General features: G+C 32.2%; 5 protein-coding genes across 9 annotated transcripts; 2 read left to right on the top strand and 3 right to left on the bottom strand.

The window, feature by feature from the left end:
• Window positions 1-13,241: 13,241 nt before the first annotated feature.
• Window positions 13,242-21,907, bottom strand: LOC25482951 (protein argonaute 10). Of its 2 annotated transcripts, none has more exons than XM_013611564.3 (22): window positions 21,617-21,907; window positions 19,947-20,534; window positions 19,139-19,347; window positions 18,777-18,926; window positions 18,552-18,685; window positions 18,357-18,466; window positions 17,832-17,938; window positions 17,597-17,738; window positions 17,397-17,513; window positions 17,084-17,191; window positions 16,909-16,980; window positions 16,666-16,788; window positions 16,419-16,578; window positions 16,168-16,289; window positions 15,945-16,082; window positions 15,713-15,855; window positions 15,554-15,616; window positions 14,822-14,885; window positions 14,600-14,735; window positions 14,437-14,510; window positions 14,205-14,331; window positions 13,242-13,878 (listed from the first exon to the last, which is right to left on the bottom strand). In XM_013611564.3, the coding sequence occupies exons 2-22, from the start codon at window positions 20,400-20,402 to the stop codon at window positions 13,694-13,696; spliced, it is 2,940 nt and encodes a 979-aa protein (XP_013467018.2). In that variant the 5' UTR covers window positions 20,403-20,534; window positions 21,617-21,907; the 3' UTR covers window positions 13,242-13,693. The 2 variants fall into 2 exon arrangements, with proteins under 2 accessions (XP_013467018.2, XP_039690412.1); XM_039834478.1 differs by lacking the exon at window positions 21,617-21,907 and adding an exon at window positions 20,794-21,170 and having other exon boundaries at window positions 13,694-13,878.
• Window positions 21,908-40,632: 18,725 nt separating this feature from the next.
• Window positions 40,633-42,756, bottom strand: LOC25482948 (50S ribosomal protein L28, chloroplastic). Its single transcript, XM_013611561.3, has 3 exons — window positions 42,596-42,756; window positions 42,390-42,497; window positions 40,633-41,077 (listed from the first exon to the last, which is right to left on the bottom strand). The coding sequence occupies exons 1-3, from the start codon at window positions 42,693-42,695 to the stop codon at window positions 40,845-40,847; spliced, it is 441 nt and encodes a 146-aa protein (XP_013467015.1). The 5' UTR covers window positions 42,696-42,756; the 3' UTR covers window positions 40,633-40,844.
• Window positions 42,757-45,118: 2,362 nt separating this feature from the next.
• LOC25482947 (uncharacterized) lies at window positions 45,119-46,729 on the bottom strand. The gene is made up of 4 exons (XM_039830191.1): window positions 46,374-46,729; window positions 46,082-46,289; window positions 45,343-45,996; window positions 45,119-45,262 (listed from the first exon to the last, which is right to left on the bottom strand). The coding sequence occupies exons 1-4, from the start codon at window positions 46,727-46,729 to the stop codon at window positions 45,119-45,121; spliced, it is 1,362 nt and encodes a 453-aa protein (XP_039686125.1).
• Window positions 46,730-54,420: 7,691 nt separating this feature from the next.
• On the top strand, window positions 54,421-59,910 carry LOC25482946 (pentatricopeptide repeat-containing protein At4g21300). Of its 2 annotated transcripts, XM_013611559.3 has the most exons (3): window positions 54,421-56,993; window positions 59,260-59,399; window positions 59,534-59,910. In XM_013611559.3, the coding sequence occupies exon 1, from the start codon at window positions 54,552-54,554 to the stop codon at window positions 56,610-56,612; it is 2,061 nt and encodes a 686-aa protein (XP_013467013.1). In that variant the 5' UTR covers window positions 54,421-54,551; the 3' UTR covers window positions 56,613-56,993; window positions 59,260-59,399; window positions 59,534-59,910. The 2 variants fall into 2 exon arrangements, with proteins under 2 accessions (XP_013467013.1, XP_024635938.1); XM_024780170.2 differs by lacking the exons at window positions 59,260-59,399; window positions 59,534-59,910 and adding an exon at window positions 57,931-57,979.
• A 1,519-nt stretch (window positions 59,911-61,429) lies between these two features.
• LOC25482944 (MATH and LRR domain-containing protein PFE0570w) lies at window positions 61,430-68,193 on the top strand. Of its 3 annotated transcripts, XR_003007155.2 has the most exons (9): window positions 61,431-61,706; window positions 61,996-62,055; window positions 62,157-63,335; window positions 63,580-64,410; window positions 64,715-64,912; window positions 65,355-65,704; window positions 66,045-66,615; window positions 67,035-67,769; window positions 67,889-68,193. XR_003007155.2 is itself a non-coding variant. In XM_024770770.2 (8 exons), exons 2-8 carry the CDS (start codon window positions 62,013-62,015, stop codon window positions 67,634-67,636), a joined length of 3,774 nt encoding a protein of 1,257 aa, XP_024626538.1. In that variant the 5' UTR covers window positions 61,430-61,711; window positions 61,996-62,012; the 3' UTR covers window positions 67,637-68,193. The 3 variants fall into 3 exon arrangements, 2 of the variants coding, with proteins under 2 accessions (XP_024626538.1, XP_024626489.1); XM_024770770.2 differs by having other exon boundaries at window positions 61,430-61,711; window positions 67,035-68,193; XM_024770721.2 differs by having other exon boundaries at window positions 67,035-68,193.
• Window positions 68,194-72,089: the final 3,896 nt, after the last annotated feature.

Here is a 72,089-nt window from a genome sequence, read left to right as displayed (position 1 = left end):
AAAAATGAAGCTTTGCTCCATTCTATCTAGTCGAGACATTAATTTCTACAGTGCGCGTGAGATACTTAATATTTTAAACAAAAAAGGTAGACAAATTAATGAACATTTTGGCATGCTATTAGGTAGTGTGCAAGATAGTCGTGTAAGCTTATGATAGGATATTTTAAATGTAATATTGATGTCTCTTTCTCCTCCTCAAATCACAGAAGAGTGGGGATTAAGTTATGCCTCAAAAATGAGTTTGAATTGTTTGTTGGAGAAAAACTATATGCTTCAGTACCTACTTAGTGTCAGAGTTGAAGAAGCTTATATGGCATTTTGAAGGCTATTGAGTGGATTTGGAACAATAAACTATACTTTCTAGTTCTCAAGACAACAATAAACTAAGGGCAATTATTATGGAGCGTAAGAGACTATACTTTCTTTTTATTGTTTCACTCTCAAGTCGTGTTTTTTAGGTTTTGTTTGCGAGTAAGAAATAGATGATACTGAGAGGGGAAGGCTTTGAGGGGTTAGTTTTCTTCATAATGCAAAATCATTCACATTTGGGGGGAACTCAAAAATTGTATTGGAGAAGAGTTTTGGGGGGTTTACATGAATTGTAATTTAATTTATGTATTTATAATATTCTTAAAGTTACTTTTTCAAAAAATGTGAAAGATTTTACCATTTTCCCCTATATTTCAACCCTCCAAAGTCTTCTCTTCCGCTCCTCTCCAAACTCCCAAGCATGAATTTGTATGAATCATATGTATTGTGTCGTTTTATGTGAAAGATTTTACCATTTTACCATTTATAATATTTGTTGACATATGTAATGTGTCATTTTATGCTAAGAAGGAAGATATTATATGCGTTCATAACTAAGATGAATATACATAACACTTGCTCTCAGAGGTCTTTAGGGCACATGTTAATATATAAAAGATAGAAATTTTGTATTAAAAATTATGCCAAATTATTTTTCAAAAGTTTGAAAATTACATTTTCTCAATAAGTACTTATTATTTATGCAATCCTTAACACAGTCTTTTCATAAGGGCACATGTTAACATGACCTAAAAATAAACGATATTCATTCATACAAATTCACATTAATAGCATAAAACGACATTATATATATATATATATATATATATATATATATATATATATATATATCAACAAATATGATTATATTCAAGTCTCCTCGTGTCTATGGAACACATACATTAGATATTTGAGTCTCTTAAATATTTGGTTAGAGGTTCCATATTTGGTGCAATAAAAGGAAATTTAGTTTATGGAGTGAATATTTAAGGGAAACCGAAATTTACCAAAAAGGAAATTAAAAGAGAAGGTGGAGAAAAGTACAACTATACTTCTTACTGAGTTCTAGCTTTCTAACTACTATATATAAGGGTGGCCGTTCTACTTTCTTCTCAATCCAAACTCTAACAATTAAACAACCTTTTAAATCTCAGTACCATAATGAAGTTGTAGCATTAGTTCATATTCTTTTATTATCATGGACCACTACCAAGTGAAGCTGCCAGCATGATCTCAACTTTTCTTCTTAATTTCTTAGGGAAATATTAGATCATGTGGCCGTTTCACTTAGTTGTTGGTTGCATGAACAAATTTAAATTTTTTTCGTAAGTTCTTAGGGAATGGATTTCATGATTTTTGCTCTCATGTTCTCTAATGTCTTTCAAATCCCACCTTTCAATTTCTTTTCTCTCCCATTTTTCATATTAAAAGTCCCTCCCATCTCTTTTTTATTCAAAGGTCTAAAGCTCATGTCATTGGAGAGAATTCATCCTTATTTCAATAATCTTGTGCTAGCCTAGCCTAATAATATTTGCCGTTTCAAAAAAAAAAATCACTTTTGTGAATTTGATTGAGCCATCTTATCTTATCTTATTACTCCCAAGCCTAGGAATCGACCTAATATTTTTCTTTATTTTTTGAGTATAGTATCTTTGCATAGTCTTTATTTTTTCTTCTTTTTTCCATTGTGGTGTGGACTTGTATTCATGATTCTAGATGTTGATGTATTTTGAGAAACTTAAAAAAAAAATTACCCCTATATTCCTTTTTTTTTTTTTATAAGCAACAAGTTTTATTAAAATACTATAAGGATATTCAAACCGGTTATATCACAAATTTAAAATCAAATATTTCAAATGTTTTTCATCACCTTGCATCTTAAATTAAGGCATTATACCCTATGTCGTCTCATATTTTATAAACATTGTTTAATTTGGTTTTGGAATCCTACCAAGGCCGGTCCCAAGCCGGATAAAAGGAGAGGTTGTGTTAGGCCACGACAACCAACGTAAAACTTTGTCAAATCTCTATAACATGGATCAAATTTAAATTGGTTTTGGATTTTCTGTCCTTACAGTCTTAAGGAGGTTCACATATATTTATTTTCTTAAAGGTTTTTAATTTGTTTTCACGCGCATTTGACTGTTTTTGTTCAAAAAAACTTATCTTGATCTTTTATTTAATTACTTAAAAAAATTATGGGTATATATATTCCAAGTAAGGATTTTTGAAATAGTAATTTGAATTAGGTAGAGTGAGAGAACTTGAAAATTGATCACATGACAAAATCTCACCTGAACGATCGATGTGTCCTCGTCACCATTCCAATGAACAACATTGTCGCAATCATGTCAGTTATTAGCATCCATCTGATTCTGATTGTTGTACATATTGTTTTTGAGGGGGTTTTTCATTGAAATTGAAGCCCCGTTCATAAATTTTTTCTTTTATTGGATTTGGTAGAATTCCACAAAAAAAAAATTTTGTCTGCTCTATAATGAAAAAAAATTCTAAATCTGCCCTACATGAAAAGGAAAGTCTAAAACTACCCTACTTTTTCTCTTTATCTTTATTCCCCGCAAAATAGGTTTGGGGGGTGTCTTTCCCAGCAATTTCATTTTGGGGGGAAGGCCCTGTTTTTGTGTCCTATTATGTTCTTGGCACCCCCCAAACCTGTTTTGCGGGGAATAAAGAGAAAGAGAAAAAGTAGGGTAGTTTTGGACTTTCTATTTCATGTAGGGCAGATTTAGAATTTTTTTTTTCATTATAGGGCAGACAAAAAAAAAATTGAATTCCACATAGCTTACGATATCTGCTGTGGCAGTAAGTACATAAAAGACATGACATTAGCTTGATTCTCTAAAAAATTTCCTTGTTTCTATATGTCAATTGTTTTCAATTAATTATACAGCGTAGATATTATTGGAGATGTTTATAATGCAACTCCAACTATTGTTAAATTAATATTTGATCTGGTTGAAGCTAGGAAAATGGTTTGTCGAGTGAGATCCGTTGAGTAGAGGGACTGATCTTGTCATTGTTCATCGTGGTTCGCCGCGAGTCCTTCTCCATTAGAGGAGTGTTGTGTTCCTACACGTGATATGACGCCTCATTCAGTAAGGGGTTCAAGCTTTCACCTGGACAAATAGGGTTTTGGTTGTCTAGCTTTCACCTGGACAACTGTCCCCTCAAGACAAATGTGACCATCTGGATGGTCGTTTAGCATTGGATCCGAACTGGATGGTCTGGATCTATTGGTGCGGACCAATATCCAATGGAATTTAGGGTGTGTCCATCATATGGTATCACATGCTCTCAGGTTTGGATCGGGCCCGAGTTTAACCGGAATGTGTCTTAGTCTAGTCCGAAAAAATTGTTCCCTAAGCTATAGGTTGAGAGAGTCAGATCGTTGCTTGATAGAAGTCTCTTGGGGAACCCATCCTTGGGAACAAGGGCTCCGTTAAACTCCACGACTCATACCTCGTCGGATTTCGTCGAACATGCTTTAGACAACCTTGTGAGGTTCCGGATCTTCCATCTCCATGGCTTTTTGGCTTGCCGTGGAGGGTGTCATTTAGGACCTTGTAGTCATGTTTGAGTGATTCTTGAAGCGGAAGTTTCAATTTTTCGTCTGATGGGCTTAGAAGTCCGTTATGGATGATACCTTTTCGTGCAAATGGCCCACTGTGAGAAGAGGTCTATTAACCTTCTCGCTCTTTTGTTGACTTCTCTTTTTGCGATCACTATGGATCTAGCTTCTTCGACTCGTGGGATTAACGGTCCTACGAATTTATGTCGCGACAATTTTGGTGCTTGTATTTGCTAGAGAGGGGTTTCTGGGTCCCATTTCTCTCGGTTGGTGCATCTTGTGCTTGCTAATGGACTACACACTCTTCTGCCCCTCGGGCTCTTAGCACTTATTAGGTCCGCCTCCGGAGGAAAGTGGCGATGTTCCAATCGTCTTGGGTTTTTGTTCAAGAGTTGTCTACTTTCTGTCACGTGTTAGTGGCCTCTGGTCTTTTGTCTAATCAATTTTCATTTGTGGGTTTCCTCAGAACAGGTGTTAGGCATTATGATTACATCTCTTTGAGGTACTTTTCTCATGTGGAATTGGCACCGTTGAGTTTCCCCTTTTTAGCTTCTAGCATTGGCAACCGTTGGATCCTTTAAGGTTTCAACTGGTTTTCTGAAGCAATTAAAACAACACTTGTTGTTTCTTTTATACTTTTTTGCATTGTTTCATACTCCCTTGGTTCTTTACTTTCTCGAATCGATTTATAGAAATTGTCTTTATCGCCTTCCTTCTCACTCCCTTTTTCAAGTAAGGTTCCTACTCCCTTTTCCCTTTTTACTTTTCTTTCAGCATTTTCATGTCTATATGTTTGTTGCATCTCTTTGAGAATGGTAGGTTTAGGCTTTTTGGAAGGAAAGCATTTCTTTAAATTTTGTACTCGATGCATGGTCTTCGTCAATTCATGAGGGTTTTGACTCATGTCTTTGTTATGTTGTGATGGGTGAAGGTATTTTAGCCTTCTTAATGTCACTCTCGTTTGTTCTTACTCATTTATGGATAAGTTCATACGATGCTTAGTGGGTGATGTGATGGCGTTCTTCGCTCTAATCCTAGATTTGGTGTTGGCGAGTTCATGATGTGTGAAATCCGCAAGTGCACGGTTTTATCAAAGTAGTAAAAATATTGTTCCACATGGAGTTATTGTAATTATTGATTTTCTTTTCAATTGTGATTAGCTGAAAAGTTTAGGTTTAAAAGTTTAGCAAATTTGGTGTTTATAAAATAATAAAAAGCGCATCGGGATTATTGGTTCATCATAATGACAAATCACTTACAATCCAAACCTATATTTTCCTCTTAAATTAAATCTGTTTCTAAAGACAAGTTTCTTTAATGTATTTCATGGTTCCTTTCAGAATCCATGAGTGTGTTTCAATAACAATCACGCCTATTCTCATGGTTGATTGTTATTGAAACCCTTTAAGAGCGAAATGTATTGCCTCAATACTTCACAAAACTATTCCCTTGGGGTGTTCCCATCAAGTTTTGTGTCGTCTTGTCTAATTTCATTTGTTCCAATATCAAACTTCATCTTTCGATCCTTCGTTTCATATTTGAGATGATGAAATAACAACTATTAAACTTCACCTTTCGGTCCTTCGTTTAATACTTGTTACTGAGTTTGAAAACGATGAAATTAGATTAGAAAATAGATTTAAATAAGATTAGGGTTCTAGGCTTAGTTTCATAGGGATTAGGTCATTAGACTCATCCAACAATCCCAAGACAAAGAAATCTACTCACACATGTCATCGTAGACAAAGATATTAAAGAAATGGATTAGAAATACATGAAAGTAAAAGGTTGAAAGTAAAAGTGCAGAATTGTAAAGAACAAGAAAATAAAGAACTTTGATTCAATAGAAATAGTTGTCACAGAGAATTCTCAAGATTCAAAGATGAATAAACAAGTCTGATGACTCCTCAATTTATAGCAAGAGGAACAACAGAAATTTGCACTAAATTAGAACATAAATTTGCACCAAATCTGAACATAAAATTGCACCAAATCAACACATAAATATGCATCAAATCAGCACATAAATATGCACCAAATCAACACATAAATATGGAAGAATTTCCCTCTTTTTAGCTTTCTTCTCAAACAAACTTCAATCATGCATCTTAATCCATTCTTTTGCTCAAAGACTTGATCATCCATCATTTGTGATCCTGAAAATAAAACGAACAAATTTGCAGTAAAATAGTTCTAAAAAGAAACTTAAACAAACATAATTCTATTAAAATAAACACTTAAAAACCTATAATTATTGACTTATCAGTTCATTATTAATAAATAGGAGCTCTATTATTATTATTATTAGTAGGACCTCCATTATCAAATATAAAAATAGAAGGAATTCAAACAATCATAACAGTCTATCATCATCATAATTAAATTTTAATTTACAAACCAGCTATTATATATCCAACCTCCCCACACACACACAATTTACATTTTTCTAAGCATTACTTAGTCGCCGAATAAAAAAAATTACACAATCTCTTTAAAGAAGAATCTTTATTTTTATTACTTTGACGATATTTTGGTACACTCGTAAGATCATCATTCAAGACTCACAAACTCATCTAGTGGATTTGAGAAAGAATCAACCTTCCTTTCTCAGTTGTCCTAACACTCGTCTAACCTTCTATCAGCTCAGAGATTTCCTTGCCTAAAGCTCAATCACCTATCTATAGGTGTCGACTAACATGCTAATTATTTTTATGTGTATACAAAAACCAAAACTCGCAATGACCCGAAACAGACCTAAATTATAATGTTAGATATCTTTGTCTCTTGAACTTTATTGGCTTCATTTTAGTAACGGTTTTTTTATAAATTCCCCCACGTGTAGATAATGTCGAGGGCAAGTCTTCCACCTAAAGTTTGTTGTGGGTGTCTCCATTTTTAGGGAGTGGATTCTTTTCCATATATATTGAGAAGGGAGAAGGAGAGGTGAAAATATTTAAAAAAATAAAATAAAATAGAAAAGTAAGAGGCCAAAATGTGATGGAGTTTTAAGGGTGAGGATTTGTACAGCTGCCTCCCTCTCCAATGAAAAAACACACTCGAGGGAGATCTTAACCACTCTTTTATGGACTAAAAAGAGATGATCCAATTAAGGTTTTATCTTTTAGAGCAAAGCTACGTCAGCCAACTAATAGTGCAATGAAATAAGGAGAATATTAACCCGTGTCTCCGGAGCATTGGTTAAACACCAAATAAAGTAAATTTTTATTAAAAAGTAATATAATTATTACTTAATAAAAAGTAACAGTTTATATTTCCAATACAAAAAATTCTATTTATAGATTCATTAACCAGTACCACGGGAGCACCTGTTAACAAGACCCATGAAACATCAAATACGTGTCAATTATAGATAATTTTATTCAAATCAAATCAATAGTTATAGATAATTTTATTTGGTGTCAATTACACCGTCAACTATTAAATGTTCAAATAACATCAAATACGGCATTTGGGTTGTTGGAACATGGAATCTCCAACTCAATAATGATACTTGCACAATTAATTGGTCATAATTTTGGGGGCATCCTTCTTCTTCTATCTTATTTTTGATAAAAAAAAAAAAAAAAAAAAAAAAAAAAAAAAAACAATATAGAGAGAAATAGGATCAGAGAGGTTAAGAATACAACGAGAGTATGAGACAGGGATCCAAAACTTATCCTAAAATAATTGCACAAATATCATTTCTCATAATCAAAAGCAAACTGTTCAGGAATAAAAAGCCAAGTAGTGGTGAGCAAGTATGGAACACGTGAGAAAATGAAATGAATAAAACATTGATTCCAAAAACTTTTCAAACAAACCATATGAATGACTCAATTTTCTCCTTTCATCCATTTGAAAACAGCATTTGCATTATCTTTTTTCATGAAAGTTACTTCACCGTGCTCTTTATCTTTTTGCCTTATCTGGTAAATAACCTTCTTTGAAGCAAATAAAATATTTCCAACGTTTTACACAATTTTTATCTCTAGTTTCCGATGATGAACACACACTAAACCCGACACTATGTGCATAGTTTTCGTAAAATTATTTACCTTATTCTAATGAATCAAATAGTTGTTCAACCTTAAGCTTCAATTAGTCATCACATTTTCGACACCGAATCATTTTCCTATGGTAACTTATTGCTGGTCATGTCTAAACAAAAATAAATCAAAAAGTTAATGAAAGAGATAAATGTAAGAGGAATAAACTAAGAACAATGGATGGTTGAAAAAACCAAATATGGAACAGGTAGTGATTTTGCATAAAAAAAAAATGTTGGTTGAAAAGGTAGAAGTTGTGATTTACTGTAATTTTTTTATTATAAACAAGGAACAAATGGTGCTTCGAAGCAATCGGTGCTTCCAAATAAGGGAAGAGGAAACTAATGAATCTAAGAGTAGAAACGAGGAACAAAAATTATGATGTTTTTGTTTTTTTGAGCAAAGAAGAAAAAAAAATTATGATGTTGTGAATGAGAATGATGTGCCTTTATGGAAACAAGGAAAAGTGGTGATGATATCAGCCAAAGCATTTACGTTGAGTGCAGATAGGAAGATGGAATAAGAAATGTTTCATGGGAAAAAGAAAGAAGCACACATAAGGTTAACTTAATGGTCAAGTGACTCATTAAACTTCTCTTTTAATCACAGCGATCTAAGTTAATTTAATGGTCATTATTTCACCCTCTCATCTCTCATTTTAAAAAGTCATCTCATTTGAAATGGCATATATATATATATATATATATATGTCTCTGTGTGTGTATGTACACACACATAGGGTCGTTAACTTACTTCCACTCTAAAATATGAAGGAACAAGTTAACAAGTTTACTTTCAATGCTCTTTACTGACATAAAGATACGATACGGTTGGGATACGTTAATAAAAAAATTATATAATTAAATGTACAATATAATTATAACAAATTTTTTTAATATGCAAATATATTAACAAACACAAGAAACCGGTCATAGGCTCGTATCATATCAACATAAATATAAATAATATTGACGATTAAGAGAGTGAAGATTAGGTCCCCATGAGCTTAGCTCATTTGGTAAAGGATAATGCACAATATGTGTAGGGGCTGGGGTTCGAAGCTCGGACACCCCACTTATTCATCTTTAAGATGAATTTCTCTAGTCACTAGGCTACTTGACCAAAAAAAAAAAAAGTGTAGATTAGTCAATTACATATACAATATATCCCAAAAAGAGGACCATCAATGTTATACTATATCAAAAAGGAACATTGTTAGTGTTACGGCAATATAATGTTTTTTTCTTAATTTTTAAAGAAAAAAATAAAATTTATATTATCCGATACTCTTCCGATACATATTGGAAAGTATCAGAAAAATATCGGATAATTATTTAAAAATAAATAAAATTTAATGATCTGATACTCTTCCGATATGTATCGAGAAGTATCGGGCATATATCGATGCAGAATACGCAGAGAATATGATACATCATCCATTTTAAAGTATCTGGACTTCATATTTAACATAATAAAGTTATCAGCCAAAGAAATACATATTACACAACAAGTAATAAAAGAATAAAATATAATTTAAGTCCTTCGATCAATATTATTAATCATCCATCAAACAAACTCTCTCATTTCCTTTAAAATTAAAAAGAGCGAATGATAATTCAGAGATTATGAAAATAATTTAAATTTATATACTTCTAAAGTTTATGGATTAAATTTGTAAGAGAATAGTATTCTAAGGATTAAATTGGAGAGATAATGATAGTTTAAGAATTAAATGTTTCTGTTTGAAATTGTTAGATTTTGTCATAGTATCATAAGATATTTTAATCTATGTTTTTAGTTATTTTATTCGCATTTGAAGACAAATAAGAGATCATTTAAAGGAGTTGTTCATGGTTTGAGAAACATTTTTTATTGTTTTCATTCAATTCATTTTAATTCACTTTTATCTTAAATCATGCAACTGTATAGGTGTTTTGAGTCTTTTTATAGTCAAATCATGTAATTCGGCAAAGCAAGACACCACATGAAGGATCAAGGGATATGAAGAATGAAGATCAATGGTTCTTATAAGGTTTTTAAAGACAATGCAAGTTGGGAAAATTTCATCCTAAGGGAAAATTTCATCCTAAGTTTCAAGGCATTTCAAGACGGAAGAATGCTCGAAAAAGGACGAAAAACAACAAAATTCACATTTCGGCTACTGCCTCATTGTGCTTTTGTGCGGGCAAATGCAGTTTTAAACACAGTTCTCATCTCTTAATCACTGAGTAATGAAGACTATAAATACAGACCATTATACACACTTTTATTCATTCAAAAAATTTGCAATACAAAGCAAGGGTCAAGCATCAGAGCTTCAAGGGAGAGGGTTTTCTCCTCCTTTGTTCTCTCTTTGGTATGTTTTTCTCTTGTTTTGTAAAGATGTCGGTTGTCATGTGTAACTAAACCTCTATTAATTAGGGTTCCACGATGAACCTCTACTTATTTGTTGGATTCAACTAATAAAGTTTTCTATTAAGTTGCCTGATTAAATTTGTATTTGTTATATTCTCAATGCTTTTATACTAGCGGTTGACCTAATTTATAAGCTAAGGTATATGACTGATTATCTTGTCGGTGCCCGAACAAGAACGATAGTAAATTGCTTATTTCCAAAATTAATCTATATTAATCAAACATAAGTATGATTGTTAGGGTTATGATTCATCTTTAAGGAAAGTCGGAAGTATAGCCCTTGTGAAGGCACAACTACTCAAACTTTCCACTGTTACATCACGAGGTCATATCACAACTTTCGTTTATCAAGACAAGGTCATAACTAATAATAAACCGAGTTAACTCCAACAAAGAAGTTAGATGGGACTCAAGGATACCCCAATCGATGTCAAAAATCTGAATCAAAAAATCCTATCACGCATTGTGCAATACAATTCAAAACTTGCAAACTATAAATTCTCTTTACTGCTTTTATAAACAAATAAATTTTGTTAATTGCTAAGTTGAACGACAATCTCTATGGAGACGATAACTTACTGTTTTATTACTTGTTACGACTTGATACACTTGTCAATTCGTCCATCGAAACCCCAAAATTGTTGGATGAAGCCATATGCAGCAGAATGTAATTTGTCCATCATGCTCCAATTGCTAAGAGGAAAACTGCATAATAAGATTATGGTAGAAAGAGATTGTTGTGCATTTTTTTTTAGTTTAATATAATAATAAAAAAAATCATATATTTTTGCTTTTTGTCAATTAATTTGTAGTCAATGCAAGATGAATTTTTGGAAACAAGAATCTTAGATCCTCCTTTTGCACGACAAGGTTGTGTTGTCAATATTAACATCTCTAAGAAAATTGGGAATGTCAAATGCACTATAAAAGAGAAGTTAGTTAATGATTTGATCTAAGAAATCAATTTGTTAGATAAAGAAAACTAAACAGAGGAAATGAATCAGGTTTTAAGTAACTGTGATGATGTTGCTTGTTTCGGATTGAGCCAAGGCCTAATCTGGACTAAGATCCAGGTCACCTGAGAATTAGACGCTTGACAGACAGTATCATGGACACACCTTAAATTCTACTGGATTGTGATCTGGACGCTATATCGTGCAGTCTGGATCCAATATTGTGATTATCACTAGATCATTACAAGTGTCCCTTGAGGACACCTGTGCGAAGGCCTAACAACCAAAAATCTTAGTCATTCTTTATAAATTAATACTAATGTACAATGTTGGTAGGTATCTCTCTCTTTACCATATGTTTATCTCACTCTCTTGATCACTCACTGGCTTGAGCATTGGAACACGTGTACACCACCCCCTCCGATGGAGAACTCACGACAGAGTACGATAGACTCACAACGGATTCCTCCCTCTTCGCAGTAACAATCAATCCTCGAACCATCTTCCTTATATCCGAAAGGATTATTGCCTAAGCCAAATTCACCTGCCCATGCTTCAAATTCAATGCCAAATTTTGAACAGGACTTTCCGGTCAACGGGTAGATATGGTCAATCCCATAAACCAAATCATATGTTACAATTTGTTGAATATTGTTTAAGGTAATTACACGTTAGTTATGATACGAAGAAAATTGGTTATAATTAACTAACTTAGTTAAAATCAACTGGTTATAGTTAAGGGTTAAAAGAGTTGGATGTCTTGAATTTAAATGGAATGAAGAAGAAAATGTTGATCTAGTGCAACCCGGTTGGTAGCTCCATGAACATTGATATGCAATGGTCGAGGTTCAAACTCCGATTTCTCCACCTCTCCACACTTATATATGAGTCTAGTCACTAAGCTAACAACTAATCTAACAACTAGTTACTAATATCGACCATTTTAAAAAATTATGTTTCTCTATTTACTCAGTTTTACCATTTTGCCTATTCTGATGATATCACAATGCATCATAATATGAAGATCCTTTTAAAGTTTTACAAAGATGCGGATGAAGTAGGTTTGAAAGAAGATATTTCAACATATGGCAAGCAAGGGAATCTTGAGGTAGAAAATAATTCACAATTATGATTTCTACATACAATTGAAAGAAACTAAGAGAGAGGGAAAACTATCTATATACTTCAAATTGTGATTGTGATTGATTGAATATCATTTAATGGAAGGCTAGGGGTCCAGTCCAGCCATATCTGCTCTTGACAAGTAATTTGTTGAACTAAAAAATTTAGTCAGTTGTCTGACCTAATGTCCTGCAGTCGGAAAATCGTCACATTCACACTGTAATCGTTGAATCCAAATCGGATAGTCTGATTTTAAGATTAGTAGTTTTTTTTTAAATAAAAATTTATAAGAAAATTTGGATCGTCCAATCTCAATTCAACGGTATTAGGTAATGTGACCGCGTGAATGCGACAAATGTTCACTGCCAATCCAATTTTGAATGGCAGTGGTTAGCCAAATTGACTGACTGCAACAGAAATTATTATTTTTTTGAATGGTAGTGGTTAGCCAAGATGGCAGGCAGTCCGTGAATTTAGTTTGAGTTATGATTATTATTTTTTTCAATGTAATTAAATTCAAACTTGACTTTTTTGTATTCAAGTAAAAATTCAAACTTGACTTTATTCTACTGTTACCATTATTGAAATTGAAATTACACTAATATTGACCAGTTGATGGAAGTCAGGGAAAAACAGTCTCTGTAGGTGGTCAGCAATTTCAGAAGTGTGTATTTATTTAGGGCTCATTGGCCATAGATTTAGTTACACCTCTGGATGATGCAAGATCCAATGGTAACTTTTTTTTTACCCACAAAAGAAAAAGCATGAGTTTTGTATCATTGTAAAATGCTTAGTGATGCCAATGGATGATTCAATCACCTGTCTCACTAGATTGAGTTATAACTAGAAATGACACCTTAATGTTAAGCACTTACAGATTACAATCCTTGCAAATAGGAAGTGAAAATTTTCTACTCTTCAACATTTACCATACAAGCAAATAAATTCTACAACAAAGATTGATTTCATAGAGCTTTGTTTACAATGCTTGATTCAATATCATCTAAAGTCTAAAACCTAATGCGAGTGTCTCGCAAATTCTAGCCAAATACATCTAGGAATCCTAAACTAGGCCTCTAGAACTTTAATCATTGATCTATTATGAGAAACCTTGCAACTATGTTGAAGAGTCACTAATGTACAAGTAACTATTAGAGAGATGTTAAAATATTGCAATGTGTGACGGTGCTTGCTTCATGCGCTATATGATTTCTCCATGCCCATCCATGCATCTACCATTGACAAACTGATTCAGAGTCTTAACAGTAAAACATTACTCTCTTCACATTTTCCTTCAGTGCTGGCAATGGCTTGACACCGCAATCTCCGGCTGCACGTGTTGTCTTGGAACCACGACCACCTGTGGAACCAGTCTCCTGAAGGTCTGGCTCCGTGTAGAAACGTGCTCGAAATGCTGCTAGATGTGCATAATAGGCTGGAGGAACTGCACAACACAACCAAAAGGTTCATTAAATTTCACATTCTGTAGTGCAAGATGGGGCTTCAATCAAAAACAAACATAATTTCAAAACAAAAGAGATAGCTAGAAGCCAAAACAATATTTAGAACATTAAAATCATTTCAGTTTTCATGAATCTTTTGTTTCATTCAGGCTAAATTTCGATCATGTTGTAAAACCAATAAACTGTTCGTGCTTCAGATACTAGAAGTATGGCTATGGAGTCGGTTTCAGGATTACTCCCTCGGGACAAATGGAAAAAGTTCAGAGTAGTACAATTTAAATACAACACATTATTAAAATAGGCTTACCAACAGATACGGAGCGTGTACACCTGGCATATGTGTAACAGAGATTGTTTGTCAAAGACTGAATTCCATCCGCTGTGAAGTTGTTTTCATCCCATAGAACATGATAATGCGCTGGACGGCTTGTACCCTGCACGATAATAGAATGTAATAAAACCATAAGTATCACGTTGAACTCATTCTTGAACATCTCAATACTAGTCAACTAAGAATAATGCTAGCAACCCTCTTTTACCTGGATGCCAGCGTGACTGCAGAGATAAAAATCAAACTCTGTTGGATGACAAATTTTGGTATCAACAACAGTTCCTGAAAGCATATCAAATGACAATTTTTCAAAAAAAGATAGCTCATAAATTCATTTGCGTCTATAACCAATTCGAGAACATTCGACATACCAGGCAGTATATTTCCACTCCGATCAGTACTGTTTCTGTCCCTGTGGTTGTTTGCGAATAACCGAGTATGGTGTCTTTTTTGCACAACTATGAAAGTTACTGGAGGTTGATAGTTTGGCTCCAAAGAAGCACATGCCTTCATAAATAACATATTGATTATTAAAAGATCAACTACAAGTCTACAACATACAAATAGAGTAAGAGTGATCGATCAGTTCTAACCTTCCGAATAGCATCCAACTCGTATAGTAGAACTTGGTAAAACTGTCCTTCACTAACACCATCCCTGTACAAAATGTCCAATTAGATCTCATCATTTAGATATATCGTGATATTATTTTCTAAAATACATTTACAAATATCTAAATGTTGAGATATGACTAGATGTATGTATAAAATTATTTTACACTGTCAATGCATACAGATTAAATTCCTAAGATATATATATTTAACTAAAATTGAATTATATGTATGTATTAATAACTGTTTTTGGCCTCCCATTTGATTGATTTTTGGATCCGTCCATGCTCATAATTTACTATCATGAATCTTGTCTAATGACAAACCATTTCCATTCTACTTAATCGATTAATCTTACTTTTCATAGGTCTCCCTTTACATCTTACTGTATGATTATCCTCTATCTGATCCATGGTTCTTGCTAGTGTTTGTACGAGTCTTCTTCTCACGCATATCCAAATTACAATCTAATATAAAACTCTACTAGGTTATTGGCTTTTTTCTATAAACATCTTTTCGACAGTTGTTGTCTTAACTCTTTCGACTGCGTTCATTCCTAATTACTACTTTATTATGTGTGGCTACCCATCCATAGTAATACTTTCCTTGGTGCAACATTGTCATATACTCACTGCTACTATCTGTTACCAAATTTAGAATAATAATCTCATTCTAACCCTTCAATTTTTTATCAGTCATAATTCAAAGATATACCTATAGAATATAATCCTTTGTGGCTTCTGTCCTGTTGCCCTTCTAAACGAAACCAACAAATCCCTGCGACACAAATTAAAATGGTATTACTAAAATTCATATAAAACAACCAAGAGCAAAAATGAGGATTACAAAAGAGGTAATCAATTCTATTATTACCGTATCATGCCACCACTAACTACACCACGAACAGGGTCGTGCCAAGTTTTGTACAAATCTTGTATAAGCTCTTGTCTTTGAGGTTGAGCACAAACTAAACCTGCGTACTTTGTAACTTCAGGCCAATCTTGGGATGCTACAACCTATAAATTCGGCAATAGATATCAGTAATCAAAACCTTACATAACCATCGCAAAAAGAAAAATATATAGTAGATTATATAAAACCATACAGCTGCTATTGAGGGGCTGGAATCTTCCCCATTTTCAGGGTGAGTAACATCTGCTCCAAATATTATTGTCGGTATGTCACTAACCAATGGTATTCTGCAGCTTACGGCATCAACAAGAACGGTGTTTCTACCCCCCATCTGCATCAATAAGACGGAAAATGATCACTAACTAGTTGATAGGAAAGCGTTGTTTAATGTAATTGAGTTTTAAGAGCCAACAAACCTTAACGTTGATCTTCAGAGACACATTGGCCAAGTATTGCTTAGTGATCTTAAAGACATGCTTTGTTAGACAACATTGAGAAATTAAGCCAAGGTCAGTCTCACAAATGCGCTTGAGATCACCTGAAAACAAAACAGATTTATACAAAATCATGAATATTTAGAATTTGAACTCAAACACGTTGTTATTCAGTCAAATGAAGCAAAAAGAAAGTTCTATTTACACATTCAATTTCAACCAATGTAGCTTACCATAGAGAGAGCCATTGTTGTCGGGTAATATCACTAACAAAAGCTCCAATTCCTTTCCTTTGGTTTTGTTTGACGACACATGGTAAACATGCTTCAAAGCTTTCTCCACCTGCTCGGGTTTCGCATTGTAGATCGGGATAACAGGCTCCAGATTAAATTCCTACAGCAACAAAAAAGAAACATCATGAACCAGCTTAAAATTTTTGCAACATTTCAAACACAATAAATAGAAAGGATAGGAAACTACCATGCCAGAGACTTGACACATTTGTGCAAGCTCGTTACAAAAAGTACGAGCAACACTATCTTGCACACCTCGTGAAAAATTTATGCACGCCCAGCGGCTAACAGTCATTCCATTAATCATTTTCTGCATGGTTCGAGTATTACAACACAATAATACCAGCATTAAAAACCATCACATGAAAACTGGGTGAAAAACCAGAAAACACATACATAGGAATTTCATATATCAAACTGCATGCAATACCTTGTTCATCATGTTCCACTGGCCAACTTGGGGTAAACAATTTTTTTCTTTACCACTCTCGTGATATTTAAGCTGCGAACAAAATCAATAAAGATCGATGAATAACAATTAGAAAAAAAGAAAAAAAAAAAGATTTTACTTTAGGCATCTAACATCTTTTGGAGAAGTGAATTACCCAAGGAGCGGGCAGAATTCGTGCTTCCACCGAAGCTAACTTCTCGCTGACTTTAATCCCAAATTCCTTTGCATAAGGATCTTGATCATAAGCGTTATGCTGAACTGTCTGCTTGTAAGCAAAATTGAATTATTAATACGAAGGACAAACATTAACATATAGCTTCTAGAGTATCATATCTATACGTTATTTGTTTGTGAAAACGTTATGTGCCATAGTTGAATGTACTTTATCATAATCAACATTATTGATTAATATTTTATTAGTTACAACTCATAAAAAAACTTCATCAAATGCAAACACCAATGATTACCCGTAAAATGTCATTTTCTCGATCACGAGGTCTCTGGCATGTGACTTTCAAGAGAGAAGTAATTTGCTTTTCATTCAACCTTTTAGTATATCGTTGCCCCTCGACAATTTTACAGGCCTGAGCAACCAGAGACATGTAAGAATAATCAATCAAATTATGAACAAGAGCAGTAACATCTACAGCATAAAAAATTTCACTACCTCCATTGGTAAATAGTTTGCTTTCTTCTGATTTCCACCAACTTGAAGGCAAGGAAGGTGTGTATGTTTAATAGTGAAACCATACATTTCTTGGAAGTATTCAACCACTGATTTCATAGTCGAGTTCTCATCAACAGGAAACCTAAAAGAGATACATTAGTAGAAAACCATTAGAACTTTATTGAACTCTGTATTGCAATAGTTACAAGACTAGGAAGAAAAAAATATTACTTACACAAGTTCTCTTGTTGGTTGAGAAGTTATGCCGGAAACACGATACTTTCTTCTAACACTCCCTCTGTGTGTTACTTCAACTTTAACTCCTCTAAGGGATTTCTTAATCTGTTAGACATGTTACAGTAGCTTTGTAAATTTGTAGTTTTAAGACAGCACAAAAAGTTAATCATGCAAGATTTAAACCATGTTTGGAATTTGGATAAACAGTTTAATAACGTGTTTATAGCAGAATCGCTTATCATATAATTCTTTATGTAGAAGCTATTTATATAAAAATAATAATAATAATAATAATAATAATAATAATACAAAAATATATATATAACATAGTCATATTATTTTCAAATAAGCTATAAGTTTCTTTTTCATAAGATACTTCGTAGAGCTAATTAAAATCAGCTAAAATAGTGTATATGTCATGAGTTATTTTCATAAGCTTTTCGAAACAATCTCACAAGTTTTATGCATTAGATAAGCTCGGATAAACCAAGCCAAGCAGGCCCTTGTTCACAAAATCAAGTACCTTGATGCGGTCCGCGTCAGACAACTGCCTTGACAGCACATCTTTTCCTAATAGCTGGCCAACAAACTCTACCACCGGAAGAGGTTCAATGAACGCAGCAGAAGCCATATCTGTGGAATACAACAAAAAAATGAAGATAAATCAAATGTAAAACTGCATTTTCATAGGAAATGATTTAGGCAATGAGTAATATACCGATATTGAGTGAAAGGCCCATCTGAGTAGGCCTTATGCTTTGGTAAAATCCACACCACGACTCCAATCCTTCTCCGAGTCGTTGTGGTGCTCTAATATCAGGTGAATAAAATGACCTCCCGATAGGACAAAACCTTTAGAAAATGAAACTTTCATTAGATAAAGCGAAAACTGTAAGTTTCAGCGGTTACAAATGATTGCTCAATATTTATTCAGCAAAGCTACCTCTTTGACGCTAGCTCTCTTAGTACAATGTCTAGAATTTGTATTGCTTCCTGTGGAGCATCAGCACGCTTTCCGGCTAGAAATTGTCCCAAGTGATGCAAGTTAGCCCTTGCAACAAACTTGATCACCACTTTGTATTCTCTTTCCCTTCTGAAAAATTATTAGTATTTGTATCAGTTGAAATTTAACTTGGTTCAAAAAAATAATAATAATCCAAGTCTGTCATGATTGTGTATCAGAGCCAAATGAAATTATTGTGTTAGTGTCATATTTTGTATGCTTGTGTCAGAGCCAAATAAAAATATTGCATTATTGTGTTTATATTCTCTATGTTTAAAGTGTACATATGCAATATATCTTACTTGGGGCCATTAATTCCATCCTCTTCTTCGATAAGCTTAATCTTAAACTCTCTCCAAGAAAAGGGAAGAACTCCTGCTGTGTAAAGACTTTTCCTGCCATCATATGCTGGAAGCCTCATCCCAAGGTCAGATTCTTTATACAGCCTCACAAGTTCTGCTATGATAGACCTGTTTACGGCTTTCGAAGACACTTCCGGTGTAATAGTTACCTGTGAAATACAGAAACAGATAATGGTATTGAAGTAAAGGCTTCAACAATAAAAACAAAGCCTTTGAGAAATGAATTTTGAACAACCAAATTAAGCAACTTTTTAAGTGGTTATTGTAATTCAAATAGATGGTTATTGGATACATCGGTTGTCGAAACTCGTTAATCACAAATTTGGATGTGGTTAACCATAATTTTTAAGAGTTCAACTTTATCTAGATTTGAACACCAGAAAATTATGGTTAATCACAATTTAAAGTTTTGACACCATCTACCGGACACAATTAACCACCTATTTGAATTGTGTTAACAACTTCAAAAGTTGTCCTAAAAAGTTGTCTAAATTTTTTTGTTAAATAACACAACTAAAGCCTAGAGGCAAAATAAGGACTCATAAATGTTACTAAGAAAAATGACTGCAAAAACAGAACCTCATTTAATTCATTCTGCAATTCAACAGCACATATAAGAGGAAATTAAGGGATAAAACTTAAATACTTCCATAAAAGGTGTGTTGTGTGAGTCACTAAGAAAACCAAACTATATTGTTTTTGCAGAAAGCTAGAACTAGAGTAATAAAGACTAAACAAAGAACCTTACATCATATTGGTTCAAGTCCTTGTCTGGTAATTCTGCAAAGAAGTGGTTGGCTTTAACAATGCATTTTGTACCAGCTTGTCCATAACCTGGTCTTTGAGCAAAACTCAAAGATTTACTTGAAGTAGGAAAACTCATTTCTACATCACTAGAGACTGTGTTTCCATTTTCAACAACATGGCCATTTTCATTGCTCTTCACAACAGTACAAGGCCTACAACTTGGTCTCATCAAAACATCAACTTGATCAGATTTTCTACCATTTCTACTCCTTCTTCTTCCACCACTCTTTACTTGAGGTGGTGAAGTTTGGTTCTGTTGTTCTTGTGACACTAATGGTGGACCTTTACCATTCTGAACAGCTTTAGTAACTTTCTTAGCTTGACTCATAGAGTTTTGCTGATGAGGTTTGATCACAAGGTGTTGTTCTGAACTCTCTTTCATTTGCCTCAAAGGCATGTTGAATTTTTTCTGAGTTCTTGCAGGAATAGATAGATATATAGATTATATATATTCACCAATCAAAGGTGACTATAGTGACAAGAAGTTTCAGAAAATAACCAGTTTTTCACGTTTAGTTTTTGCCTATAACTGCAAAATAGTGAAAATTACTTCAGCTGAGAATAGATAAACAAAGATGGAAAATATAGGTGAGAGGACAAATAAGAAGTTATTATTGCTATAAAGTGAAAAAGCAAAAGATTCAATTATGAGTTATTGTGCTTATAATGAACCAATACATAAAGATAAAAATGGTATGAAGTGAATGTGTAAAGTAAAGGAAACTGTTTAAGAATACATAAAAAAACATTACTATTCCTTTGCAAAAACTGAAAATCCAACAAGTTACCATTTTTTCAGCAAGCAAAACCCAAAATAGTGATGAAAGTTGAACTTGAACCATGAAACTAACTAAATAAGATACGACAACTAAAAAGATGAAATTTTTATGACATTTTCTTATACCCTTTTGATTGAAGTTTCAAACAACAACCAGAAAACAAGGAAATCTCATTGCAAATTTGAACCTCAAAATCATGGCTTTTAGTAACATAGACATGAAATGTCACAACCAAATTTATTTTTTTTTTTATTTTTTAGGATTTTGAAGTGAAGAGATTAATAATGCTAATTGTAAATAAAATGTGATTAGAAAAAAAATGGGAAAACCCAGAAAAATGGAATGACCCAGAAGAGAAAACCAGCTTCTTAGGCCTGTCCCCTACCAAAGAATGAAAATCAATAAACACAACAACCACATAAAAAACATTAAAATAAACATTGGGATAAAAAATAAAAAATAAAAACTAAATGTGAAACCAAGTTTGAAGAGAATAAAACAACCACAAAAAAACAAAAATCAAGAACAAAACATCCTAAGTAAAGGAATAAACATTGAAAAGGGTAACAAAATCACTGTCTACTGGAACATATCTAGACAATAAAAAAAATGATTAATGCATAAGCTAGTAAATAAAATGCTATATATATTCCAAAAAAAAAAAAATTAATGAATTTATTAAATGCCTTGAATTGTAAACAAAGTAAAAAAACAGAAAAATGAAAACTCACCAACAAAACAACAAGCTAAACTCACTCACTCACCTGTATAGTTATTATTACATGAAAATGGAAGAAAAAAAATAAAAAATAAAAACAAAACTTGAACTTACCCTTATGCTTATATCTAGCTAGGAAAGTAGTTAACACATGTCAAAGTAATGAGAGAGTGAAAATGGAAGAAGGGTCAATGAGCAATGAAAGAAAAATGGGTTGTTTTTGAAGTGTTCTGAAAGGAGAAAATAATAGTAAAAAAAAGTGGTGAAGATGAAGAAAGGAAAATGATGATGGTGATGAATCTTATACACGCATGCAAAAGAGGTTTTGGTGTTTTCTTTATCACGTGTAAAAGGCTTTGTGTCTGTCTTTTTTTACTTTGCTTTTTTGATTAGTTGTGAACTGTGTTTAACTCTTATATTTATGCAACAGAGGAAAAAAACAAGAAAAAAATAAAGGAAAAATATTAATGTTAGAGAGAGAGAAAAAGAGAGAGAGAAAGATGAGTCCAAAAGATGTACTGAGGATTATAAAAGCAATCATACAAGAAAGAAGAATAATTCGAACTTGCAGTCATCTATATTGCAGGCTTCTGCTATTTGTGTTTCCTTTTTCTTTTATCAATTTTTTTCATAGTAGTCAAAATTCAAATTTTGGTCACATGCATCTGAAATTTTTTAGTTGGTCACAAACAATTATTTAAACATTCAATTTAGACGATGTCACACACTTGAGAAAAGTCAGAAAGAAAAAATAATATGTGTTTTTTAAATAATTAAAAGATATGTATTTTTTGTATGTCCAAATATTTGTGATTATGCAAAACTTCCTCCATATATATCACTTGCTCATAACATTAGTTACTTTGCTAAGTTGTACAAGAATTATATATATAATTGGGAGTGTCTTTGAAAAAAAAAAGGAATTATATATTAATTAATTTATTGATATATATATATATATATATAATGACTGAATTTATATATTATCATTAATATGAAAATAGAAAGTGTGAGTAATTAGTCATACCTCGACTATGAATAGATAAAATATTGGATAAATAAATAAATAATTAACATATATAACCTCCTTTTACTCCTACTCGTGACTCCATGATCATCTCTCCCCTTATCTTTTTGTGATTTGTATAAAGTTTTTGTCCCATGATATTTTTGGAGTTGAATCATTGGAAGTCGGTGAGCATATCTCACAATGGGCCGATTCTATCCCATTTATTTTTTGCGGATGATGTTCTTTTGTTTATTAAGGCTACGAGATCTCAGGCTATTATGGTGGAAGGGATTTTGACAAATTTTGCAAATATGTTGGCGGTAGAAAGTTAATATCTCAAAATCGAAAGTTTTCTTCTCAGCTACCACCAAAAGAAGTATGATTGAATCGATGGTTGCAACAACTGGAATTGGCAGACCTTTTCGCTGAAAAAGTATTCGGCACTAGTTTGTCGGTGTTGCCTCAATTCCCAGCTATTACAAGCATATTGCTTGGTTACCCTTTTCTATTCATGAGCACATAAATAAGCATGTGCGCAATTTTTTGTGGAAGGGGGACAAGGGTAGGGTGTCCATCTTCTAGGATGGGATAAGATCACTAGGTCGCAGAAAGTTGGTGGCTTGGGTAATCGAAGGGCTCGCGAATCAAATACGGCCATGCTGGGAAAGCTGGTTTGGGACATTTATTGTAACTCAGATAAGTTGTGGGTCTCTCTGCTTCGTCACAGGTATGTTGGTGATAAGTTTTTTCTTGATATACACATAACTCAAGGTTCCACTGTGTGGCAATCTAATATGCAAGCAATTGCAACACTTCGAAATGGGTCCGGCTATAGATTAGAGGTGGGTCTTTTTCCTTTCGGTATGCGCCATGGACTAAATTTGAGAAGTTGTGTGAACAGGGTTTATAGATTGATATTCACGATGTCCACTTGACAATAGCTGATATGATTCAAGCTGATACTTGGGTGTTCATACCAAACTTCCTTCTCATGTAGCAGAGGCTATTTGTGGCACCTCGACGTGCTTGAACGGTCGGATTCAGGATGGCTTGACGTGTAAAGGTAATCTGGATGGTACTTATTTGGTGAAAGTTGGGTATAAATGGCTTCTCAAGTAGAACGCAAGCGAGGATGAGGTCAGATTGTGGAAGTGGATTTGGCGTTTAGCTGCTCCTAAAAAGATTATATTTCTACATTGGACGGTTTGCCATGATGTTGTTCCTACGAGGTCGTTGCTGCACAACAAAGGTATGTTGGACACTAATAACTGTCTGAGGTGCCTCGATGGTGGTGAGAGATCATACACTGTTTTCGGGATTGTTTGTTTGTTAAGCATCTTTGGCTTGCTCTCGGATTTGACAATATTAACTACTATTTGAGAAATTATATGGTCGCCTAGCTTAGACAAGTTGTGTTTAGCGCAAATAATCATTTATTCTTTTATGCTCTTTGGTGGATTTGGTGCGCTCAAAAGTCACTCTGTATGGAGAATGAAATAATTTATATATTTTGCTTGAAGGTAGAATTTTATAATTCGGCAACCCTTCTTCGTTCTGTTTTCTCTCCGACTTTAACCACATATATAAGAGGTCGTTATGTGACTTGGTATCCTGAGAAGAGTACGGTTGTTGTCTTGAATGTTGATGGCAACAATTTCGAAAATCCCGGAATATCTAGTTTTGGTGGCATTTTTCGTAGGAATGATGGCAGTTAGATATATGGGTTTGCTGGAAATGTTGGTATTTTCACAATCATACATATAGAGTTGTTAGCTCCGTATCATTGCTTGAAAAGCAGCTTGGGAAAGATGATATATGGATGTGATTTGATACTCTAACTCAACTCTTACTTTTTTTTATCTCAATTTTTTTTTTCATTTATAATATCAATAAAACATTTTTTTTCACTAACATGCCCTTTTTTATTGTATTTTATTCATGTAACAACTTCATTAACTATAATTAATAAGAGTGTTTTAGTAAATAAAACATATATTAGCTTTAAATCGACGGTACTAATCATTTCCTTAATAACCATGTAAAATTAAAAAATAACACCTAATTTAAGACTGATGGAGCATTAAAAAGAAAAATGTTATCTTAGTAGTTGCATACTCAACTCTTTAAAAATTGGTTTTTCCAAATCAAAATTCTTACTTTTTAATACTTCAAAATATTCCCTATGTTTAAAAATTAACAAGAAAATATTAACAAATGTCTCTAGGGTTGTTAAAGAATCAAAATAAATAACTTTTAGATAGATAATGATGTAATCATTTCTTCAAAAAATATTTGAATTATATATCCATGCAGTATTGAGCAAAATCAGCATATGTTCTACCGTTTTATGTCGATTTCATTTTTAAAATATAGAATCTACATTGATTTAATTCAATTAAAAAATACTCAATCCGTTTTTAAATATAAGCAAAATTAATTTTTTAGGTTCATTTATTTAATAATGTATGTGGTCCATAAACAGAGGGAGTAAATGTTAACGAATGTTTAGAAGAAGGGTAGTATTAACTTGTGTCTTTAGGGCACATGTTAAGAAATCTAAAAAAAGAATTATTCTCTTAAACTTTGTGCATTCAATTGATTAAAACATTAAATATTAAATTTAATGTACGCATTCCAATACATTATTTTTATATTTTACTTCTAAACTTATGCTTTAAGAGCACAAGTTAACATTTTCCGTAAAAGAAAGTATTGCTCAGGCTACTTTTGTTCAAATTCTTTCTACTGGCATGAGAGGACATCATTAGATCCCTTAAAGAAAGACATCATTAGATTTAAGTGTAATTAAGTTAAATAGTAATACTAACAATAATTTCACTGTTCTCTATGTAAATGTCACAACGATCTTTTTTTACAGTATTTTTGGTATAAGTGTTCGCTGCCCATCATCCATTTACCTTGTGCTTGGGTAAGCCTTCCCTCGTAACGGTCGATTCATTTTTTGGGTCCACTTTTCCTAGTCATGTAAACAACACTTTTTTATTTTATGTTTTGGTATCATTAACGAGTATATTCGGTATATCTATTAAAGATCCCAAATTTAGAACATATTCTTTAAAAAAAAAATTAACTATTATGATTTTCAATACATTAGATATACAAATTTTTATAAAAATTTATTTTTTAAGTTTTATTAAAGAGTGTTCCAGAACATTCGTCGACATTTTCTTTTATTTTTTTATTATCATCACTTTTTTGGTATGATTCCATGCTTCTCGGTGTACCTGTTGAATGGTAGGCCATAGAGAGTTACACTGTTGATGGATCTTGTTAGGTGGAATCTTGATTCTTGAATCTTTGATCATGAATATATGACTTTGATGGGTGTGGGGTGCAGTGGGACTTAGGGTGAATCCTAATCATTGGATTATGGTGTGTGTGAGGGACAAAATCTGAGGTAGTGATTGTTTATGATGATATACTCAGACTGTAAGAGGTTTTTTGGGTCCCACCCTAAATGATATCCATGGTGGAAAATGAAGTGTAGGATTGGATCAGATCAAACTATACTCAATTGTAATTTGGATGGTTGCATATTTGAAAAACTAGTTCTTGATCATTACTTGTTGACCCCAAGGATAGCCACATCATGTGCCACACTCTAGCTATAATGCTCTTCGTTTCCAAATCTTATTTTATTAAATGGGGTAATACATGTTACTATTAGAACATTAAAATACTAAATTATAATTGTTGAAAAATGACATTATATATAACACTTTTATATTATTTTTTAAAAGAATAGAATATATGAGTAATGAAATATAGTGAAATTGAATAAAGATTTTTTTTTAAGAGACTAAAATAAGATAATTACTAACAAAAGACAATCTCCTTAACATAAGACGTAATCAAAGAGAAAGCCATAAGAGAGTATAATTTACAATAGCATCTTAAAAGATGTGAACTAACAAAAGCTTAAACTTAGCCAATGAGGTTATTGAATTAAGTTAATTAACAATTCACAAAGACCTCTCTCTCCGGAAGACACAAAAAATGGGGTCATTGAATTTATTTTTATTTTTTAAAAAAAAAACAAGGAGAGGGATACATCATGTTGTGCTAGAGAGAGATAGTAATGAGATAGGAGAGATTGAGCTCATGAATTAGATCTAATATGGTATGGGTAGATTATTATAAGTTTTGGTAGGATAATCTATTTTGAATTTTGCTCTTCACCCATCACGTTTCGCTCGCACCCTGCAGTCATGTTCAAAATGTTCCTGCGCAAGTGTAAACTAGTGCGCAAGTTAAGTAGCGTTGCGCACATTAAGTAACGCAAGTGTAAACTAGTGTGCACGTTAAATGGCGCAAAGTGGCTATTCTTTTTTTTATTTATTTATTCTAAAATATTTTATTTACTTTATTCTAAATTATTTGGTCACTTTATTCTAATTTATTTATGCACTTAAAATAAATTTGATTTTATACTAATTCAATTTTTATTCTAATTTATTTATTCATTAAATACAAAATTAGAAAATAAATTCGATTTTATTTATTCAATATTTATTTATTCAATACATAAGCATAAACATAAAATAAATGCGAAAATAAATACAAATAAAAAAACAAAATTAATAAATATAACTCTCATTTTATTAATATGATTCAAACATTACAATATATAATACATATATTTTATCCTCTTCGGTATATACCAATAGCTCTTGGGCAAAGTAGTGATCCGTCATGTTGGGGAAAGCGACATCAAGACCCCTTGAGTTAAATTTAAATTTGATTCCTTTTATACCCCCATGATGATTCTTTTTACCCACGGTAAAAAGATTTTGGGAGTAAAAGGAAGCAAACATAATTTTACCTCAAGGGATGATGTCTTTTTCCCCAACCTAACGGACCACGACTTCCTCCAAAAGGCACCGGTATTTACCTAAAAGGGTATAAAGACCCTAGAGACTATAGAAACAAAGAAGAAGAAGAAGAAGAAGAAGAAGAAGAAGAAGAAGAAGAAGAAGAAGAAGAAGAAGAAGAAGAAGAGAAAGAGGGGGAGAGAGTGGGAGGAGAAAATGTGAGGAAAAGAGGAAGTATATGAGGGTTTTTATAGGTGGTATAAGGTAGATAGCACTTAATGAGGTCCAACAACGTGTGAAAAACTTAAAAAAAAAAGTGTAAAAACCAATCAAAAGCATTGACAACCGTCCCATAAACGTTTGTGCTTCAATTTTTACCACCATCCAACTTGCGTAAGTTAACTCGCGCAGAGACTCGGTGGTGCGTGACTTAACTCACGCAGGATTATATTTGAAAAACATGCAGGGCGTGAGCGAAATGTGCTGGGTGAAGAGCAAAATTCATCTATTTTAATGGTGAACAAAAGTGGTCTAACATAGACCGATGTTTAAACAGGTCCATTTTATACATAACCCTATGAGGATTTGTTTCCTTCGGTTGTTTCAAGTTTCTATTTGTAAAGAAACTAAGATTATTCAAATGACTATGAGAGATATGAGTGGGTGTATGATCTTAAGTGGATGAGAGTTTCGATTCACATCTCTTGCACAAACTTTCACTCTTCTAGCATATGCACTATGGATGCAAAGACTTACGATGTTGTTTGGTTTACTTGTTGTCGTAACTTCAAATTATGACGCTTCTAAACACTTCAAAGAACGAGTGCAAATAAGGAACACTGTGATGGTTGTAGTCGAGACAATAAACGAAGCACAACAACTGCCGGATTATCATAATCATTTACACCTTGATCCACATCATCCTTTAGGTTTGATGCTTGTCATACTCGAATCATCAGGGGACATGGAAAAAGGACATGTAATGTATCTTTAATAATGTTTTTGTAAGAGATGCATCTTCAATAATGTCACTCCACATGACATAACCAACTCGAAAGATAATGTAGCGTCTTTATTGTTCAGACGTGCATGAGTAGGAAAACAATCATGACATATCCTACGAACCAAATTTTTCACCTTTGACGACGCTTTGGTTAAGTAATTAAAACAAATAAGTTTTTAATTAAAAGTAGTATTATTACTTGGTCAAATGTAACATCTTACATTTTCAAGACAAAACTTTACTTCTAGATTCCTTAATCATCGCCCTTAAGATACTGGTTAGGAAAACTCGTAATTCTAACCTAGATCTTCCTAAATGAATCTTATCTTGAATGAATTCTGAACACTAGATTCATCAACTTTGTTTAATTTTCTTTCATTACTTATATTAACTTTGGAGTATGTGTATGTGATTTGTGTCAAATTCTTATTTTAGTTTTCAATTTTTTTATTTCCACGCTCATAAACAATCACTAGAGTTCAAGTACACCTTTATCAAAAGAGAAAAAAAGTTCAAGTACACAGGATTCTATCTTTGACTCGAGAAACAAGTTATAGCTTTGGTGCTTGAGGCCACTAAACATTGTACAGTGAAGGGACCACCGACTATAATGGTTTTACAGGCCAAAAGAAAAAAATTACCACTACAAGATCTTATCACATGATTTTCAAAAGGGTTAGTAGTGAGGACCATAATTGTCCTATAACACAGCATATAATTATGAGGGTGCTTTTAAAAATGATTTTGGTTGCATGCTCACATGATCCACAGTGCATTTAATGCACCAAATTATTACTTCCGCAGAAAGAGAACGATAAAGATTTTTCTTTTAATATAAAACGAAAACGATTTTTGTACATCAGTTAAAAATATAAAGGATGAAATTATGAATAAATTCATAGTTTCAAGTTAATAACATACAACAATATCCTATAAATTATATGATAAGATTAAAGTCATTGAAAAATTCATATTTTTGAATCTGCAACATTGATGCTCAAATCATAGTTTGAATAATTGATCTTTTAAAATGAACCAAATGATAATTGCAACAAGACGAAGAACCAAACAATGGCGTATAAGATGATAAACAACACATAGCCGCACTCAGACGACGAAATCACAGAGACAAAATCCAAATTTATGTGAAAATCACTTATTTATATTAAAATATAGAGAACAAAACGAAAATGGATGATTTCGAGTATAAAATTGATCCAAAATCACCCTCATAATGAAGGAATGAAAGAGAGAACCTTGAAAAAAAAACCAGGCTGACTTGTTGGAGGTGAACAACCATAAAAAAAAAGTTATAGAGAATTTTTCTAGTAGCATATTGTAGAGTTTAGTTGAATATACCAGTATCATATTTGTTAAATTAATATAAAATTTAAATTCACTTTAAAATAAATTAAAAAAACAATTGAGGATAGAGAAATGTTTTATCCTTTAAAGTGATATTAATATTATTTTACAACTCCAAAAGAAATTTGAATTCTATACATTGAGATTCTATGTGACGTATGAGGTTTGAGGATGGCGAGGAGTATTCGCAGGTGCACAAGACACGTGGACAATGAGCAACTCCTGATAACTTTTAAAGGGATATATAAATTAATCGAATTTATGTTGAAATGAGAGGGATTCGAAGGTTGTGCAAGTATGAGGGTTGCATGATTGAAGGATGATTTTTAGAAAATAATTGGTACTACAGTCTATATATACCAATAAAATACATTTTCTTTTTAGTATATCATATTATAAGAACTCCTAAGTTAAACATGATTGACTTTGAGCAACTTTTGAACGAGTGACCTTCTGAAGTTTGTATAAAATGTGTGAGTGATGACAAATTACGATGAAAAGAATTATGTAAGTTTGTAGGGTCAATCATCAATACTTAAATCGGTAAAATTTAAAGGTTACATCATAACACATAAAAAAAATGACATAACATGATAATTGTACCTTGTATACATGATACTCTACAAAACTTCGCTATCCCGAGAGTTCACAAATTGTAATTTAGTTTTTTAAGAATACATAGGCTCATTTTGTTTAGGCTTGAAGATGTGGTTATGCAAATAATGTTTAAAGTATAATTCCTAGAGTTTTGTTGAATAAGGATAACATGTGGGTAAATTTCATTTAAAACATAAATTCACTTTGTCACATAACTAAATATAAAATATATATATATAACATTAGATAATAGTATGTTTTCTACGAAACTCAACAAAGCTTCAAAGTATCTAGACAATTCACACATTGATATTTATTTATTTTTGGTACTAATTCACAAACTGTAATTTGGTTTTCTCAGGGGAAGCATGGGCTCATTTTGTTTGGGCATGCAAATATGATTATGCAAATAACCTAGCTATCTCCATTACATTAAACTAATATTAGTGGCTTAAGGATAAATAAGTAGATATATATTGTGGAGTTATGGGCAATACATGTTGGTTATATCATGAAATAAAATAACTTATATGTATGTGAGAATAGGACAAATCCAAAGCATGTTTGAGAGTGATTATACATATGGTATATAGCGATGGTGGAGTGGGAATTCCTAAGCTATAAGAAAGAATCAAGGGAAAGTGGTTATGGTGGGTTCCCACCTATTTTCTGTACACATAACACATCCCAATCCCAATAATATTGTACATTTTGCACTGCTCCATTGCATCTATGATTCCACCCATTTCAATGTTGGGTGTTGTTGGGGTCTCCTATGCCATAGAGGAAAGGATATAGTGGGCATTATGCTATGTGTGTAGTGTGTGGACTTGTGAATGACCCACTAAAGCTTTAAACTTTCATATAAATGCTAATGAATTTAACCTATGAACTTCTAACATTTTGTATTGATGTGAAAGACAAAGGCAGAGATTGCTTATTATGGCTAAACAGTCTAACATGTTCATTTCTTCCTCTAGGGTGACAAGCTATGCTTAAATGTTTAGTTTGAAATGATATATAAGGAGTAAACTATCAATTTGATCCTGTGATTCTCAAATTAGTCATTGTATTTATTAATATTTTAAAATAGTTACTGTTTTTGTCAAAAGTTTTTCAATTAGGTCTCCGTCTCTATGTTTTTGTTACATAGCGAAACACTTAATTGAGAAACTTTTGATAAAGACATGAACTACTTTGAAATATTGTCAAATTTTTCTCAATTAGACTCATGTCTCTATGTTTTTTTTTCACATAACGAGGGACTTAATTGAGAATTTTTTAACAAAGACAGAGACTATTTTAAAATATTAATAGAGTCATAGACTAATTTGAGAATCATTTACAAAAACAGAGACCAATTAAATGATTTACTCGATATATAAGAGATGATCATATCATATTTTAATATGGACTTTTTAAATCTGTATGGGTTAAATGCTAGTAAATACCCTTAGGCATTAGTTAAAGGATCCATTAAAAAAATATTATTTTAAAAAAACAAATTATTATTTATATTAATATAATAATTATACAACTTTTTAATACTAACTTTCTTCTTCCCCTAAAAAGTTAATACTAACTTTCTTCTTATAGAACTTTAACTTTTTTGTTTAAGCCAAAGAAAATGATACAAAGACTTAGGGACATTAAATCCGATCCAAGAACAACTCAAATAAAAATACATCGTGATAAAACAGACCAAGTGGGTCAACCCTAATCAATTCTAACACAAATTACAAAAAATATGAAGATTGAAAATGTGTAAGAAACAATAAGGGTCACACAGTATCAGAATTCAAGTGCCAATATCTCCCTGACAAAGCAGGAAGCATTAAGCTCTTTCAAGCGCATCACACGTAAGAACTCAGATCGAGGGATGCGTCCAATACATTAGTAACCAGATCCTTTCGGGTTTTTAAAATACACATAACCATACCCTTTAAGGTTTTTGAATCGCAACCACCGCAAAAAGGTCAGCAGTCTAAACCCAACCAATCCCTATTCAAACAAAACAACAAAAACAACCCGTTGGAAACCCACAATTACAAAAGTTCGTCGGCGGCAAACAAATGGCAACCGACGAAACAAAACGCAACTAGCAAGAAAAAACACAACCACTGTGGAAATTTAATAAAATTTATTTAGGCACACACTCACAAAGAAAAATGATTAAAAAATGATTAAATAATGTGACTAAATTATTTCTTTTTAAATTTTTATTTATTTATGTGTGTCCAAATAAATTTTATTTGAGATTGTGACTAAATAAAAATTGCTCCTTAAGAATATCCATTTAGAATTTTTCAACCTTTACATATGCTCTTATTTCGAAGATGAGTCATCACACACACAAAAGCCCATTTGTTACAATTTTCATGTGAAAAGAAAATTAATTTTTTAAATAAAATAACCACGTTTAAAGTTTTGTTTATTTGTTTGTTATAGATTTTTAAAAAATAGAATCTAAGAAAAAAAAAATCAAATGAGAGGTTGATTTAGAATTTTCTTTTAAAGGTATTTAGAAAATTATTTTTAATTATTAGTTTAGGTCATTTTTATTATGGTAAACATAAATAATATCATACATACCTTTTAAAAAAAATTAATATGTAATACAGGTAATGCTAATTTCATTTTTAAGAAGAAAAGCAATGCTAGTGCAGTGAATAAAGTTGGACTTGGCTGACTCTACTCCTTGATATGAATTTAGGGGAGGCCTTTGCATTGTTATCAACTCTCCAGTGGATTCGTGACCTTCAACTGGGTATTGTGGACTTTAGGTTTGATTCCAAAATTACGATGGATAGTCTCTGATAATAAAAGTGACGTTTCTAATTTTAGTATAGTGATTAATGATTGTAGATGTTTATTAGCTTTTTGATTTAGTAATCTCTAATGATATGATCATTATGAGACAAGCTAATGAGGTCACTCATAGTTTAACAAAGGCAACTTTATGTCATGCTAATTTTTGTATTCATATTAAGATTTCATCTTGTATCTCTACTGTTATTATAAATGAAATGCATTAAGCTTCTTTCTGTAAAAAAAAAAAAAAAAAAGACAATGCTAATTTATAAGAGAGAAGTTTCTCTAATTGAGCAGGAGTGACAAAGAGATGTAATTATTTTTGGATTAAATAAGTAAATGGTCCCCCGAAATATACCAACATTTGATTTCAGTCCCCCTAAAATATTTTTAGGTTTTTGGTCTCTTTGAAATTTTTCATTTATGAAATTAGTCCTTGCTGTTAAAAAAAGTAGTGTAATGCTTAATGTAGAGTGGAGACTAATTTCATAGATGATTTTTTTTTGTGGGACCAAAAGCCTAAGGAATATTTTAGGGGGACGAAAATTAAATATTGGTATATTTGTGAGGACTATTTACTTATTTAACCCATTATTTTTTAATTCTAATAAAGTGGCAAAATAGTGGATGTTTTTTTTTTTTTGAGAGAAGAAAAATAGTGGATGTTAATTGTTAACAAAGGAATCTTTCAAAAAGAAAAATTGTTAACAAAGGAAGTTATTATTATTATTTTTTGACCAAGCAAACAAAGGGAGTTATTGAATCCATGCACATGGGGTTATAGAGTTTAAGGATTATATATTCGCTTATTTCTCCCCATAATGAAGACATGCTTGTCATCATAGTATGTGTGGGAATAGGATGTGTTATGTTAGATTTTATAATGTTTCAAACTGATCTACTTAAAATTTGGTAGGTCTGAAAGTAATATATTACTTGAGTTTGAATGTTTTTGAGGGGTCTCGAGCATGTTTCTAATAGAATATGGGTTATGGTAGTAGCAGCAATTATTCCAAATCGAGAATGAATAAGTCTCCTAAAAAATATGAAGACTAGAATTTTTCTCAATATTTACTTAATCTAAAATGTTACTTTACATGCTTCCTATAATTATACATATAAACAACTAATTTCCTACTATTAAGAAGATGAGGACAATTTTCTCAACCTCTTTTTCTTAATTGCTAAATATTAATTAATAACTACCTAATAAATTGTCATCTTACTTCTTGGGGTGCTTACCATGAGAGAATAACTCCAGCAACCATTCGTAAATAAGCTCCACATTGAAAGCAAACCCATATCTTTCTACCATATTTTTCGTCAAAAATAAGTTGTGGGAGATCCATATCCATCAAAATACATAGTTGGTGAAAACTCAATTTTGTGTGGAAATTTCTAAAGTGAGGGGCATACCAACTATGCTTATAATTTCAAATAAAGTTTGGTCCCTTCAATAATCTTAAGGAAACTTCATCAGTCGTATCCATATCTAAGCATGAGTTTAACATTGTTTGTTGAAATTTGGGGCCTAACTCATCCTTACAAAATCGGCTTGTAAGGTGAGGATTGCCTCCTCTTTATATACTCTTCTCGTTGAAATTTGGGGCCTAACTCATCCTTACAAAACCGGCTTGTAAGGTGGGATTGCCTCCTCTTTATATACTCTTCTCAAGAGTCTTATCTATCCGATGTGGGACTTGGGTTTTTCCCAATACACCCCCTCACGCCCAACACTCTTTGGGCTTGGTGCGTGAATAGGTTTAGGCGGCCCTTGAATTCGACAAGCTCTGATACCATGTTGAAATTTGGGGCCTTACTCATCCTTACAAAACTGGCTTGTAAGGTGAGGATTGCCTCCTCTTTATATACTCTTCTCAAGAGTCTTATCTATCCGATGTGGAACCGACTTATTAGGTGAGGATTGCCTCCTCTTTATATACTTTTCTCAAGAGTCTTATCTATCCGATGTGGGACTTGGTTTTTTTTTTTCTTCCAATATTGTGTATAGGCAGGGCCGTTCCTATGAAATTTGTGGTCCAATTCTTAAAATAAAGAGAGACCCCTAAGAAAAAAAAACTCAATTTATTTTTAAAGAGAAAAAAATGTTTATAACGTTTGTTTTGTTTTATTTTTTACGAAAATAATTATAATTTTGTTGTTAGAGCTTTGTTATTTTATACTATAAATTTGGGCAAAAAAATAACATGAATAAACAAAAAGAACAAAAAAAAGGTTCTAATGTGTTTGTTAATAAAACAGACCCAAAAAAAAAAGAAAAAAAAAAGAATTAAAAGAAAAAAAATATTAATCTTGGTAAGAGTTGAACCCAGGAGCTATGAGAGGATCAACACAAAGTGCAACTGCTAGAGTATATTTGCAAGTTTGGAAATCTTTAAGCATTAATTGAATAAGTGATTTCACATGTTTTCTGTTTTCTTTCGTTTGTTTTTGTGATTTCGTCGTCTCTGGACGACTTCGTTTGTTTTGATTTCCCGTCTTTGTGCGGTGTGTTTTTGATTTCCCGTCTTAGTGCGGTGTTTATTTGATTCAGGTTGAAAGATTATCTTTGAGCAAGTGCATATCCGATCAATGACAATGACTTTGGCGTCGTCAACGTTGCAGATCTGGAGACATGAGTATTCCGGAGACATGAATATAGTCATATTAGTCATATTTGTAGGCATAGGTACTTTGCCGTTTTATGCTATTAATATGGATGCTGTGAGTTTGATCACAGATTCATCCTTTTTGTTTTTAGCGAATTTGGATTTGTATTGTATCGATGTACTCTATCAAGTTGAATGAATAAATATCGTTTATTTTTGTCAAAAAAAAAATAGTATATACTTACTCCAACCTGCATTATAAAAATAAAAAAATATTTGAGCCCCTAAATTTTGGAGGCCCGTTTTTGTAGAACTGTTTGCACCTCCTAGAATTCGGCCCTATGTACAGGGATTGAAGTCTTTCATCCATTGAGAGAGACGAAGGATTTCCGACTTGAGGTTAATAGTGCATAACACTCATATGGTGCAGAAATCTTTGTATGAAGCAAAATTTTATTCATAAAAAACCTCTTCTAAATGATGTAATTTAAAATTTTTGTGGTAAACCAATCACCTTGAACATCATAATCTTTATCTGGAGCTATTCTTCCATGGTCACAAGACTAAATAAATAGTCTTTAGACACACTCACATGAAGAGATTAACTTCAAAATATTAAATTATTTTTTTATCAATTTTCTTTTTATCATTAAAAAATCATTTGTTTATGTGTATGTGACCAAACACTATTTGTTTGGTCCCGTGACCATATTAGACTTTCTTCTTAAAATCACGACTTTGGTTACTATGAAACGCCTTTCTTTTTTTTTTCTTTTTTTTGTCAAGTAGCCTAGTGGCTAGAACTCACACAATTAAATTGTGGAGAAGTGGAGTGTCCAGGGTTCGAATCCCAACCCCTGCATCTAATATGCAATATCCCTACCAACTGAGTTAAGCTCACGGGAATTATGAAACGGGAATTATGAAACGCCTTTCTAAAAGGCTATAAATGCAACTTAGTTTTGTTAAAAACCGTAACATAGCCAAATTTTCTCAGTTTAATTTCAAATAATATTTTAAATTTTGCACTGTATATATTTCTATTTCCTTTAGGTTGTGTGGCTCCAGAATATGTGGCCTTTCTGTTGTTCCTAAAGAAAGCAAAATTTCTGCATTAGCTTTCCAAAATTGAGCCTACCATAATCTATAGCTTAGTTACTTAGCTACCGTTCATTCAAAAGAAAATTGGGCAGAACTCCCCAAACACCAAGTACTTTTAACTTTAACTTTTTTCTTTTATCATGTTTGTTTATTAAGTAAATTCGTTATTTATATGGGCATTATATATTTTAAAGTCCAAAGTAGGTTAAAGTCTTAAAGGGTACTTTCGTTCATATATTAGAAAGAGAAAGTTTTTTATTTTTGAGTCCAAAGTTGTCTTTTTTGCTTTTAATTATTTTTATGTTTCCAATTTTTTTAGAACTTCTACAACATTCAATTTATTGTTTTCCAAATAAATTCAAATTTGATGATTAAAAATTTCCAAAAACAATTTACATTTTTGTTTTTGAGTTCCATTTCTGGATAAGGTATAGAGTAGCTAAAATATCTTTCTGGATAAAATTTGGAGTTCCATTTCTCTAGAACATATCAAGAAAATAACCTCCTTTTTTTATTTATTTGTTTAGATAGGGTTGATCTTATTTGGCCCCACATCTGTCCCATATTACATGGGTTAATCTTTTTTAATGGGCCATACCATCCATATTACTGCAATAATTGGACTAAACTCGTACTTCACCAGACAAAATGTTGGTGGTTATGATCAATCATATTGGCAAAAGGAAGATATTTTTGGCTTTGCTTACATCAAATCACATTTACAAACAAAATTTGGTTAGCCAAAAGAAAAGGAATGAAAAGGTTAATATTTTAAGAATGAAAGAAATATATCATATAATGTAGTTTTTTATATAAAAAAGTTTGGGTGATTTAGATTCCGATAACTCATTAGGGATAAGAAAAGCCTCGAGGCTTATAAAATGCTGACATAAATACTTACATAATACCTACCATTAAAGTTTTCAGCGTGACTTAAATCTAAACCCTAGTATCATTGAGTTTAATATCCTTACCATTTGAAGCAACTTCCTTGGTTTGATGATGCAGTGTTAAACATTGCAATGTGAATTTCCAATCATTTTTGTTAATAATGATACTTTGAATTATTAGTAAAACAATGATGAACAAGATGAGGTTAATGATTTATAAAAGTTAAAAGAAAAAAAGAGATTGTAACATCATTTTCTTTGAAAGTGCACCGAACTTTTGCAAGTGGTTTAGCTTCCTTTCATTTCCACTTTATACTTTTTTTTTTTTGGATCTGCAAAGTTAAAGCTGGATTCCATGTACATGTTTGTGAGAAAAGAGAGTTTCAAATCCAATGCATGATTCTTTTTTATTTACTTTGACTGAAACTGTATGTCAACAAGGTGCCCATAGAAGCTCAAGATCTTTTGTTGAAAAACAAAACTGTTTGTAAGTACACAAAATGGTAGTGATATGCGTATATATAAAAATATTAAATATATATATTTATATAGTATATGTTATTAATTATGTATAATGTATTATGTTAGAACGTTATCCATAATTTTGGTTTCCCTGATAATTATATATCTCATCATGAGTTGTGTCTGATCTAGCAATTTGGTTGTGCTTTGGAATGATGTCAAACCTGATCATTTTACTTCATTTAGAGTTCTTCGTCAAGGCGATCCTTCATCCCCTTACTTGTTTGTATGGAGAAACTCTCTCTTAGTATTCATAAGAAAGTTCAAAGTGGTATATGGGAACCTATACATGTATCTAAGGATGGTCCACACTTATCTCATATTCTTTCTGCTGACGATGTTATGTTGTTTTGTGAAGTTAGTATTGAACACGTCAAAGTTGTTATGGATGCCTTGGAGCAGTTTCGTTCTGCTTCAGGATTAAAGATCAATACCTTAAAGTCCAAAGCTATGTGTTTCAGGATGGTTCAAGGGGAAAGAAAGTGTGAGATGCAAGATATTTTAACTATTAAATTTGTAGCAGATTTGGGTCATTACCTTGGTTTTCCTCTTGTTAAGGGTCAGATCTCTAGAAATGTATACAACGACATCGTTGACAAAGTATCAAAAAGGCTAGCTTCTTGGAAAGGAAATCTCTTGAATAAAGCAGGTCGAGCATGCCTAGTGAAGTCTCTCACAACATTAATTCTTGTTTATACCATGAAACTTCACTATCTTCCTAATTTGTTTGTAACATGTTAGATAAGCTCCATGAGTCGAATACTTCTGAGACAGCTCCATGAGTCGAATCCAAACCTGAGCATGGGTTTGACGTTGGGAGTGGGTAACAAAATGTTTCGTCCACTAAGTGAGTCTAAGAACTTTGGCTTCATATTTATTGTGCCCATCACCCAAACAGATCGTAAAGTCTTCCACTGCCGTGAAGGTGAATTAAAAAAAAAAAACTCGACCTAAGGTGATCATCTTCCATTGACCGGCTGTTTTCCACAGCTTCGACAGTTTCAATAAAAAAAAATCCTTTGTTTTATACGACTTATCCCCTTATTGAGAACCAATCTTCGATGAAGTTTTGGTTGACAATCTGCCAACTCCTTTTCATATTCATGTTGTGTTATTTTGATGCAAAGTGCATCACTCTTTATAGATTGAGATGGTAAATGATCATGTTGTGCATCCCTCGCCGAGGAAGTCACCACATGTGCGAAGGAGGGTATTGTTGATTGATGAACCTTTGAAGAGGCCAGGTATGACCATGGTAAGGATCTTCCCATGGAGGCCATGGAATCCACCGAACATTTGACATGAGCATTCACCAAACAAATTAAGGTGGCAGTGGTTTATGAAATCCCATTCTTATAACCAAGATACTTTTATATGGAATCCCATTCTTATAACCACGTGACACATTTTAATTGAACAATATTATATACCATTATGGTACATAAGTGTTATCCAATATATTATGGGTGGCAGTGGTTTTTGGAGCTATTGATAACAAATTCTAGTCTCTTTTCTAGATCTTCATTGGACAGATCATGTTTAAAACACGATTTTTTAATAATTATTATCATGCTATCATAATAAAATTTTGTGATTTTAGTTCACTCGTATACTATTTATTAAACTAATATTTTTACTAGAATATATATAGTGGTAAAAATTATACCAAAAAAATATATATAGTGGTAAAAAATAATAATGTAGATATTGTAAGACATGGTTGTTGTATTGTAAGGTATAGTCATTAGAGTTAAATATGTTTTTCTCCTCAGAAAATATAATAAACTTTGATTTCAGTCCCTGAATTAAAATCGGGATGTTTTCACCCTCATAATTTTCTTGTTTTATTTTTGGTCTTTATTGAACATAATGTTAACATTTTCTTGTCATCAATGGAAAATTAACTTTTATAAACTAGATGTGTATTAAATCATTCTCAAGCATGGGTACTCTTAAAAATACGACTTGTAAAAATATGAAGTACACAATACCCGTGTATGGTACTCGTGGTATTTCAATTTTGTTCATTATTTAATTGTGACTTTCTCTTCTATATTGATATGATAATAAAGTAATATATGAATTTTTGTTGTTGTTCTAACCAACACTAATTTTTTTTTTTTATTCTTTTTTAACTTTTATTGTGATGTTTTTGTTGTAAATTGAAGAACTTAATTGTCTCATGTTATATTGTATAACAAAACTCATGATTCTTTTAAAGTACCCATACCTTAAAGTTTTTAGAAATTGTTGTATTCTCGTACCTGTATGCGTATCGTACCAGGTACTGTACCCGTACCGCACCTATGCAACATCGCTAGATTATAATTGAATGCAAAATGTAACATTGAAGGCTGAAATTCCCAGTGCTACGGTCCAGGATAAATGTTTAGGGGATGATCAAAGAGATTTCCATTTGTAAGATTCATGACATAGTAAACTCACAAACTTCATATTTGTTTACATAACTCAAGTTGCTTTTGACCATAGCCAGAATCAACCCCAGTCCCTAAAAATAATACAGAAAGAAAATAAATTCTACAACAAAAATTAATGAACATGGATCCATCCTTTTACTCAATTACAATCATAATCTTGTTCTCTCATTTCTTACTGAGATCAATTCCAGCCTTTTTTGCAACTGCATCAAGTCCATTCTTCTCTATGGTTTTCAACGCCTTAGTTGACAAACGAAGCTTTACAAAGCGCTTCCCAGCTTCCCACCAAACTCGCTTGTACTGGAGGTTTACAAACTGCAATTTCTTTGTCTTATGGTTTGAAAAGGATACTTTGTTGGCCCTGTTTGATTTCTTTCCGGTGAAGGGACACACCCTCTCTGAAAAAATAAAACCAAAGTATACCAAGTTAAATTGATTTACAATAATAATAATAATCAGGATTTGCAGTAGCATCCTTTAGACAATGATGATGTAGTTTGGCATCAAATAGCAATAACCAAATGTGTTTTTTTTGGGTGAACCCATGGTATCTCTAACTAAGAGCCAAAAACTTATTATTTAATGGATTGACATCTCATAACATATGTCCTTCTGTGCAAACAGGTCTTAAACTGAATCACTAACCCCATTTTTAACACTAATCATATAAGGTAACATATGTTATATACAAACAGGTCATGTAATAAACTTCTACCAACATGCTTAAAAAACTCAGTTATAGGTAAATCGTACCGCACCATGTTATGCATGTTCTGTTATTCTCTTATATATAAAAAAGAATTGTTACTATAGGCAAACATAAACTAAGAAGGGTATTTATCTGTCACTCTATCGATGAAAGCTGGAGTAAATATCAGTGCAAAACTTCTCTGTCCGCAATAAAATATGAAAAATATTTATTAACCAACAGCAATATGTTACTTTTTAAATAAATAAAAAGTACACAAACCATAGTTGGTCACTTAAAGGTAGCCATTTCTTCCCTATCCATATTGTTATGAAAATAAAAGGTTTCCAATTTCTATTAATCTGTTCACTTAACACAAGATTCAACAAAGAAAACTCTTCCTTTAATATACCTAAGACTGAAACAAATATCACTTAATCACATTCTACCAAAAAACAAGGAATTATTGCATAAAGACGGTGATTACTGGAACAACTTATCAGAAACTCAATAACATTAAAGTAACTTCAATAAGTGCTTATGATACAAGTATTACTCCCGCAAGAAACAAACTAGTATGTAGCATTCACACTTCAAATTGAAGACGTGTCACGTGTTAGAGTCAACACTGGCACGAAATCGACAAAATTTAAGTACTTCCATTCTTTAAAAATTAGAGCAATGACACGAAATCGACAAAATTAGAGAAATGACATGAGTTAGTGTCAAACACCGGCACAACATCAATAACATTTTATAATTTCCATTTATTAAAACATAAACTAGCAACAGACCCGTGCTCCACACGGTCCGCGTGTCAAAACGCACGCATTTGTTTGTATATCACACAATTAGATTAGGAAAAAATTAATGAAAAATATGACATTACATTAAAAATAAAAAAAGATCAGAAGAATTGTTAAATTTAAAAATGAAAATGTGGGCAGCACACTATACATATACATAGTTCATAACATGGTGAAAATGAGAGTGAATATGAATTATTGGTTTCAATAACTTACTAGCAACAATTGGTTGAAAGGGAGAAGCAACAATTGGTGTGGGCAATTTAAGCGAAGTCTGAGACGAGATTTTGAGACCGCTTAACTGAGAATTCAAGAACCCTAATTCTGAAATCACAAAAATTATATAATTGAACAACACAGATTTAGCAAAAAATAAATAAAAAAATGAAATTGAGATGAAGTTAGTTAAGTTAGTTAGTTACGGGGTGAGAATGAAGAGGGTTTGTGAGTGTTGGTTGATGAAATTGAGCGCATAGAAGCGAAGACGAAGGTGTTTCCAAGTGATACTGCAGAACCCGCCATTGTTCTTTCTTTTCTTTTTTCTTCTTCTTATCCAACCCAATCTTATTTGCCTCTTCTCAAATTATCTACCTTCAAATAATTTGTTTTTTATTAGGAAAATAGATAAATGATCCTTTTTTTTTTTTTTTTTTTACAAGAATCTCTTATTTATAAATGTTAATCCGTCAAATTATCCCATTAACTATATTTATGTAGAAAAAGTTTATTATTGTTGTGATTCCACCATTTTTTTTTTAATGAAAATTCAAATAATATATCTAATCAATATTCAAAGTACAAGATGTGTCACTGTCAAGAGTGAAACCAAATTATTATAGAATAATGCGGGTAATTTGTATAAAAAAGAATAAAGCGGATAATAACAATATTCAACTACCAAATAAAGCAAAATAGTGCAAATTTCATGCCCCAATAACATCAACAATCCAAAAATTAAAATCTCAAACATTTAAAATATCATAATACCTCGAAGTTAAAACTATTTTCCTTTGATATGAACCAATATTGAGATTAATTTTTCAACATAATCGAAAGGTTGAGAAAAATTTACACCAAAATAATATTATTTATCACTTTTTATATAATTCAAATGCAAGATAACTAAATAATTTTTTTTTTCTTTTTTCTTTCTTTCAATAACATCTTCCTTATAAACTTAGGCAACAAAATTGATACGCATAATCCAAAACCACATTAATAAAAGTGTTATGAATATCCAACCAACCAAAATCAACTCTCCACACTAGGAAGTGTAGGACATTTATCGAATAGATAAGATATGTTGTGTAGATTCTTCAAAGGGAGCTTCTACGGTTCAGTCAGGAAATTGATTTTTTTGAAAAAGTTAATTTTGATTTTAATGTTTGATTTCATTTTTAAATTGTTGATTGCTGATTAATAATCAATAGTAATTCATCTAGTAATGCTTGCAACATCTTGGATTTACAGGTACTATTTTATCGTTGGAATCTTTAACATGCATACATAGTTGATGATATTATGTGATAGTTTTAAGTGTTACACTTTGTGGGGTGTTACGCTTATAACAAGGTAGGATAAAATTAGATTAAGTGTAGTCTTGTTAATCTGATGAATTGATGATACTACGATGACTGAACTTTTGATGACATTGTACAAACGGTGGGATGTTACTCATTACATTTTTGATGTTATAGTGTTAATTTCACCAAAAAAGTCATTTTTATAACTTCACCATAGAATTTTCCTTCTTCAAACCCACGTCCCTGCACATATAATCAAATCCAATAGTTCTTGTGAGCTTAACTCAGTTGATATGAACAATGTATAATATATGCAAGGTCCGAGGTTCGAAACCCGGCCACCACAAAAAAAAGACATCTAATAATAAAATTATTTATTTTACACAATTATCTTTAATAAGAAGACGATTAGTTAATAACCACCGTTTAAAGAAAAAGACTTTCATCAATCATTTTGTTTTAAACTAGTCTCTCCGTTTCAAAATACATGTCGCAATTTTACAATGTACACTATTCACATAACTTACTCTGACCAATTTTTTTAAATAATATATAAATACAAATATTAGTATGTAAGATGTTGTTTGATTTGTTTCGATGAATATTTTTTAAAATATTAAAATTTTAATTTTTTTATTATATATAATTAAAGATATTAATTGTCAAAGTTGTGTATTGACATGTGTGCAATGATTGACTGCGACATGTATTTTACGTCGGAGGAAGTATCATATAAGAGGATGATTTTTCACCTCTAAAATTCCACATCGGTATATTGTAAGCTTCTTTAACATAGCATTATCTATTGCCTAATGCTACTTATCTAGACAGATTTCCTCACGAATGATTTACGTACGACCTTGTTTTTACTCATTATTTTTTCCTAAATTATAGCACCATCTTACTTGTTTTGTGGCCAGGCATAGAGGTGATTGGTTAAGTGTTATTCGCTGTACCATCGGGATAATTTTTATCTAGATAAATAGCAGTGCTCTTATTTATTATTGTGAACGGTGTTCCAATTTCATCAGTCATTTGAAGTAACCTTAGAAATTTTCCAACAAAGAAATACATTCCTCCACAAAACAATTCCCTCCGCAAATCCCAAACACCACCATCACCATCAGACCCCAACACCAAACGAAACATATCGGCAACTAAAATTTGATTATATGACATCAAAATAAAAACGAATTCTACTAAATCAATCACAATGCATTGTAATATATAACGGTCAAGATTGGAATCACATACGTCCCATTTATTTATCTTAAAAAGTGAATTCTAATCATTAAACTATTTGACAAAAAAAATCGATCACAATAGAAAACCACCCGTTTGGTAATTTTTTTTAATAAATTCAATAGTGTATAAAAGTGTTCCAAGTTCCAACCACCCCATTGGTAGAAAAACAATCACAAGCTATGTACTCCACTGTTCTTGCAAGCTATGCTCTTGTATGGATAGACTTGGACCTTTATTCATTCTTGAATTGCTCCACAACAGGCTGAGACTGTTTGTCAAAGTAGAAGTTGTGGTCAATGAAGCTTTTAGTATGCTGAGACCCTACACCATGCAATCAAAATATGTTACTAAAATGAAAAGCTATACTAAATGAGGAAGTTTCATTTCATGTACTGCCTTACCTCTTTCCTACCAATTCTGATGACCCTTTCCTCCACATCATTAAAGGCAACCTTCATTCTTTCTAGATAGGAAACAACAGCAATGGATGATAACGGGGTCACTACCATGTCGTCTGTCACGATGAAGGTAATCGGTCCTTTGACATATCCTCCAGAAATAGGGGATTTAGGATCAATAAATTTATATTGTGTATAATAATCCTTATATTTGGTATCTATCGGTAATATTTGGTTCCTGAGTTCAAATTGCATAGGAATCGGCGGTTTAGTTAGTTTCTCTTTGAGATTTTCTGAAATTATGCATCCGTCCGAACTCAACTCAATCATGCTTTTGTATAAATTATCAATGCAGCTTAACAAAGAGAATCCTTGAAGCATATGCAACACTCCTCCTAAGGGGAAGGTTAGAAAACTAAAAACAAAGTCGATAAAATCATCTTGCGCCTCTAGAAACAGAATTTGTTCATTTGATTTTCTCCTCAGTACTTTCACAACCATCTTGTCATTAATTTCATCAGATGATTCATCTACCTCTCGAATCCAAAATTCCGACCGGTTTCTTGGGTCTAAATTACCAACAAACTGTTCCTTTTTATAGATAAAGTCTGTCAAAGGAGTCTTTGAGACCAAAGATAACTTTAGAATATCAATTACCTATTCAAAGCATAGATTAAATAATTAGAGAGGGAGAATAATCAACGGAAAGTACATATACGATGTACATACTTAGAAAACATGCCTCTTTCTTGCTGATATTAACGGTTCGTTTATCAATAGTATCAATGTCATTGACTCCATGCTTCTGACAAAGATTTAAGCTTGTTCCAACTTCATTCGCCAACACACAAAGATCGTCAGAAACGATAAAAGTTGAAGTTTCCTTGACAAAACCGCTTTCTTCAATTCCTTTTAGGGAATTTACGAAACTTTCTTGGTTCAATAATTTTCTACAGATACATTTTTGATTCCTGAAGAAGCTCACACAATACCTATTTTCAATTTTGCAAGTCTTGTCCTCGCAGTGGTAGTACCTCAACGGCTCTGATTCATCGATATTGAATTTGAGTTTCCGGTAATAAAGTCCCATGGGAACCCTTGGTTTCAGTAGCATTTCTTTGCAAGTTTTATTCCACAAATGTTCTTCTCCAAGATCCGATACACTTTCGTACAATGAGCTCAAGCTTCCAAATTTCACTGCGTCGATATTTGACTCCTTAGCCGCAAGTCTTGCAATAGTCCCTAAAGGAAATATTAAGAAGCTGAAAAGAGTATCAACAAAATCCTTCCCTGCCTCTACATATAGAACTTTGTTCCTTTCTCTATCCACCATAAATCTCAAGCTAACTTCGTCAACTTGTTCAACTAACTGAGTTGCATCGCCAGCCATAGTACAGCAAATTATCAATCACAGATCACCCTGAGACTAAGAAAATAGCAAAGGATAAGAAATAAGATTAGGTTATTGTTACGATCATTCATCAAAAACTTAAACTAAATGGCAATAGTTCAGCATATCACATGGATCATCCCGATTCCATCCATCGCTGAATCTTCTTTTCAATGAGAAATCTTACTCTATTTAAAGCTATCAGTTGCTCCACTACTGGTGGAAGCATAGCTGGTGGTCTTTTGTCATGCAACTTGGATCATAAAAAGAAGGGTGCTATTGGAACATATGCAATGAAGCTACTACTAACATTGGAACATAAGACCAGAAATAAATAAAAAATGTTTGAGCAAGGAAATATACCTGTAAATGTCACTACTGAGAAGGCTCTTGCAGACGATGAGATCAAAGAAACTCCCTTGGATTTATAATTTTATAAAATGTAAAAAAAATTAATTTTGCTTTTCAAACAATATACATTTTTTATCCTATTACAACAAATATCCTGTGAACATGACTCAGTTGGGGACGTTGCAGTATGCAAAGACCAGTGTTTGAACCCTGAATTTCTTACTTATTCATCTTAAAAGTGAATTTCTAGCCGATAGACTAGTTAAAAAAAAAAAATATCATTAAAAAGTATTGTTTAAAGATAATTCTACCAATATATAGTGTAAAATATAAAATATATAATAGGTTGGTTTGAGTCTGGGTGATCAAATTTAAATGAAGTGAATCCGATAGCCGAAGCAACAAAGGTCGGGTTCGTTTGGTTTAGTTCGGTTTTGACCCCGAACGTAGAAGAAAACGAAATTGTTTTAATTGGTGGGACAGAATTTTCAAATTCACCTGGTTATTGGTTTGTTCATTGCATCCCTAATTCCATTAGCCGTGTAACTATCATATCACTCATATAGGGATGGCAAAAAAATCTGCACCCGCGGATAAAATCCGTCATGGACACCGAGCATATATTTTAATGGATATCCATGGATCAAATAAACGGATATTTTAACTGCCCGCTAATTAATGGATACGGATACGGATGCAGATTTAATAGTATCCACACCCGCAGATATCCATACCCGCTATTAAATTGAGTAAATTACATAAATAACCTTAATACCTTTCAACTTCCTAAACAAAAATCTTCGGCATTGTGATTGTTATTAGTTATTAAATGACTATTCAAATCTATTATTTGCATGGATATTATGTTTTGCTAAAAAGAAAAGAAAATGCATGTGATGAACTTTCGTTTTTAATTTTCAGGTAAAAAAATTAACAATTTTTTTTATTTATAAATGTTATCCATGGATATTTGTATAAATCCGTTGATACCTCAAAATCCATGGATTACCCGCTAAATGGATATCCGCGCGGAGCAGACACGGATATCACACTATCCGCATCCACGGATATCCATTTACATCTCCACACTCATATGATATGATTGTTCCATTATAGTGGGATCTGTTAACTCAAAGAGTAGCTTTGAGAATAATTTATCTGCTTAACAACTCAATATAAACAATGAATGTTAGTAATCAGATCGTCAAATTAAATTTTCTTATTAAGTAGAACAACTTTGCAAATATTAATAAAATTTTAAAACTATTAGACTCTTAATTAAATAATTTTAGATGAACATATAAAAAACTGTGTGCTTGATAATTAATATATTATGACAATGATCAAGAGTTTGATTAATGAAATTTACTGTTTATGATATGTTATTAAACAGAGTAACCTATTTCAAAGAGAGTGTTACTATTTGTTACGAAGAAAAACGCAACAAAAGCAAGAATGACAACATGTCAAGTTTTTAGAAGAAAGGAAACATAACCTTCCAGTTTTGGCAGAAAATACAGGGATGCGAGTGGAAATCAACGTATAGAAATCGCTCGTATATTTTTGTTATGCTTTGTTTCGTAAAATAAAGCATTTTCCTTTCATCTTGAAATACACCTGTAGAGACAACAAATCTCCACGTATATATTTTAGTGTAAATATGCGGTAATTATTAAGTTTTTTATGTGGATATTGAGGATGTCAAAATATATTCATTATCTGACATAACTTCTTAAGTTTTATCCATGTGGATAATGAGGATGTCAAAAAGTATCCATTGTCTGACAGGATTTATTACCATATTTGATCACAACATTGAGATTACCGTTTGCAGTTAATTCTTAGCAGTCAAAAGATTGTGTTTTAATGGTATCTTGTTTTTGGTCTTTTAATTTACAACTTGTGATGTTAGATATGTGGTAATTCTTAAATTTTTCATGTGGGTAATGAGGATGTCAAAAGACACTCATTGTCCGACAAGACTTCTTAAGTTTTTCCATGTGGGTAATGAGGATGTCAAAAGACACCTATTATCTAACAAGACTTATTACCAATACTTGATCACTGCATTGAGAGTACCGCTTGCAATTAATTCTTAGCAATCAAAAGATTGTGTTTTAATGGTACGCTTGATATCTTGTTTTTGACTTTTAATTTACAAATAAAGATCAATTGTGCATGTCTTACACTTAATTAATTTTGACATGTCTAATAATGTTGTTCGAGTGTAAACTCATTCAAGTATTTAAGAGTTTACATCCACACATGTGATGGTAAACAAATGACAATTATAAGGATTTATTCTTTGTCAAAGTAAATTGTCATTGATTGATCAATGCTATAAAATACCATTAGCAATTGATATTATTGTTTAAGGACTTGATATTGATGGTGCACTAGGTATATTGGTGAGTAAATTTGGCTACTCTTGTTCTCTTTTAAGCTAATATAGTTTATGTATCTGTTAATTTGAGTTAAATTTTTTAACTCTTAAAAGTTTTACCTTTTAGAAATTAAAGAATAATATTAAAATTGTTCTTGGATCTAAACCTTAAATAAGGATGGTGAAACTCACATTCTCTCACAAATTCAGCATCTAATGTGAGAATCAAGTTTGAAAAATGAGTATACACTAAATCTTATAGGTCACATGTGATCATAAAGCTGAAATATCATACATATTAGAGGTGTTGTTTAAGATGACAAATTTTTTGTCATATTTTCTTTTGCTTAAATATTAGAGGTGCTTTTAGAAGCAATATAGAGAAAGACAAGCTTTCATTAGAGAGTGAGTATTTCATTAAGATTATTAGGCAAAGAAAATATTAGGAGTACATTATGTAAATATTTAATCTTGCTGAGACACTATAATTTCGACTATCAGGTGACTTGTTCGAAAATTCAGTAATTTCGACCATCATATGACTTTTTCGAAAATTCCGCATTTAATATTCTCTTTGCATAATTAAGTTTATAACTGTTAAAGTTAGAAATGCTCCTTTGAAGGATCAATTCATAAAGTGTGCAAATAAAGAAAAAGTTGAAGCAAGAGAAAATAAAATAATGCTCATTCGAAAAATACCTCAAATGATAAGGGCAAATGAAGAAAGGTAGTCTTGACTGATTTATGTGCAATGATGTTGAAAGATATTTCAATTTAGAAGGGGCAAAGTCGATAAAGATTGTTTTATTCATTTTTTTTTAACTTTTTTTAGATTGTCGTTGCTGGTTTTTTTTTTTTTTTTTTTTTTTTTTTTTTATATTTAAAAGACAATTTGATGAATCATTATTTGAATTAATTTTTGTTTTTAATAAATCAAGATATTTTGAGTTTTGTTTTCAAATGATGATTCAATGTGTCTTTTAAGTTCAATAATTAGAGTCAATTCAGTTATAACTTGTGACATTCTATATTGTTTAAGGGTTTGAATACTATAAATTTTTCGCCCCACAAATTAAAGAAATTTTGAGACATAAATTGTTAAGTTTTCTTGAGGATATTGAGTTTGGGGGAGAGATATGATAATTGAATGAGGAAGAATTAGTTCTAAACTAATTCATATAGTTACTATTATTATAGTATATTTGGATCCTCATGAGGACATTATTGTTCTTCCTCTCAATCAAGTTAAGAAATTATTTCATATAGATCAAACTCAACACCCTCAAGAACTAGGGCTTCTAGTGTCATTAAGAATTGATTGAAAAGAGAAATTCTATTTAGTTTAATTGAAAGACTCTATTAGAACAGTCATGATACTAGTTTGCTTAGCTTATTATATTTTTGGAGCTGCATAAGATGGATGTCAATACAATATATTTTAATGGCAACATTAAGGATACAATAAGGTGCAATTAAAGAAAACTTTTGTGTCAATAGATACAAATTATATGATGCAAAATCATGAAATCCACTTATGAGGTAAGAAATTTGTCTCTTAAGTGTTACCACGAATTCTCATAAAGCAATTGTCTCATTTGGTTTAGAGATAGTATTATGGAGAGTTGTGGATTTAGTAAGTTCAGTGGGAGTAAATTTATATTTTTCAAGTTTAACGTGTTAATTATATTTTATTTACTCAACAATGATATATTAGTTATGTTGCTTTTTAATCAACAAATTTTATTAAAAACCAGAACCCTGTTCAAGACGAACAGAAACCGATGAAACATAAATACAAACGAAAGACGCCGTGAATATAAAAGAGAAGGAAATTGTGACGGAAGGTGCACTAATAAAGTCAGGTACCTCATTTCATTTCCCATTGTAAAATGTTATTGATATTGTTGAGCGAAATGATGTTGACACTGAGGGACTGATTCAGCAGTTATAGAATTCTCCTATACTTGAACCGGTTCAACCATTAAGTGCAGCAGAGGCTGTGACATCTCATGGGATGTCTACAACCATATCCTCACAGGAAACCGCTCTGGATACTCATAACATGCAGCAGCCCCCATATGCCCAGTTTTGTAGAAGGACATCAATTTGATACGACAAATTTTGCCTCCAGAGACGGAGGAGCCTTTAGAACATTTACGCCTTAACTTACTAAGAGGTAGAAAAAAGAACTCTATCAAGTCCATTACAAAACCCAGTCTAAGGGTGCAATTATTCCTCTGGCTCAATGAAGGTCCTCTATCGGAATATTAGAGGCTTCGATGCTTGTGCTGATAAGCAGACTAGTCATGGTCATGTTATAACATACATTGTTGATGGGATTATTTACCTATTTTTCTTAAGTCACACATAGCCTTCTGAATTTTAGATTCCCTTCGTTCCCTATTTTGTTGTTATTTTCGAGGGTTTTGGTCTAGTCTCCCCTCTTATACACTTTTTCCTTTTTTAATAAAATTTCAGAGCAGGTGGTAGAAGACAAAAGTACCTTCGGGGTGTAAACCTAATTGATATAACCCCGCCCTTTTTGGCGGACCTAATTAATTTTTATGAAAACCAAGTTATGCAAGGAATTGAATCAGGGCGCACATAAAATGTTCATTTTTTTAAAGTCACTAACGTCAGGTGGCATTTAGGGTGGGAAGGGGAAAGATTTTCCCACCATGGGCAAGTTGATTTTAGCCATTGGATTAAATAAAGAACACACTTTTATCATAGTCTCTCTATACCAAAATTTTTTCATCATCTTCTTCAATCACCAGATCTGAAAAATTGGTACTCCATGTTGATCCCCCAACACCTAGTTGTGTATTTTTCACATCAAAGGAGCCCTTCATACATCATCGGCTACACGTATATTTAACTACAAACATTGAATATTTTAAATTCACAGCTAACTGCAAGCACCGTCCCACCATACTTTTCTAAAGAAAAAATTTAAGCTCCACAGCTTGGATACAACAACCATGGAATTGTTTAAATTTTGAAATTATCTCAATGAATTAAATTTAAATTCCCATATCATCTGAAAGTGCATCATTCATTTTCTTTCTTTCTTTCTTTAAGCTCCACAGTTTTTTTTTTTTTTTGTTACCTTTGAGCTCCATAGTTTGAATACAACTATCATGGAATTGTTTCGATTCCCGTATTTTGAAGCTCCATAACTTGAGCTCATAAAAAATGAAGTTGATGAGAGATTGAAAGAGTTGGGAATTTGGACACATGGACTTGGTGGTGGTTTGCTCGTGGTGGGTGAGTGGGGATGGAGGAGAGAAAAGGATGTGGGAGATAGTGTGAAAAAATCTAGTGGTGAGAGACTATGATAAAACTATGCTCTTCATTTGATCCAAGGATTAGAAATCAACTTTTCCCATGGTGGGAAAATCTTTCCCCATCCCACCCTAAATGCCACCCTAACGTCATTGCAATTCCTTTTTTTATAACAGTTCCTTTTGATTATTATTTTTTCTTTCAATTACCACATAACCGTTCCTTTTCATAATTTTTTTTTTTTAATTTCAATTACAACATAGCAATTTCTTTTCCTTTTCATTTTTATAGATTTAACAACCTTTGTAGTTAGTAACAATACCAATTTTTTGGTTCAGACTTTTGTATATATTTGTTCTTTTGATTTGTCTTTTTTTATTGCAGTTCATCTTTTGTTTTTGTTACTTTTTAAGTATGATAAGATAATACTAAATATAACTTTAAAAGTAAGAATATAGTCAATTTTATAATTATATACGAAGCTCCACAAAATCCAATTTAGTTAGTCTTCTAATTTCAATGCACAAGAATTTTAGTAGATATTTCTTTTTTAATTTTTTTTTATCAAAAATGACTTAATTTTACTAAGGGTATATGATATTAATGCACAGTGAGATCAATTATCTCATGCATGCATATATTCAACTATCCCACTAACAAAATATTTCATAGATCATAATGTGTCTCTAATTTGAAAAGAAAGATGGATGAGAAACGAACCAATGAAATAAAAAGAAATTATCCTCAAATCCTAACTCTCTAAGAATAAATATTTGAAGATGTGTAAAAATGAAAAATAATAGATGAAAAGCGTGAGAAAAACAAATGATCAAGAAATGGAATGCATAAAGAATAAAGATGAGAAAAAGGAAAAAAAAAAGGAAAGAAAAATAAACCAGAGAGTGAAAATAAAGTGATATGTGGAAGAGAGGGAGACAAAACATGTTAAGGAAGAGTTTTCAATGGGAATCAAGGTTGCAATGCAATGATCATTAATAAAAGTGAAGGTCAATCACTTAAACATGTCGGAGTATATCTTCCAACATCAATATTCTTATATGGTCAATTATAAGTTACAATTTCAAGAGTGACATCAAGAAAAGGTTTGAAGATTGATAACCAATGAAGATGGTGAAGATGTGGTTTACAAGATTTTTTTTAGAAATGTGTAATAATTTGTATCTACTTTTAGATTTTAAATGTTTTTTGTTGTTTAAGTTTCTCACCTACTAAAAATTCAATATAAACAACAACATTAACATTTTCATGAATAGTGAATCATGATATAGTATTACGTATTGCATCAAATCCAACCTGTGCGTCGCACGGGTGTAGGTCCAGTTAAAAGAGTCCTTGTTAATTTACTAATATTGTAGATGCTCTAATACATCAATATAGGAAGGATTACTAAAAAAAAAGAATACATCAATTAGGAAGGATTGCTAAAAAAAGAAAAGAATACATCAATAGGGTGGAGTATTAGAGAAAGTCGGTCACATACCTAAATCAATATTCTTTAGACACACTCACATAAAATGAACAAATATTAAAAAATAATAGAATTAAATGATGTGACTAATTATTTTTGTTGATTTCATGTGACTGTACCCAAATAATATTGATTTAGGTATTGTCCAATAAAAACTTTTTCTGAAGTGTATTATTTGAAACTCTTGCGGGCACATATTGATTTAGGCACATATATGAATGGGCACATATTTCATATTTGAATGGGCACAAATTGGATTTCCCAGTTACAACTAAACGGATCCTAGAAATGAAATGAAAACTAGTTGTGCTTAAATGACGGGGAAGAACCTTTCCATGCCGCTTCTCAAATACGACGACATTCTCCGTCGCTATTTAGCTTCCAAACACAACAAATTCGGTTTATGTGCCTCAACCATCACCTTTTGCCTCAAAACTTGTCTTTCCTTAGGAACTCTAGAATTCGGAATAGGGGTTCATGTTGATTCCATCAAGCTAAATTTCAACTCTGATTGTTTTGTAGGTTCTTCTCTCATTCGTTTATACTCACAATATGGAAAAATCAAAGATGCACATAAGGTGTTTGATGAAATTACCAACAAAGATATTTTTGCTTATACTTCCATGATCACTGCATATGGTCACTCTGGTGGTTCATGTGTTTATGGTGCTTTTAATACTGCTTTCATAATGCAGCAACAAGGGATGCTTCCGAATCGAGTAACGTTAGTGAGTTTAATGCATGCAGCGGCGAAATTGAGGGCGTTACGTGAGGGTCAAGCGGTTCATGGTTATGCTGTTAGGAGAGAAATTGGTTTGGGTGATGATGTTTTTGAGACAACCCTTTTGGATATGTATCATAAATGTGGTGGTGTAGGGTTAGCTGCTTCGGTTTTTGCAAAGATGGATGCTCGGAAAATGACAAAAGTTGGTTCCTGGAATGCGTTGATAGCGGGTTATCTTCGTAATGGACAGGCTTTAGAAGCTTTTGAGCTTTTTCGTCGAATGATGTGTAGAAATGTTTTGCCTGATTTGTTAACATTGGCCAATGCTATTTTTTGTTGTGTTGAATTGAATTATTTACGTCGAGGGATGAGTATTCATGGATATATGATCACGATGGGGGTAGAACTTGATCTCGTGGCTTCGACTGCTTTGGTTGATCTATACTGTAAAATTGATATAACCAAAGCTAGGAAATTGTTTGAGAGATTGGGGAATAAAGACGCTGTTGTATATAATGTCATGATGACTGGTTATCTTGAAAATGGGTTACCTGTGGAGGCGGTAAATGTTTTTCGGGAAATGGTCAAGACGAATGCTAGTACAAATGTGGCTTTGTTTCTTAATTTGATTTCTGCATTATCAAAACTGAGAGACATTAGATTAGTCAGGTCTATCCATGGTTATGTATTGAGGCATATGCATATCACGCATGTGGAAATTGCAAATCAAATTATTCATGCCTATGCAAAATTTGGTTATGTAGTGGATGCAAGGGAAGTCTTCAATAGGATGAGAACAAGGGACTTGGTTTCATGGACTTCAATGATAAAGGGTTATGTTTATCATGGCCACATCGACAAAGCCATTATTTTGTTTCGTTTGCTGCAACGAGAACATCTAAGTATTGACTCTGTTACTCTAATTGGCCTCCTTCAGGCATTATCCCAGCTTGGGTGTCTAAGTTTTATCAAGGAAGTTCACTGTTTCAGTTACCGTTTTTTTCATGGTAAAGATTTGTCTGTAAATAATTCTCTTATAACTACGTATGCTAAGTGTGGAAAACTGTGTACGGCTAGATACATATTTCAGCAAATGACAGAACGGTGTCTTACATCGTGGAATGCAATGATAGGTGCATATGCGATGCATGGAAACTATACAGAGGTGTTAGAACTCTTTGATCATATGAAAGCTGGAAAAGTTACCCCTGATGAAGTGACTTTCACATCAATACTCACTGCCTGCAGCCACTCAGGATTGGTAGAAGAGGGTCTACAGATTTTTGGGATAATGATGAAGGAATATGCAATAGTTCCAAATGAAGTTCATTACAGTTGTATAGTAGATTTATTAAGCAGAGCTGGTCGACTTAGAGAGGCATACAATCTGGTCAAAAGCATGCCGTCAACACACAGCTCTGCTGCAATGTCTGCTTTGCTTTCTGCTTGCAGACTATATGGGGATACAGAGATTGGGGAGGCTATAGGGAAACAGATATTAAAATTGGAACCACATAGTTCAGGTCCTTATGCTTTAGTATCAAATATATGTGCACAAGGGGGAAGATGGGATGAAGTAGCCCAAATAAGGGCCATGACAAAGAATACAGAATTCAAAAGTACTCCTGGATATAGTGCATGTTTGGATTGACAACAAGTTTGGCGGAACCTGGTGAGCCAATGTGATTTTGACTAAAGCTACACTTTGGAGCTTCAAGGAAATCGTAAATTCATTGTGATTCCGAACATGCAAATACAACTAGACAACTAGCATATGAGATATGAATGAGCCATATCCTTATAGAAGAGTTTTGATATATATGGCCATTGATATTAGTGGATGGTAGGGAACTAGTAATATCAAAGTGAGTGAGTATAAAGAGGATTATAATTGAATGTCTAGAAAATGGGGTATGGTTTTCGACAGACTTCTTAACGCTGCACAGTGTAAATGGGCATCAAAAGATCAATAACTTTGATTGCAGAATTGGATGAGATACGTTTTTTCCTTGACGATTTTGACAGAGTACAGGTACATGCTATTTATTTATTTAGTTGTTGGTTGATAAAAAATTATCGGCACATTGTATTACTTTAAGCTTTTCATTTTCTATATCCCAGTGTTGGTAGGGGTGGCAAAACGGGTTTGACCTGCCGGCCCGTTTGGCCTGCTATTTTTGGCGGGCTGAGTCGAAGTTTTGAACTCGCTTTCTATAGTTGGCTCGGCTCGTCTCGTTAAAATACGGGGCGGAGAGGGCTGGCCCGCTTAACTCGTTGGAAACGGGACGGGCACGGGGTGGGGCAGGGCGGCCCGCTTAACTTGTGTTTCAATTTGTTATTTTGAGTCTTATTTTATGCTTTTTGATTTATTTTGGTTGTTAGATTTAAGGGTTAAATATGTTTTTGGTCCCTATAAATATGTCAATTTTTCGTTTTAGTCCCTCTAAATTTTTTCTTCAACATTTAGTCCCTATAAAATTTTCAATCACTACTTTTGGTCCCTATTTTTTATTTAAATTTTGTATTTTTTAATGAAATTATGCAGAAATATGTAAAATATTCTAAAAAAAATTTCCTTTAAAAAATTAGAATTTTTTAACAAAACACAAATTAAATATGAATTTTTAACCGTAAAAGATATAAAAATTCATATTAAATTCATGTTTTGTTCAAAAATTCTGAATTTTTTTTGGAGTGATTATTATAATATTTTGAATTTTTCTGGAAAATTTCATTAAATAATATGAATTCTACATATGAGTTTACTTTAAAAGAGGGACCAAAAGTGAAGATTGAAAATTTTATAGGGACTAAAAATCGAAGGAAAATTTTAGAGGGACTAAAACGAAAAGTTGATATATTTATAGGGACCAAAAACATATTTAACCCTAGATTTAATTAGAGACTTATTTTATGCTTTTGGATTTATCTTGGTTGTTGATTTTATTTATTTATTTATTTTTGGTCAGGTAGCCTAGTGGCTAGAATTCACCTTATAAAATGAATAAGTGGGGTGTCCGGGGTTCGAACCCCGGCCCCTGCATATAATAATGCATTGTCCTACCAACTGAGCTAGGCCCCTTGTGAGTTTATTTATTTTGAGACTTAATTTATATTTTGGTTGTTGGATTTATTTTATGATTTGTTTTATGTTGGCATTTGCCTTATTTTGCTATTAGTTATGATGTTGAATTCAACAATTTGATAATTATCTTGTTTTTCACGAATTTACTTGCTACCTATTCTTTTATATTTTTTTTACGATAAAAGCAACATAGTTTATTTATAACAATTAAGTTGTAAATAAAAAATAAAAAAAAAGTTTTTTGCTTGGCGGGCCGGCCCGCCAACTTGCAAGTCCGCCACTAAACGGGGCGGGGTGAGATTTTGGAATCGGTCACAAAATTTGACCCGGATCGTCTTGTCTCGTTTTTAGCGGGCTTAGACGGGGCGGATCTAAATGGGGTGGGCCGACCCGCTTTGCCATCCCTAAGTGTTGGGCTATAAATGTATCGTTATCTTCAGCTATTAGCTTTCCATTCACGTTAAGTTCTATTCAGGATTTCCCTTGTCTAGTTTTATTTATATCAGTTAAAAGAATTATTTTGTAATGAACTCAATAGTTGTGAAACTATGGAACTTATAGATTTCCAAATATCACCTGTAAACCAATGGATGATTTTCATCAAAGGAATAGCTAATGAAGTCTGGAGAAATGATATCTTGACACTCAAATTTGACAACAATTTGGAAGGTTAACGCTGTTGAAATATGTGGTTAATTACATTCAGTGGATGATTAATGAATAAAACATGGTGTCACAACTCATTACCATCCACTGAATGTAATTAACCATAATTTTAAAATCATTAACCACAATTTTCAAGTGTTCAAATTAGTCTTTTAAAAAAAAAAGTGTTCAAATTAGTTATTATAGTCATCCAAATTATATTCAAATATTACATGATTTTGAGGGTATCAAATATACATGATATGTATGAACTACTATTTGTGTTTAAAAAGGTACCTGAATATCGTGGTTAATGAGTTGCGACACTTTGTTATGTACATCAACCATCTACTAAACATAATTAACTAACTGCATTAACCATCTAAGTTGTTGGGAAAAATTTCTGTTCCATATCAAAATAACACAGCTCTTAAGTCAATGCATCTACTCTTGTTCTGCTTTATGAACTTTGTCATGAGTTGTTGAGATTGATTGTATATGATAACTTAAAATATCCGAAAGCTGTTTCAACTTTCAACATGGTCTACTGACTTTACTTTTGCCACAGGTAGGCAGTGGTCCAATAATTAGTTTGCCCCTACCATGCCCCCTTCATGTGAAGTGTTCTTGGCTTGAAGTGTGGACAAAAACTGATAAATAGAAAATGACAGTGACAAGATTGAACTCTTTCTCATTTGTAAAAAGAATGTAAGATACTTTGATACCATGTTAAGTAATTCATTCATTTAACATATCTTTTACATTTATTTGAAGTTTTATTTTTTACGTTTCTATACATTAAGTCGTCTGATTTCTTCCACTGTTTTTCATGTTAATTTCAGCCCTGGTAATTGTTCAAATTCTCTTGATATCTTGTTTCCGACGATGTTATAATATATTCAAAGTGGCAGAGAGTACTAGAGCACCAAGAAGACCCTAAAACAACAGAAAGTTATGGTGTATGAGATTTTTAGCAGCAGTTAGCATGTTAGATCAGCATGGAATTGTGTTATTCAGGCTTATAATTTATTTTGACTACTTACATTTTGGTGTTTGTTACCATGGAAGTGGAAGTTTGTTTGTAAACTTCTCATGCGTTGTGGGGTTTGTTTCATATTCTTTCTACCTGTCTAATATTTGTGCAGCTTCCAAATTTGTCCTGATAAACGGATCTTTAATGCTCTTAAGCTCGATAATAATGTTTCAATATTATTGACTATCCATCTGTTTTAGGTTTCACAAGACAAATTTTAGCATAAGATACCCAAAGGGATGATAAATGATGTTCATATTCTCAAGTTAGGGTCACCAGACTTTTTTCTTTTTTTGAAAGAAAGAAGGGTCACTAGACTTATAAACTGAAAAATTGACTCAGATGCAATCAACTACAATTATTCCAAGGATATTTTTTGTCAATAATATGTAAAACAATACACTTTTTAAGGGAGTATTTGTTGATGTTGTCATTCCTAGATTTGATTTTTATTTATTTTCTAAATTATTAATTTAATTGAATGCAGAAGATGAAGGGCGTTATAGATTTAAAATAAGAAAGTTAAACATGAGGGTAATAAACACATCAGAATGACAATAACACTTCTTTCCAGAGTATGAAATTTTAACCAATCAAAAAGAGTGTGTTGGAAAGTGTGTCTTAGAATGTGTGTTGCTAGCATTCCTCTTTCCAGATAATATTCACACTTCTATTTTCAGATTCGTACACGAGAAATGGATCTTTACTAGTTAGTTATATATTAAACTACCAATTTTTTTTCTTTACTAGTTTTTTTTGCTGTGAAATGGGTATCCTTTGTGCCTAATTGCAAAGACCAATCCTTCAAGCCGGATAGAATCACAATGAATGAAAAGTTCTCCTTGAGGAGATGTAACACCAACTTTTCTTTACTAGTTAGTTATAGATAAAAATCACCAACATTTCCTTTTCATTATATAATATATTCCTCTGAAAGATTTGAGAAAGGTCTTGGTTGTTATCTTCTTATCATATAAAAAGGTAGAGTCAGTACAAAGAGTAATAATGCACACAATGATGATGAGCCCAACCCTGTAAGTAAGTGAGGTCTTTCCCTAGCCACCTTGCATGTAAAGAATAAATGAAGAAACAAATACACCCATTGCCTACGCCTAATCATGATCATCACACCATTCTTTCATAAATGGAAAAAATAAATATAAACATGAAAGCTATGTGAACCTGTCTGTCATATATATAGTTCATAGGGTCCTTTGTCCATGCTAGCCACTTTTCAGACAGATCAAAATATAAAACTCTCCAACTTTATAAAAGAAAAGAATCACATGGAAAACCTTTTATGGTTGAACATGTATCCCCAAAAGATAAACAAGAAGCAGTATAGGAGCAATAATGGCAATAAGTTGTTAACATGCAACCTCCCCCACTCCAAGTTTTCTCTTTTGTGTTTGCAAAAAAGGGCTAATCCAAACCATCATTCATGCCATAATTTATGGGTGTATGTAGCAGTGACACTATACATTAAAGTGTGTCTGGTGTCCGACACGTGTCAGGGTCAGACTTTCACGTGTCTGACACCAAACACATGTTACATTCAAATTTCTTTCATTTTTAAATTACTATAAGTGTCACTGTGTAGTATCAGTGTCGTGTCTGATGTCCGTGCCTTGTGTTAGTTTAAAAGCATTTTAATACGGTGACACCAATTATGAGCTACTCACCAATTATAGACTAACCGAAAGTGAACATTATTTGGTCACACCATCCTCTTAGATTATTGAGAATTCATGACCAAAGGTATTAAGCACTGCATTTATATTATATATGTTCAATTACTTTTAAGGTATGCTTATTAATCAGACATATGACCCAATATGAGACTTATGCATAAAGCAACACCATATTATTGGCTGTTCAAATCAAGTATAAACACTCTGGCAATGTCACATAGATCAAGCTGTCCTCAAATGTTTAAATCTAGGAGCATATCAATATCATCATCATCATCATCAATAATCATGGTATGGTAATGGTCTAACGTTCTTGTTCTTGTAGATTTTGAATTTGTAGTTCTTTCCTTTAATATATCTTGAACTATTAGAAGCAAATCAATTGTGTAGTAGTAGCACTATAGTGCTACATCGTAGCAGAACTTGAACAAATTGCTATTGTTTTGTGATATACTTAGTACAAAGTGTTGTTAAATAGCGGCTATACAGGCACTATAGCACTTCAACGCATCTAAATTTGAACAAACCGCTATTTTCTGTGCTTTTGTGTAATAGTCTTTTAACATTGCTTAAATTGCAGGATTTAGAAATTTGAGTATGGGCAAAGAAATGGGAAATAACAACACTTCTGCTATCAAAGGTACAGATTTTATTATTGAAATGTTGAAGAAAATTTGTTGAAGTAGATAGATTTGTATTTTTTTCTTCATTTTTTTGAAAATTTATTTGCCATTTTTGTAGAGGAAGATAATATAAGTGAAGCTGATAAAAAGAATCTCATAGAAGATATTAGTGAAAATGCAAATAAGATATCACAAGAAGAAAATCAGAATATACCAAAATTTTTGTCCAAAGACGATGTTATGGAAAAAGCTTCAAACACTTCTAGTGATATAAAAATTGAACTTGGAAAAGATGTACATCAAGAAGATGATCATGCAAATGATGATGTAAAAGAGAAAATTGAACCTATTTCAATAGCTGAAGCCAATGATGGTTATGAGAAAGCTACGCGGTTTGATTCTAGCAACACATCAAGAATGCTTGAAAGTGATTATTCATTGGACGTAGATGCTCATGCAAGTGATACAAATATGGAAAACCAAATCGATCCAACAGCTGAAAAGGATGATGCAATAACTGAACTTGCAAATGTTTCGCTACAAGAAGAAAGTCACGGTGATGATGTGAAAGAGAAATCTCAAATGATTCTAACAGATGAGGCCAAAGATGTTGAAGAAAAAGATACAAAACTCGTATCACACAATATAGAAAGCAAGCTTGAAATTGATTCATTGGAAGGATATACTCATGATCATGAAAGTGACATAAATATGGAGAATCAAATGCATCCAAAAGCTGAAGAGGAAGATGTTCAAGAGAAAGGTTCAGGACTGAATATTGAAGATGCAACTATGGAACTTGAAAAAGTTTTGCTGCAAGAAGAAAGTTGCGGTGATGATGCAAAAGAGAGAAGTCCAATGATTCCAACGGATAAGGCCAAAGACGTTGAAGAGAAAGCTACAAAACTCATCTCAAACTATATAGAAAGCAAGCCTGAAATTGATTCATTTGAAGGAGATGCTAATAAAAGTGACATATATATGGAGAATCAAATGCATCCAACTGATGAAGCTGAATATGCTGAGGAGAAAGCTGTAGGAGGGGCTTCTGAACATACAAGAAGTTCAATTGAAAATGATTTACTGAAGGGCACAAGTTATGATCAGGAAATAGCTGCAGGGTTGGCTTATGATGATAAAACAAGTGAACTTGATGTTCAAGATGAATCTCAAGAAGATAGACAAGATGGAAAGATGACAATTCCTTTAAATGATGACAAAGATGTTCAAGGAAAAACTACCATCTTGGCTTCTGATGATGATCCATTCGATTTGAAAAATTCTTTTGCTGGTGAAGGTTTGTAACTTTTTTTCCTTTCAGAACGATACATGTCAAATATTCTGTTACTTTTTAACTGCCGCTTTTGAAGAAAAAGTTTTGTTTACGTATTTATTTGTCGTTTTCATAGTTCAATGCAACATTAGCTATTTTTTCTTAATAATATTTTCAACTATTTATTCCAAAGAGAAATAAATAGTTAAGGGTTATTGAAGTAGATTTGTCTTTTTATTTTTTGAAAATTTATTCGTCATTTTTGTAGAAGAAGATAACATAAGTGAAACTGATAAAAAGAATCTCCTAGAAGATACTAGTGAACATGCAAATGAGATATCACAAGAAGAAAATCAAAATATACCGCAAGAAGATGCTCATGATGCAGATGATGTAAAAGAGAAAATTCAAACTATTTCAATAGTTGATGCCAATGATGCTTATGAGAAAGCTACATGGTTTGATTCTAACAACAAAACCAGCATGCTTGAAAGTGATTATTCATTGGAAGATACTCATGCAAGTGACATAAGTATGGAAAATCAAATTCATCCAAAAGCCGAAGAGGAAGATATTGAGGAGAAAGCTAAAGGATTGGACTCTGAAGATGCAACAACTGAACTTGGAAAAGTTTCGATGCAAGAAGAAAGTCACGACGATGATGTGAAAGAGGACACTCAAATGATTCCAACAGATGAGGTCAAAGATGTTGAAGAGAAAGCTATAGGACATATTTCACACTATATTGAAAGCAAGGTTGAAAATGATTCATTGGAAGGAGATACTAATGAAAGTGACATGGATATGGAGAATCAAATGCATATAACTGATGAAGCTGAAGATGTTGAGGAGAAAGCTATAGGAATGGATTCTGAACATACAAGAAGTTCACTTGAAAATGATTTATCGAAAAGCAATGATCATGAAATAGCTGCAGGGTTGAGTTCTGATGGTAAAACAAGTGAACTTGAAGATGAAGATAAAAATGACGGAAACCTGACAATTCCTTTTAACAATGATATAGATGTTCAAGGAAAAACTACCATCTTGGCTTCTTCTGATGACCAAACGATTTCGGGAAATTCATTTGGTGGTGAAGGTTTGTAACGTTTTTCTTTCAGAATAATATTTTCTATTATCTATCGCTTTCAAAGTTCAACTCAACATTAACCACGGCTTTATCAATAAAACTATTAACTATTTTATTTCCGAAAGAGAAATGAATAGAATGAGATGATAAATAGTTAAGGATATTACTGAAAGAAGACAAATAATTCCATCAGAAGTAATAAGATTTATTGGTTATGTTGGTATGTGTAAACGACAAGTAAAAAGGAATGAAGGGGGTAACTATAAGTAACTTGTAGCACACTCTAAAAATTATCTGTGATTCTCTTTTATAGGGGAAGAAATTACTGGAGTCATACAACCTGAAAAGTCTCCATGTGCTGAATCAGTTGAAGGTGAAAGCTGTGAGAGCTTGTCAAGTTCTTCGTTTGAAGGCAGTGATGAATGTGCGAAGCAAGAAGACTCGTGCTTAAGAAAAAATCTATCTGTAACATATAATCATTGTCTTAATGAAGTGTCTTCAATAAAACAAGGTTAGGACACTTTTTCTACTAATATTTCAATAGTATGATTCATATATACTTGAAAGATTCCAGATTACAAAACTATTTGGATCGACTTATTTGAACTTATTTACTGTCATAAGCATTTGTGACTGTTTAGAAGAGCTTATGTAAATAGTTTATAAAAAGTCTGTACATTGTTTTCAGCTTAATTCCATAAACTCTCAAGAATATCTTATGAAAACAGCTTATAGCTTATATGAAAATAATTTGACTTTACTTTATCTTCTTTGTTATAGAAATAGTTTACACATAAGCACTTGCTAATAAGTAAGTTGTTTATCTAAACAAAGCCTAGATTTCATTGTTGAAACCTAATTATATTTTGATTTTGAAATATTCCAAATTGTCAAAGATGTAAACATGATGAAAACTTAGAACTCTCTTTATTGTCTTGTTTAAATTCTATCAGATGAAGAGGAAACATCAGTTTTGACATTGAATGCTATGAACACATCAAGTGATTCAGAACCTCAGGAATCACCAAATGTACATCATGATGATGTGGTTGAATTTCCCTCTGATCATTCTCTTCAAGGCAATGAATCACTCCGGAAAGATACTTTTCCAGATGCTGATTCTCATTTTCAACATATTAAGCATGATGTTTCAGAAAAATATATGGAATCTCAAGAACTGTTATGTTCAAACAAGTTCGATGAAAGTGATGGAAATGAGTTCGTGAATGATCTGATGGATACTTCAGAAACTTTATCTGATCCCGCAAGTATTGGCATCAACAACAATGAAGAAAAGAGCAAGGTACTTAGGGCCTGTTTGGATTGAAATATCTTATGCTATGTTCATAAGTTGTTTTCAGCTTATTTTCATAAGCTCTCCAGGATAGCCAATGAAAATCGCTTATATTTTTTCTTCTTTAAAAGGGGTTTTATCAATTAAAGTGCCTCTAATGATCATTTTACAACTGTCCCCGAGGGGATTTGAACCCTGTCCTTTAAGGTTACAAAGTCAAACTTTTACCATTGAGCTGCTACCTCACGGACAACTTATAGCTTATATGAAAACAGTTTGACTTTATTTTATCTTTTGTTATAGAAATAACTAATACATAAACACTTGATTAAATTGTTTATCGAAACAGGTCCTTAACGAAGAAAACAAATCAAGCGAAACTGGATCAACAAATGAGAATCCACAGGATTGTAAGCAAGACCAATGCATAAAGGAACTTCAAGAGGACAAGTCTGACATGGCCAATACATCTGAAATCGCAATAGGATCTAATGGAGACTGCAACGGAGACACACATGCAGCACTTGATTCTAGTGTCTTCGATACTTATGTCAGCAACTCTATCAAGGTTTCAGATGAAAGCAGTGCTTCTCAAGAAGAAAACAATCATGTGGTTCATGAAGTTGAACCGGTTTTTCTTATTTCAGGATCAACTGATGTTGATTGCATACATGGAAAGGGAGAGAATAATGGTAATAAAGTTGAAGACACAGATGAAAAGACAGAATCTTCCTATGTAATGTTAAGCAAATTTGAGGAAACAAACATGTTAGAGCAATGCAATTCTGATATGCTAACTATAAGTCAGGAAGAATCTTTTTCTTTACAGAATTCTTCTTCTTTGTTGCATATCTATAAATACCAGCAGGGAAATGTAGAGCAGACCAAAAGTTTCACGGCCACAACCATGCTTAAATCAGGTAGGAAGCAAACAAATGACAGCATATACTTTTGTGCCACAGTTGACAAGCTTGGCCATGTTTACTTTCTAACAACATTTTTAATTTTTACTTTGTATTTGAGTGGCCGGTGTTAGGGAATCATCATAGAAGAGCCGGGAGCAAGAACGAGCTAAATGATCTAGGATCACCAAGAGACCGGACACCACATTTCAACCCAAAATCTTAAGGCTTTCGGAGGAGACATGGTGTTCCGATCTCTCGGTGGTTCAGAAGCATTAGCCCGTTGTTGCTCTCGAGATTCCCCGACAGCTGGAACGGTATTTGGTTATGAATTTTCTTATTAATTATGATAGAGAGAAGATGAAAGCTAACTAGAGAGAAAGCATTTTCTTAAACACTGAAATCAATGTTAACAATTAAATCTATGGACAATGTAGATGAAGAAGAAATTGAGAAAGAAAGGGAAGATTATTCACAACATTCAGAAGCAACTTCACTGATAGTGGAAAAGCTAACAACTTCCACTGAATTAAGCTCAAACAATTCTACATTTGCAAATGGTGGTTACGAAACAAGGGAGAATGTAACAAGGCTAAGTACTGAATCAAATTCTGATAATCCAAACATCACTTGTCAGATGCAAAAATCACCAAGCTTCAATCTCAACCTCCGAATGGAATCAAGACGAGAAGAATCGGATCAAATTCCATTGCTTGATAAGTCTTCAGATGATAGCTTGCCAAACAAGGCAAGTCTAAATATCAGCAACTCAATGTCTCATGATGAGTATGGTCTCATTGAAGAGAAAATAGTTACTATGGAAAGAAGTTACTCGGAGATATCTAAAGCTTCATTCATTGGTTTCTTAAAAGAAGAAGAAGCTCATGTTCTAGTCATGGCACAGACACAAGATATAAATGTTGGTTCAAAGATTGAAGTGAAGGAAGTGTCGTCTACTTCACCTAAAGGAAAAGAAAAGCGCAAATCGCGATCTTACTTCTTTACTAGCTGCATGTGTTGTGCAACTGTGCCAAATTAAAACCTTTAGAATTACAATTTTTGGTGTTGTGAGTTTCTTTCTGATTTATATTTCTGGAAGTGAAGTTTTGATGTGGAGAGGATATTGATCGGTATATGGTCCGGCTTCAAGTCTGTTGTAATGCTCTTCTGAGGTATTGTCCGTTTTTGGTGTTATTTAAATCATTGCGGTTTTGTGGAATGGAGAGAGTGAATGCTTATAACTATTTTTAGTTTCGATTTCTAAAGCAATGTGAGATTTTTTGATGTACAGAAAGTCGGGACGAATATCATACGGTCAAGATCAACAAGAGTGAGTGTACTCCAGCTTCAATGATCAATCATTTTAGTGATTATTTTCTGATGCAAGTTTGAGATGAAAGGGTTCCTTGTTATGCTTTATTTTGTTTGAAAGGTTTCACAAATGCAGAGAGTGCAAGCAGTGAGAATTTAATGGAGGCTACTTTTGTGCCAATGATTGTAGGTTGTAACATTTTGTTAATTTGTTTGTTTTACAAAGATTTTGGACCGTTATTTATACTCATAAAGCCTTATCATGATTATTTATTTTAGGGTTAATTAAGTTTTTGGTCCGTATAAATATCTTCAGTTTTGTTTTTAGTTCCTATAAAAATAAAACACACTTTTTAGTCCCTACAAAATTTTCCGTTAGTATTTTTAGTCTCTGTTAAATTAAAATTTGTTTAATTATGCTTAAAATTTTAAATTTTTTAATGATTTTTTACATACTTGTTTAAAACATTATAAAAGGTTCCGCCACAATAAATTAGCTCAAAATTTTATTTTTAGGTCAAAATTTTCGTTAGTTTTATCTTGAATTTTTGACGTTTTAAAAAAATTATATTTAATTCATTACATGTTAAAAAATTATAATCTTTTATAAAAGAGATTATTATAATGTTCTTAACATGTCTGTTAAAAATTATTTAAAAATATAAAAGTTTAAGTATAATTAAACAAATTTCAATTTAATAGGGACCATCACATACTTCTAGTCCTTGTAAAATTAAAATTTGTTTAACTGTGCTTAAACTTTTAAATTTGTAACATATATTTTTCACATACTTACTTAGAATATTATATAAAGTTCCTCCGCAAAAAAGTAACTTAAAATTTTATTATTAGGTCCAAATTTTCATTAAAATAATCTTAAAAATTTGGCTTTTAGAAAAATTCATATTTAATTCATTACATGTTAAAAAACTATTTTTTTTTTATTTTTATAAAAGAGTGTCTTACGATGTTATGAACATGTATGTAAAAAATCTTTCAAAAATTTAGAAGTTTAAGCATAATTAAACAAATTTTAATTTAACAGGGACTAAAAACACCTAACAGAAAATTTTGTAGGGACTAAAAAGTGTGATTTATTTTTATACGGAATAAAAAATAAAACTGCAGATATTTATAGGGACCAAAAACTTAATTAACCCTTTATTTTATTATTGTATTTTTTGAATAAAAGTGAGGAACATAATTTTTGGGGATTTTTTAACATAAAAAACCCTATATCCTAATTATAATATAATTTAAAGAGTAAATTACACTCCCCTCCCCTCAATGATGCTTGAATTACACTCGCATCCCCTCTGTTAAAAAATACACTCCCCTCCATTGTAAAGTAAAATTTATACTCCCCTCCTTTATAAGATGTTTGAATTACAACCCCCTCCCTTAATAATTAAATATGATCAACACTTTAATCTATTTAACATAAATAAATATTTTTATGATATATTTTAATTTTAAACCTCCTTTTAAGAAAAAATAATTCATTTCTTTATAATTTAAATGTCAATGATAATTAAATTTAAATATTTTGCTATTGATTTTATAATTTAGAGTATAAAATTAACTTTCAAATAACCCTATTTTATTGTCTTTAGTAATTTTTTACATATTTTAATTTTATTTTGGGTTGTTTCATATTTTATAATAGGGTTTAAAACTACATGTTAATGAAATTCTGAATAAAAAATAGCGAAAAATATGTATTTAATTTTTTATTATATTAAAATAGACCCGTAATACAATTTTTTTTCGAAGTGTGTTAGATTATTATTATTTTTTCTAAATTATTAGAAATAAAAAAAAATTGAGGGAGTAAAGTGTAGATTTTAACATAAGACGGGAGGGGAATGTAATTCAAGCTTCTCTTAGGAGAGAGGGGTGTAAAGTTTTCTAATATTTTTTGAATAAGAGGGGAGGGGATTGTATATTTTAACATAAGAGGGGAGGGAAGTGTAATTCAACCATCTTAAAGGGGAGGGGAGTGTAATTTACTCTAATTTAAATTCCCTTAAAAAAATAATTTAAATTAAAAATAATAAATGAAATAATAAAAACATATTTTAATAAAACAAAAACTACCATTTGAAGGAAGGTAAATGTAAAAAACATTGTAAGTGATTTTCGAGTCCGACCGTCTTCGTTGCCTTCGAGTGGGACACCTTTCCTGACCTAAATTTGATCTTCAAAAGAAAGAAAAAATAGAAACTACCACATCGTTAAATATGTCCACGCGGCAAGTACCACGTGAACTTCCTTCAGTCAGGTATACATGGACTTAACGTGGAGATGAAAACTGTTGATTGAAAATATTTAGAAGACTAAAGGTAAGGAAAATAATTTGTAGAGATTAAAAACAAAACTTAAGAATTTTAGGGTTAATAATAGGGTCGGGCATGTGCAAGTGCAACAACGCCCTTAGCATAGGGGCCTCAAATTTATAAGGGCCTTAAAATTTAGAAAAAAACTTGTATTTTCTTGCATGAAAATTGCTTTTCTGACATAGAATACTTCCTATTGACACAAGTAAATGATGTTTTTACCTCCAGTGACAGTTAACTACCGTTAGGCTTATGCGTCGGCAGTTAACAACCGCTGGCTTTCCAGGGTAAGATAATTGTTCGAGTCCTGCTGTTTAGCAAGTTTGAATTTGCCCCATTCAAGGGTAAGATAATTGTTGTAGTTGGAAGGTACATTTTGGAATGTAATGTAATACAATGTAATTGATAACATATATAGTTGAATATGCATAATATATTTTCTTTTGAATGGAACAATAATTATCTTATTTATTCACTTTTCAAATATATTTATTCATTACGCAATTTTAATTAGTTGAATTCACGTTAGATTTAATTAGTTTTTATTCGAATACGCAATTATTCGAAACGCGACTTTAATCGAAATTATTCCAAATGTGATTTTAATTGAAATTATTCAAAACGCGAATTTATTCAAAGTACCTATATGTCAAGCAAAATGTAGCATAAAAAAAAAACATAAAAAAAGATCCAAAACAATTAGATATTACAACCCATTACATTCGATCATCTTCCTCATCACACAAGTCAATTGGGTTGTCCTCGATAGTCCCTGGGGTACCTGCTTTTGGCTGAGGACCAAAATAGCATGTCCTCCCGCTCCTCCTCAACCTCGAATGATTATACACCAGCACCTTCGAATCCTTCTTTTTGACTGATCCATCACATGTGATTCTGTGCCATGTCATCGGTGATTTTTCTTTCTTCTTGTCGTCACCCTCCTTCTTCTTGTTCAACTCAACGTGTCCTGATTCCGAGACATATCTACATAAACAAATCGGCGATCAAAACCTACATCATGTCGTAACAATTCTACAATAATTCATCAAAACCTAAACTAATCCTAAAAATTATACCGTAACTAATCGTAACAATTCTATCACAAATTCATAACAACAGAATTTCATAACAAACCTAAACTAATCGCAACGATTATACAATAATTCATCTAATCCTAAAAATTCTACCATAATTTCATAACAATTCTACAATTCTAACAATCTAAACAATTCTAATCTAAACCTAACAATTCAAACAACCTAAACTATCAAAACATCATAAAATCAATAAACCTCTATAATCGCAATTTAACCAAAAAAAAACTAACAAATCAATCACAAAATAGCAATGCAATAGGATTCAAAAAATTTATTTGATTTTGTGCTTGGAATGACTTATGCTTTGTGAAATTCGCACCTATGGAAACAAAAAACGTAACAATAACAATGGAGTTTTGGAAACTCCTATACTATTCTATTCATAACCAAATCTCCGAATTGTCGAGGACGGTCCTAGTTAATATCATATTTAACTCTTATAATATTGTAAAAGTTAAAATAAGTGGCTGCTGAATTAAGAATACTAAAAAGGAAGAAGAAAAATTGTTACTAAACAAATCAAAGCTTACAGGGAAAGAGTCAGAATTAACTGGCCTCTGCTGTTAAGGTCACATGAAAACATATTAACAATTTGCATGTGTCATGCTTGTCAAGAAGACAGCTAATTGCAAGCTCTATATAGTTCAATTGTGTTATTTTTATGGACTCTGGAAAATGATTCTTAACATAAATTTTAATTATGTAACAACTAAATATGTAGGGGACCTTTGTTTATATCTTCAGGATG

Source organism: Medicago truncatula, chromosome 1 (genome assembly GCF_003473485.1).
Source record: "Medicago truncatula cultivar Jemalong A17 chromosome 1, MtrunA17r5.0-ANR, whole genome shotgun sequence".
NCBI lineage: Eukaryota > Viridiplantae > Streptophyta > Magnoliopsida > Fabales > Fabaceae > Medicago > Medicago truncatula.
This window is presented reverse-complemented; position numbering and strand designations above follow the sequence as displayed.

Bases quoted from the DNA above. Each gene is read 5' to 3' on its own strand.
- LOC25482951 (XM_013611564.3), bottom strand. From the start codon at position 20,402: ATGCCTTTGAGGCAAATGAAAGAGAGTTCAGAACAACACCTTGTGATC. The intron at 16,789-16,908 runs GTATTGCATGCA...CGAACCATGCAG, and splicing joins AGTGGAACATGATGAACAAG to AAAATGATTAATGGAATGAC. The intron at 15,856-15,944 runs GTATGGTTTTAT...CCGAATTTATAG, and splicing joins CCAGCCCCTCAATAGCAGCT to GTTGTAGCATCCCAAGATTG.
- LOC25482948 (XM_013611561.3), bottom strand. From the start codon at position 42,695: ATGGCGGGTTCTGCAGTATCACTTGGAAACACCTTCGTCTTCGCTTCT. The intron at 42,498-42,595 runs GTAACTAACTAA...TTGTGATTTCAG, and splicing joins ACCCTCTTCATTCTCACCCC to AATTAGGGTTCTTGAATTCT. The intron at 41,078-42,389 runs GTAAGTTATTGA...TTATTTTTTCAG, and splicing joins CTTTCAACCAATTGTTGCTA to AGAGGGTGTGTCCCTTCACC.
- LOC25482947 (XM_039830191.1), bottom strand. From the start codon at position 46,729: ATGGCTGGCGATGCAACTCAGTTAGTTGAACAAGTTGACGAAGTTAGC. The intron at 46,290-46,373 runs GTACTACCACTG...ATGTATCTGTAG, and splicing joins GATGAATCAGAGCCGTTGAG to AAAATTATTGAACCAAGAAA. The intron at 45,997-46,081 runs GCATGTTTTCTA...TGCTTTGAATAG, and splicing joins TTAATATCAGCAAGAAAGAG to GTAATTGATATTCTAAAGTT.
- LOC25482946 (XM_013611559.3), top strand. From the start codon at position 54,552: ATGACGGGGAAGAACCTTTCCATGCCGCTTCTCAAATACGACGACATT.
- LOC25482944 (XM_024770770.2), top strand. From the start codon at position 62,013: ATGGGCAAAGAAATGGGAAATAACAACACTTCTGCTATCAAAG. The intron at 63,336-63,579 runs GTTTGTAACTTT...TCATTTTTGTAG, and splicing joins AAATTCTTTTGCTGGTGAAG to AAGAAGATAACATAAGTGAA. The intron at 65,705-66,044 runs GTACTTAGGGCC...TTATCGAAACAG, and splicing joins ACAATGAAGAAAAGAGCAAG to GTCCTTAACGAAGAAAACAA.